Source organism: Sceloporus occidentalis, unplaced genomic scaffold (genome assembly GCF_023333645.1).
Source record: "Sceloporus occidentalis isolate IW3139 unplaced genomic scaffold, rSceOcc1.0.p SCAF_8, whole genome shotgun sequence".
Taxonomy (NCBI): Eukaryota; Metazoa; Chordata; class Lepidosauria; order Squamata; family Phrynosomatidae; genus Sceloporus; species Sceloporus occidentalis.
Genome location: NW_028316988.1, coordinates 1,989,728 through 2,059,152, shown reverse-complemented (window position 1 = coordinate 2,059,152; position 69,425 = coordinate 1,989,728). Strand labels below are relative to the sequence as shown.

The 69,425-nt window shown below is 45.1% G+C and overlaps 5 protein-coding genes across 9 annotated transcripts; 2 read left to right on the top strand and 3 right to left on the bottom strand.

Annotated features, from left to right (window-relative positions):
• Positions 1–19,030: 19,030 nt before the first annotated feature.
• Positions 19,031–23,984, bottom strand: MIIP (migration and invasion inhibitory protein). Of its 2 annotated transcripts, none has more exons than XM_089534161.1 (10): positions 23,918–23,984; positions 22,631–22,831; positions 21,961–22,374; positions 21,746–21,848; positions 21,325–21,499; positions 20,923–20,987; positions 20,581–20,710; positions 20,315–20,411; positions 20,094–20,201; positions 19,031–19,798 (listed from the first exon to the last, which is right to left on the bottom strand). In XM_089534161.1, the coding sequence occupies exons 2-10, from the start codon at positions 22,796–22,798 to the stop codon at positions 19,670–19,672; spliced, it is 1,389 nt and encodes a 462-aa protein (XP_089390287.1). In that variant the 5' UTR covers positions 22,799–22,831; positions 23,918–23,984; the 3' UTR covers positions 19,031–19,669. The 2 variants fall into 2 exon arrangements, with proteins under 2 accessions (XP_089390287.1, XP_089390288.1); XM_089534162.1 differs by having other exon boundaries at positions 21,325–21,439.
• A 1,495-nt stretch (positions 23,985–25,479) lies between these two features.
• MFN2 (mitofusin 2) lies at positions 25,480–37,440 on the bottom strand. Of its 3 annotated transcripts, none has more exons than XM_089534160.1 (19): positions 37,328–37,418; positions 36,610–36,746; positions 34,939–35,117; positions 34,710–34,845; positions 33,509–33,671; positions 32,881–33,005; positions 31,933–32,041; positions 31,618–31,725; positions 31,224–31,377; positions 31,058–31,125; positions 30,334–30,455; positions 29,518–29,644; positions 29,182–29,286; positions 28,884–28,986; positions 28,524–28,744; positions 27,951–28,106; positions 27,132–27,328; positions 26,452–26,586; positions 25,480–26,153 (listed from the first exon to the last, which is right to left on the bottom strand). In XM_089534160.1, exons 3-19 carry the CDS (start codon positions 35,111–35,113, stop codon positions 26,084–26,086), a joined length of 2,274 nt encoding a protein of 757 aa, XP_089390286.1. In that variant the 5' UTR covers positions 35,114–35,117; positions 36,610–36,746; positions 37,328–37,418; the 3' UTR covers positions 25,480–26,083. The 3 variants fall into 3 exon arrangements, with proteins under 3 accessions (XP_089390286.1, XP_089390285.1, XP_089390283.1); XM_089534159.1 differs by having other exon boundaries at positions 25,481–26,153; positions 36,623–36,746; positions 37,381–37,440; XM_089534157.1 differs by having other exon boundaries at positions 25,481–26,153; positions 36,623–36,746.
• A 1,107-nt stretch (positions 37,441–38,547) lies between these two features.
• Positions 38,548–53,059, bottom strand: PLOD1 (procollagen-lysine,2-oxoglutarate 5-dioxygenase 1). Of its 2 annotated transcripts, XM_089534156.1 has the most exons (20): positions 53,038–53,059; positions 52,799–52,865; positions 48,923–49,014; positions 47,777–47,913; positions 47,433–47,596; positions 46,942–47,054; positions 46,608–46,671; positions 46,018–46,115; positions 45,733–45,834; positions 45,260–45,391; positions 44,766–44,887; positions 44,224–44,328; positions 43,617–43,742; positions 43,223–43,364; positions 42,782–42,895; positions 42,468–42,533; positions 41,425–41,529; positions 41,076–41,222; positions 40,659–40,784; positions 38,548–40,081 (listed from the first exon to the last, which is right to left on the bottom strand). In XM_089534156.1, the coding sequence occupies exons 1-20, from the start codon at positions 53,044–53,046 to the stop codon at positions 39,926–39,928; spliced, it is 2,187 nt and encodes a 728-aa protein (XP_089390282.1). In that variant the 5' UTR covers positions 53,047–53,059; the 3' UTR covers positions 38,548–39,925. The 2 variants fall into 2 exon arrangements, with proteins under 2 accessions (XP_089390282.1, XP_089390281.1); XM_089534155.1 differs by lacking the exon at positions 53,038–53,059 and having other exon boundaries at positions 52,799–52,968.
• A 1,329-nt stretch (positions 53,060–54,388) lies between these two features.
• KIAA2013 (KIAA2013 ortholog) lies at positions 54,389–60,603 on the top strand. Its single transcript, XM_089534154.1, has 2 exons — positions 54,389–55,424; positions 57,153–60,603. The coding sequence occupies exons 1-2, from the start codon at positions 54,446–54,448 to the stop codon at positions 58,010–58,012; spliced, it is 1,839 nt and encodes a 612-aa protein (XP_089390280.1). The 5' UTR covers positions 54,389–54,445; the 3' UTR covers positions 58,013–60,603.
• A 794-nt stretch (positions 60,604–61,397) lies between these two features.
• Positions 61,398–68,666, top strand: LOC149307645 (uncharacterized). Its single transcript, XM_089536792.1, has 8 exons — positions 61,398–61,537; positions 63,416–64,478; positions 65,911–66,045; positions 66,186–66,360; positions 66,662–66,760; positions 67,132–67,223; positions 67,384–67,521; positions 68,559–68,666. Exons 1-8 carry the CDS (start codon positions 61,398–61,400, stop codon positions 68,664–68,666), a joined length of 1,950 nt encoding a protein of 649 aa, XP_089392918.1.
• The last annotated feature ends 759 nt before the right edge of the window (positions 68,667–69,425 follow it).

Sequence of the window (69,425 nt, the reverse complement as noted above, 5' to 3'; positions counted from 1 at the left end):
ATCGGTTGGCAGCTTTCTAGGGGAAGAGGTCTATATAAAGAAGCCTAAGCAACCTGAGCAGAGCTGATCCAGGTAGCTCTTGTTCTCTGCCTCTCCAGAAAGACGTTCTCCCCTGAAGTGGCCATGAAGTGGTCAGCCACCTTTGTTGCTGTTGTTCTCCTGATCTGGTCTGTGGCAACCATGGAAGAGACATGGGCATCTGAGTCGGCTGAGGCCGGCCAGGTGAGTAAGTTCCCCCAAGAGCCAGGACTTTGTGCATCAGGAGTGCCCAGCGTGTATTTTCACAATCCACATTTCTGCAACATGGGAATGGATTTGTAAAGTTATGAAATTGAGACTTTGGCCTGGTACAGATAGGTGGAAAGCGCCATCCTCAGACCAAAATTAGGGTTCTGGAGTACGCTGCGTCCGCACACTACCGAACACTAGCGCGCAGCAGCTGCGCCATCATGGCGTCCTCCCATCCATCCAGGGGCTGCCATGATGACGCAAGTGCTGCGTAGCATCCAGATGTCACTGGCAGGAAGTGGCGGCATGGCGGCGCCCCTTCCCATTTGCGGTGCCACAAAAAGGCAGCGCATCGTTGCCGCGCCTTTTGGTGGCTGCGGCAAGGATGCAGGGCAAGACGAGCGGCACGGAGCCACCTGTCTTTCAATCCCCAAAGATATATATTAGAAAATAATTGTAAGCGTAGTGTACTTTTCCTGAGGAAGCCTTTTAAAAAATCACTGTCTGGCCCCATTCCCACTACCTTTTAAATCAGATCGTGAATCGGTTTGAACTAGACAGTAGGGACTGTTCGACAGTGGGACACACTCCTTCCTCGGAGTGTAGTGGCGACTCCTTCCTTAGGTCTTTAAGCAGAGGCTGGATGGCCATCTGTCAGGGATGCTTGGATTGGGAGTTCCTGCATGGCAGAATGGGGTTGGACTGGATGGCTCTTGTGGTTTCTTCCAACTCTATGATTCTATGATTCTAAGCCTTTGGAAGTATCACCCGTAGTTCTGCCTCGCAATCATTTCCGTTTCCCCCTCCTTTACTTCCACTGAAACAATGTTTAACAGACAGGTGTGATGCATATCTGTTAGTCTTCAAAACCTATGATGCACGGATGAGGTATGCTGTTTAAATGACACATGCATCTTAAGAGGCCAGAAGCTGCACTCCAATCCTTAGAAATCGAGTGTGGTTTTGGTGCGGCTCCCAGCCTCTTAGGGCGCATGCAGCATTTAAGCAGCATACCTCCAAAGTGACCCGAAGCAGCTTTATTTTGGCCTGTCTCTTTGATCCCCTAATTGATTTTTGTATGAATCTTTTAATGTATTTGTGATTTAATTGTTATTTTAAGCTGGGAGGAGGGTAGAATTTGGGATTGGTGTATATTGTTATTTTACCATGTGTTGGACTGTTTTAATGTTAGCCACCTTGGTCCTAGTGGGAGGATGTGGGATATAAATAAAAATTGTTGTTGTTGTTGTTGTTGTTGTTGTTGTTGTTGCTGTTATCTGGGTTGGGGTGACGAGATCTACTCTTTGTTATCAACAGGAAGCCTCATTTGTCCAGAGTGGGATACACAGAAAACGTGCTACAAAGATGAGAAGAGATATTCCACCTGGAGGGTATCGACCTGCTCCCGACTACCCAATAGCGCTGCCATGAGATCCGTATTCGAGGGCACCGTGAACGTGGCGCTCCTTCCAAATCCTCCTGGGCTGCCAATGTTTCTGCAATCCATTCTAAGACCTGTCTGTTTGCAAGTGTCTAAAACTACACCTGAGCCAAATCATACTCAACGTCAAATTCCACATGTTCCCTTTAGATGCAATTCACTTAGCCAGTCCTTGTTGGTTTCTCTGGGAGGTGAATGATTTCATTTTTTCCCCTCCCCATTCTTGATCAAATAAACTTGACCGATGGCATGTTGTCCAGAATCCACATCTCTGTTTTTAATGGGGCTTAGTTTCAACTGGATGGAGAGCTAGTGTGTTTATTATTAACTATGGGATTGGACAGACCTCCCCAAAAGGGTGGTCTGGAGCTGCCCGTTTTTGTTCCCAAGCTTCCCGTTTTGCGTTCCTCCGCACCAAAAAGAACCTGGTAAAAATGGGTTTAGTCTGTGCGGTGGTCGGTGGATGTCACAAGTGTGCCATTGCCACACTGTGGTGCATCAGTGACATAAGCGACGTGCAGCAACATCTATACACTGCGCATTGCTTACATTATGATGGCGGCCCCCATGTGGATGGGAGGCCATCATCATGCCACCTCGGTTACGTACTAGGGTTTGGGAGTGTGCAGTTGGTGTGTACTCCCGAACCCTAGAATAGGTGCCAGCACGCCGCTTCCTGCCCATCTGTCTCAGGCCTAAGATCCTAGATCGGCTACTTAACTAGCGTCCCAAACACAGACACTGACTTCTCCATCAAGCAAAGATGTTAAACATCATACAGAACTGCTTATTGGTGTACCATGTACGGTGCTCCCATTACACAATAGGACCCATTGCACTATTGTCTTTGCTTGCATGATGGTTACGTCTCTGAGAATACAGACATTGCACAGCTAGGCTCCAACTTTACGTGAACATAGGTCTGTTTATGATGGCGTAACTACTTAACAAGATGCCAGCTAGAGAAGAAACAAGGAAAGCCTTGCATTTGCAAAGTGGATCACAGAAGTCCCAGGTTCATGAAAATTGGTTCCTCCTCAGCTTATAAGTCTATATAAGAGACAATCATGAGATCCATTAAATTTTGCACTTGTGCTTGTTCTACAGCCAGCGCTTCACTCTTGGTTGATCTTCTGGTGGGAGACCATTCAGTCCAGGCCCTGTAGAGAAAATAATAATAATAATAATAATAATAATAATAATAACAATAATAATAATAATAATAATAATAATAATAATATATTTATATTTATGTACTGCCTTTCCAAAAGATCAAGGAGGTTTGCACAATTACATAATATATAAATGATTTACATGAGCAAATAAAAGTAGGGCTGATTTCTACCTCTGTAGTCCCCAAAAATTGCAAGAGCATGCCAAAGCCCTCAGGTCTCCTAAAGGAAAAAGGTTAAGCCATAATAGATCCATGTTGTGCATCGGTCACTCCGCTGGGTACCACAGTGTAATGGGTGGCTGTATATTGTAATGCTAGGTGAATATGGATGCTAAAAAATGGCTCGGTTCGATCTTCTGCCCACGGAAAGGCCATTACGCAGATGTAGATTGCCTTGGGCAAGTCACACACTCTCATTAACCCCTTGACTCTCCCACCATTAAAATGAATAAAAAATTCAACAATTAAAATAATTACATCAGTAAACTCGCTAAATGTAGTGAGACATTTTTCAGCGGGGAATAATTCAATCAATCGATCGACTAGTCATCAATCAATCACTGGTTATGTCAAAAGGAAAGGGCAACCTTCGAGATGAGAACCTAGTGTACCCATTCGTTCTCTTCCTATTCCTGTAGAGATTAAGATCTCCACCAAATCTATTCCTGATCAGATACATATCTTAATACCTGGTTGGGCATGGAGCTGGGCTCTTCCTTGGTCAGGTCAATAAAAATACTCAGACCATCAGAATAGATCTCAGGAGTATCTTGATTTTGACGGTCAACTTTGAAGGATCTTCCTAACTTGGGTCACCATGAAGCTCTCATCCACTTTGCTCATGGTCATATTCCTGATTTGGACTCTGATGGCTGTTGAGGATGCCTGGGCAGAGGATTCAGCAAAAGATGGTCTGGTAAGTAGAATATAGTTGGATTTTGGGGGGAAATGAGTGGTCCTCAAAGAGGCCAACACAAATTTGGGTGTTGGCTTGCCCCTCTCCAATTTTCAAAGTACCCCAAACTTGACAGAAACCTCATTCACCCGTTGGCCGATTGCTTGCAAAATGGACCTTCTAAATCAGTGGTCCTCGACCTTTCTAATGCTGCAACCCTTTAATACATTTCCTCATGTTGGGGTGACCCCCCCAACCATAAAATTATTTTCATTGCTACTTTATAACTGTAATTAAATATGTGCTTTCCAATGGTCTCAGGCAATCCCTGTGAAAGGGTTGTTTGACTCCCAAAGGGGTCCCGACCCACAATTAGGGAATCACAGTTCTAAATGCAGTGGATGTATGTGAAGGGGGTCACAATCATGGTAACAGTGTCACAATCATCACCAAGATGTTGCTGTTATTGGGTGCCTTTGAGTTGTTTCTGATTTACGGCAAACCGATCGCAGGGTTTTCGTAGAGAGGGGTTCGCCATTGTTGTCCTTGGAGGCTGAAAGAGCATGACTTGCCAAAGGTCACCCAATGGGTTTTCACATCTGAGCAGGGATTCGAACCCTGATCTCCAGAGTCATGGTCCAAAACTCCAACCACTGCACCATGCTGGCTCTAGAACTGACCCAATACATCCATGTTTGCAGTGTGCTTTAAGCCATTCCTGGCTTAAGTCAACCCTAAGGTGAGGCTACCATTGGGTTTTCATAGCAAGATTTGTTCAGAAGGGGTTGTCCTGGGTCAATAACTAATACTGCGATACTCTTGGTGTCTCAAGGAATGTGTTTTTCTCTCTGTGTGTATATGTGTGTGAAAAAGGTCCCCAGTCCAATCTGCAAGCCTTTTCTTCCCACGGAAGTAGGGTTGCCATAAATCAGGACCTCCAAACCGGGACAAATGTAGGGCAAATGTAGGACAACCTTTTCAAATGTAGGGCACATTTTATAAAAATGGAGGACATGCGGAAAAAATTGATGCTTTTTTAAAATGTTAATATAAATGCATGTTTCTTAGGCATGATCAAAATGGAGGACATTTGGGCATTATTCCTAGTCAGATGGCAGAAATGGACTTCCTTTTCTGCCCAAACCACCCCCCTCCATTCCAAAACACACACAACAGCACATTTGGGCACTTCCCGTGGCTTTACTTAACATGGCCTCTTGCATAGTTCAGAGGCTTATTCCATAATCAAACCCCTTGAGTTTAACACTTAGCATGGTTTAACATGGCTATGCATATTGAACATGTCAAGGTGGTTTCACAAGAAGTAGATTTGCCGTTTCAGGTTTCTTGCACCAACTCTACTTCTCAGAAGTGTGTACTTAGTCAAGGGACTTTGATTTTTTTTCACTGCACATGAGTTTGTAAAAATCAGAGCAGCTAACATTGGCCATGCCTGAGAGGCTTGCTGATATCAATATCACCATCACCATCATCATCACCATCATTGTCACAACAAGGGAGACTTGTTAGCATTAAAAGCACAAAAAATACACCAAAACCACACTTTGGAAGGTGACACTCTCTCAACTTCAGAAGCTGACTCAAATCACATCATCACCACACTATCATTGTCGAAGCAAGGGACAATTGTTAGCATTAAAAGCATCAAAAATACACAGAAAAGGCACTTTAAAATGCACTTTAAAAATACAGCTTAAAATGCACTTTAAAAATACAGTTTAAAAAATACAGCTTAAAAATGCACTTTAAAAATATAGTTTAAAAAATACAGCTTAAAAATGCACTTTAAAAATACACTTTAAAAAATACAGCTTAAAAATGCACTTTAAAAATACAGTTTAAAAAACACATACAGTACTTCCTCCTTCTCCTTCTCCTCCTCTTCATCCTCCTCCTCCTCCTCCTCCTCCCTGGCACCAAAAAAGGGCAAAGGAAATGGCCCTTTCCTTTCCCCTCTGGCTGCAGCCCAGCCCAACAGAGGAGGAACTCCTCCTCCTGAGTCTGGCTGGCCAATGGGGGCAGACTGGGGCTGGAACAGCCCCGCCCCCTGCCAGCCCTCACAGGCTCAGGCCTGGAGGACCCAGCCTGAGGAGGAGGAAGTCCTCCTCATTAGCCCTGCGCGCAGCTCTGCAAGGGCCAGCAAAGGCAACCTCATCCACCCGGGACAAGGAGGAAACCGTGCAGGGACGCCCCCTAGTGGTCAAAACCCGGGATTGTCCCGTCCCCAGCCGGCTTATGGCAACCCTACACGGAAGAAACTCCCCATTTAACACCATTTGCTTCCCTCTCCGGTCCGAATTGCACACCTCCTCTTCCCATGGGAAAACACACACCTCATTTATCCAGTTTGCAACCATTCAGGCCTCCATATTCCCTTTCAGGGTGATATACAGCTTGTCTAAAGTCGGGGTCATGATACCAGCTCTCTCCTGTTTGCAGGAAACATTGCAGATCTGGAAGAGGCTACTTAGAAAACGGGCCGCCAAATCCAAGAAAGACATTAAAGATTCACTCCTCTTTTACGCCATAATGAAAGTGCTCAATAAAGGCATTGATAACGAAAAAGTCCTTTGCTACCAACCGACGCCAGACCACCCAATAGCTTTGTCATGAAAGCCTATATATATATATATATATATATATATATATATATATATTGCCGTCCATCTAATATCCATCTGGACATCTTTCTGGAACTGGACTTGCAATCCTCAGATTCACAGGGATGCAACTCTAAAGCCTAGCATCCTCGCTCTCTGTTCTCTTTAAGACATTAAACACATGATATTTAAATATCATCTGATCCCTATTAGACTCCTCAATGGCTTGTAATGGTTCTAGCAACAAATAAAGTTTGCTCAATATAAGTGTGACTTTCTATTTATGAGGTTGCATTTCATTTCGTTTTCCTTAGGGAAGGGAACTGGTGGCTTCCATGTCGGCCTCATTTTCACTTACCAAAAAAAAGCAGTTTGCGATCCAAATCGGTGGATCGATTCGGCAGCAGAGCATGGTTCCCGCTACATTTGCCCCGATTGAATTTTGTTCCCTGTAAAATAACCCACTTGGGGTCTGTATTCATGAATAAATCGGCTCAAAATAGACCCGCTCCAGCTGGCCGAAGGGCAAATTTAAATGGATTCTGATCCGCATCTGGTTCACACACTTGAGCGGAATCAATTTATCCAAAACGGCACGGAAAACAGCGTCAAAAAGACGCGGGTTCAAAATGGACCCACTGCTTATTGGTAAGTGTGCTTTTGGGGACTTTCACAGTCTCTATGTCACTCCTAAAGTAGGGATTGTAAATACGTTGCAGTCAAACTCTTGTCTCAGATCTTCTCCTGTCCTTTCCAGTTTTATTCCGGAGATCCGGAATGATATACAATGGGAGAAAGCAATGCAATATGATGGAGAACATGATGGAGAACATCAGGAGCTTGGTGACAATGACACAGACGATTCAAAAATGTTGTCTTTTGTGTATATTAGCTGCCTTGGGTCCCACCTTGGGAGAAAGGCCAGATAAAAATAAAATAAAGAAATAAATACGGGATCTGTAAATATCTGCCCCTGGTCAGATATTTCCTCGACATCAACGATGAAAGAGTTTGAAGATAATCCAGAGTCCTACCTTGCAAGGGGAGGGTGATAGTGGGATGATGGCGGTATTGCTGTGAAATGTGGATATAGCTTGAGTCTTGGAAAGGTGGACACCCACCGTCAATGTTTCTCCTCCACATCCGCAGGACCGAGGGAGAAGGTCCCTGGAGAACCTGGTGCCCATGTCACAACGCGGCTGGCGCCGAGCCGCGGAGAAGCCCACGAAAATGATTTGTAAGAAGTTTTTCCAGGGCTCATGGACAGAGTGCTGACCACCAGGATGCCCACCTTATCCGTCGGGATCCACTGGGTCCTGAGATCGCTCCCGTCTCCTCCGACACCACGAATTGGACCGCTGTTTCTTCGTTGGAAACGTCTTGGTGGCACCCGACTCCTTTGGACCCACAAATAAAGTTGAATAAAAAAAATAAAGCTTGCTTTGTGTTCATTTATCGATCTGTTTTTTCCATTCATCAAAGAGAAACGTTACGTTTTCTCCTAAGGTCCATAGGACACTTGGGCTGTGATTTTCATGGATTTAGTAAGTTCCAATCTGAATCAATGCTTTATAACCAAACTAAGAAGAAAAGTGTATGTTTGGGAATATATAAAACGATGGCGGAGAAGAAGATAATCATAAAAGAGAGCCTCTGTTCGCTTTTGTAAGGTCCAGGGAGATATCTCTTATTATTCTTGCTTTCTAGTACAATAGTCTCTAACGTTATAATCCGTCCCCTAGTTATTTTAGTCAAGGGAGGACCAGGGTCATTGAAATTGGTCCGAACTGATTTGCGATCCGGTTTTAAAAGGTAGTGGGAATGAGGACCGGGTGTCAATTGTTTTTGTTCCGACTCCTTGTTGAAGTTGCAGATGTAACCAGGGTTCAATCCTCTCCTCCTTTTGACCCAACAGGAGACACTTCAGTCCCGTGGAGTCAGGCATGTGGAGCATTTCATGGATGACGGTGGTGACGATACGGATGGATATTTAGGTGACGAACCCCAGACCGTAACCAAACGGCCTCCATGCTTTTTCTGGAAGACGTACACTTCGCATTGCGTTGGGTAAATTTACAGCGCTTTATAAATAAAGGTTAATAATAATCATAATAATAATAATGAGCTTCTTCCATCAGTCAGTCACTCACCAGCATCGTCTATGGCCTTTTGATCCATTTCACCAATAAACCAATTCATCTCTAACCCTTTAGCCTCTTTCACAAGTCTTCTTTGGGGAAGAAGAGCAGGAACTCTTCTCTTAATGTCTTTAAGGATTGCGTTTCAACTATATTGTAACCCACCTCGTGCCACGAGGAGAGGCGGATAAGAAATAATCATCATCATCATCATCATCATCATCATTATCATTATTATATTCTTGGGTCTCCCCCCCCCCCCCCCCCCCGAATCCTCTCTACTGGATTAGGGCATTGCACATCTTTTGTAATTCTGATTCCTGCACATGTAAAATCCACTTATTTATTGATTTGGTTTCAAAATTTGATCGATCATTTAACATAAAACATTAAGATGAACATATACTTCTGTAACATACACTGCCATACATTTACATGTTCTTCTTTACTTCTTTACTTTACTTTATATATTTTTCTCCTCCTTCTGCAATTCTCTCTTCTTCCTTCTGCTTCCTCCTCTTTCTTCTCCTATCTTTGTTCCTTCTTTATTCCTTCCTCCTTTCTTCCCACCATTCTCTTTTTCCTCTCCATCCTTTCTCTCCTCTTCCACCTTCTCAACTTGTCTGCCTACTCCTACCTTCACCTTACATACTCATACCTTCATTTATTCGTCTTCTCTTCTTACTTCCTTACTTACATCTTCTATGCATCTTCCTCATATCCATGCAAGTCCACTTATGAAGATTCAACTCTCATATAGGATTCCAGACATCATCATCATCATCATCACCAATTATATCTCGACTTTCTCTTGGAGTGGGACCCAAGGTGGCTCATGAAAAGAATCAAGTACAAAGACCAGCCATGAAAGGCATCGGCATCACATTTACCCAGTGGGTTTCTATGGCCAAATGGTGACTCAAACCTGGGATTCCCAGAGTCTACACACTGATTCTCAAGACATTTTCAGAGAGGGTTAAGCAGGGAATGATAGGCCTGGTACAAATGGGCATGTTGTGGCACACTGGAGCCAAAATTAAGGCTCAGGAGTGCGGGGTATCTTCATGCTCCCCAGCCCTAGCGTGTGGCGGCTGCGCCATCATGGCCCCCATGAAGATACAAGCGTGGTACAGCGCTGTGCTTGCATCATCAATGCACAACAGTGTGCCTATGCTGCAGCCGTGGTGGCTGCACGCACCAAGAAGAACCTGCCTTTAGCGGGTTATTTTTGGTGTGAAGGACACCTGCGTGGTTTGGTTGCTGCGGGTTCTCTCAGAAGCAAAAACAGGCACCTCCAGCCAACCCTTTCGGGGCGGTCTGTCGAGTCTCATAGAGTCATAGAATCATAGCGTTGGAAGACACCTCAAGGGCCATCCAGTCCAACCCCTTGCCTTGCAGGAACTCTCAATCAAAGTATCCCCAACAGATGGCTATCCGGCCTCTGTTTAAAGACCTCCAAAAGAGGAGATCCCACCACCCTCCAAGGCAGCATCTTCCACCGTCGAACAGCCCTTACTATCAGGAAGTTCTTCCTAATGTTGAGGTGGAATCTCTTTTCCTGGAGCTTGCATCCATTGCTCCAGGTCCTAGTGTTTGGAGCATCAGAAAACAAGCTTGCTCCCTCCTCAATATGACATCCCTTCAAATATTTAAACAGGGCTATCATATCACCCCTTAACCCTCTCTTCTCCAGGCTAAGCATAACCAGCTCCCTGGCTGCCCAGAGTTGTAGTCTACTGCTCAAACCATCATGCCATGTTGGCTCTTAATCCTACTATGAAGCCAAATGTCCCAAATAAATAAATATGGGAGCACAGTTTTTGAGAGAGGAAATGTAGCCTGTGACGGAGGACCTTGGCTGTTCTTTCTAAGTCCTGTTTTAAAATTTATGGCCCCAATCATCACAGCAAAGTAGAAACCAATGAGGCCAATGTTAGATGTGGCCGATTTGGGCCATTAATTTGGGAGGAAGGCTGGGAAATATAAAGAGGGCTGGAGAGGCCCCTTTGGAAACATCATCATCTTGGCCTGAAAGAGCTACTCTGTCAGTCCAAAAGGAAAGGTGCTTTGACTGGGGTCCGTCATGGAGTGGAAACTGGGCCTGATGGCAATGCTGTTGATACTGGCCTGGAGCAGCGCAGATGACCAGGAAGAAGGGAAGAAAGAAGAAAGGAAGAGAGACGAAAGTAAAGCGTGTACTGGTCCCCCACCATTATGGGTGAGTTGCGACCTTTTGGGTCTTCCATTTGTGGGTTGGGAGGCAAACTTGCAGGAGAAATAAAAGGTAGAATTGTGGAATAGATGCCCCAGTTTGTTTCCAAAAGATGAATTCAGCCCCAAGTTTGTCCCAATTCAGATCTGATGATGAATGGTGATGGGGAAGGTTTCCATGTCTGTGAGATGGAAGATGAATCCCTTCTAAGGTTTGGCTAGCTTTCAAGGAGCTCCCCAAAGTTCAAGGATAAGACCGGACACTTGGAGAGACCATGGAAAGCCCAGATTAAAACCTGCCCTGGGTTCAACTGCCCTATTGACACAGAAGCCACCGGTTTCCACTGATCTGACCCATTTTGGAGCCAAGTCTGCATCGTGGTTTGCAAATCCAGATTCCCATGGCTCCGGTTGATTTGTATGGGGAGCCCAACAGTTGTGCGTTTCAAGCAGGGGGTTCCCCCATTAAAGTGTATGAAGTTTGGAAGATTGGGTGCCCTCCTAAAAGAGGATGAAATTTGACATATTGGTATGCAGAGGTGGGCATAAGAGTGTGCCAGCAGTCTCCAAAGGAAGATGCAGCCAAAGCAATCTTGGAGGGCCTCTTTCTCCTCCGTCCTGCAAGCTCTGGGTCTTGCTATCCATATTTTTCATGCCTTCTTGGCCCTATGACTTACTAGCATTGCACTCTTATCATCTCACTGTCTTGCCTCTTGGTTCATATCTAAGGATGGGTCCCGGAGATGCGGCACAAATACCCCGCTCTCCGAAGTTGTAGCCCAGCATTCAAGGCTGGCACGATCTTATGCTCACCTCTGCCTACCAATCTGTCTAACCTATTGTATATACTCATGTGTAAGTCTAGAAATTTAGGTAAGAAAACTGACCCCAAAAAACCTGACATGACTTATCCATGGGTCAATGTAAGTAGTAAATTTAAAAGAAGAATCTCCTGGTGGGAAGCAAGAGTATAATATGTGAAGCACTGACCCCTTTTACTCTCTCATCCATCCAGTCTTCAGAGTAAGCACAAAGAGTTATGTCTGCTGGAATTTGATATGTTCTTTGGCATTGTTTTGCTTTGCTCCATCCTTTAGATCCTTTGCTATGTGCCCCTAAGTTTCACCCTTGACTTATCCATGGGTCATAGCAAAATCCATCGTTTTGGCCCCAAAACGTGCCCACGACTTATACATGAGGTCAACTTATAGTAGAGGATATGTGATAATCCACTTGTAAGGGTCTACCTTGGCTCTTGATGGAGAAAACTGGCCGAGAATAATGGCAGATATACCCCAATTTCAACCCTGTCCTCACCTTTTTCGACCCACAGCCTCCAGTGCGAATCCTCACTGCGAGGAGGCGTTCGAATCCATCCCATCGCGAGGTCCAGATGGAGTGCGTTGATGGGAAATGGCAGTGGGTCCCGCGGCATTGAGGATACCTATGAGGACGAGGCTGTCGGACGTTTAGGCGAGGATCCCAATGCTGTGTGCTGACCGCCTTGTAGAGCGAAGTTGTTCTTGGAGACCTCTGGTCCTTCTCTCTCCATCTGGTTGAGACAGTGTCTTCCTCGCCTTTCCTGTCCTTCTCCGCCTCCATCCCTCATTCGCCAGGGCCTTTGTCCCCTTCTTTCATTTCTTATCTCAGCATCTCGATCCCAACTTGGGAGAAAGGCAGGATTAAATATCAATGCAATAAAAATGCAATGGAAATGCAATGCCTCCTGCCTCCAGTTTTTGGGGCCCAGTTCTGTGGAGGGGAGGCCTTCGTGTCCGTGGGACAATGGATGAACCCATCCCAGGGCTTGGGTGGCTTTCAAGGAGCTCCCCAAAGTGCTGGACCCATTCAGGAATAGAGATCAACCACTTGGAGAGACCATGGAAAGCCCAGGTTGAAACCTACCCAACATCCAATGGCCGCACTGACACAGGCGCCACCAGTTTCCATTGATCTGACCCACTGCAGAGCCAGGCCTGTGTCCAGATTCAGAAATCCAGGTTCACATGACTCTTGTTGCTTTGTATGGGGATCCCAAAGGCTGTGCATTAAAGTCTATGGAAGCCTGAGCAGCCTCTGAAAAGCAGGTTAAGCCTGGAAAATATCAGATCAGTAGATAGAGGGAAGCATAGGACTGTCTGGACGCCGCCATGCCTCCAAAAATTGCCCTCGTTTGCATCATGCAAGATAATAAGGGCAAGGCGGAGATGGGTTTGAAAGCAACCTCCTTCTTCTCGAGCATCTAGCAGGGTTGCGAGTTCAAGATCCTCCCAGGCCTTGAGGCTTCTGTGCCAAAACCTGAGGCCAAGTCAGGAAACTCTCAAGGAACCATGTTTTTAGATGATGTTTTAACTTTTGTACGTCTTACATTTTAACATTACTTTGTTTTAATTAGGTTATTTTAATTTTTAATTTTTTTTAAAAAAATGGTTTTAATGTGCTTTTATATTGCAAGCCACCTTTTTGGGGCATAAAAATAAAATAAATTATTATTATTACTATTATTATTATTATATTTATATAATATTTGTATTATATTTAACATTACATTGTTTTAATTAGGTTATTTTAATTTTTTATTTTTTTAAAATGGTTTTAATGTGCTTTTATATTGCAAGCCACCTTGTGTCCCTTTTTGGGGCATAAAAATAAAATAAATACATATATTACTATTATTACTATTATTATTATTATTACTATTATTATTATTATTATTATTATATCCTTGCCTTCTCCCAGAACTGGAACTCAGGGCGACTTACAACGTTAAAAAGCAAGACAATTAAAAACATACATAAATATTACATTAAATGACTACAATAGTTTAGAGAGAGGGGGGGGCATGTCGGTTGGTTGGGGAGTGATGGGAATTGTAGTCCAAAGCTAAGTCCCTGGACTGGGACACAGAGCAGCAGACCTCTTGAACTGCAGGACCCATCATCCCCCTTCCACACACAGATATACAAGGAAGTGCCAAGCGCAGAGGCATCCCTCGCTTGGCAAAGCCAAGGGACCTTTCTTTCCTCGTCCTCCGTCCAGCTGTAAGGCTTTCTAGCGGCACTGGCCTCAATGGAGGACGGAGAGAGGGAAAGAGCCGCTGTCTGAAGCCACGGACTCCTGGGAACCTCCTTTTGGGAAGCCCACTGGCCTCTGTTCCTTATTCCTCCTGGGACCCAGAGGCAGATAATAATAAGAATAATGAACCATTCATGTTTTAAATGATTATTATGTGCATGCTCCACGTGCAAAGGGTGAGGCCACGCCCCTCGGGAATAGGCAGCCAATGGGAGCGGAGGAAGGCACAGATCAAGAGCAGGACGCCACGCCCCCTCAGGAACGGGGAGCCAATGGGAAAATACCATGAGTCTCCATAGTCTTCGGTTTGATCAAGTTCTGGCTCAGGAGAACATTCCTAATACAAGGCTGCCATCTTGTGGCGACTCTAGAGCAATGCAGCCTCTCTGAGCTTCTTCGAAATTCCTTTGGATAGACCTAAGGAGAGAGAGAGGAGCTGTGGTCGAGCAAGAGAGCGCTCTAAGGAGAGAGAGAGGCACAAAGGTCGAGCAAGAGGTCGACCTAAAGAAAGAGAGGGAGGGAGGGAGGAGCCTCGAGGGGAGAAGGCGCCCTTTCTGCTGCCGCCAGAGGGCGCTCCAGGACAACAGGGAAAGGGGAGGCTCCCTTAGCGAGGGCAGGGACTGAGCTTGGGACTACAATTCCCATCACCCCCAACCGACCCACGTACCCTTGGCCCTGCAGCGCCCTTTATATGTGGTTGTTGTGTACTTTCTGTGTGTTTGTGTGTGTTTGTGTGTGTATATATACACACAAACATACATATTAAATTATATATATATATATATATATATATATATATAAACCTTGTGTAATATGAAGGCACACAACAAGAGAGTGTGTGTATATATATATGTGTGTGTGTGTGTGTGTGTAATTTATATCATTAATATTATTATTTAATATTATAAAATTATATACAATTATTTAAAATTTTATTTTATGTAATTATATAAAGATACATAAATACATACATATATATATATAATTTTATAAAAACATAATTAAAAAGATAAAAAGATAAAAATAAAAGATAAAAATAAAATTGAAATAAATAGAAAAAATTAAAATAAATAAATAAATAATAATAAAAATAAAAATAGACTATGGGTGTGGCATGGCCCTACTCTGAGGCTGAGAGAGTGTGACTTTTCAGTGTATAAAATCATATATAACTGTAAAAATAAATAAATAAATAAATAATAAGATAAATAAAAATAAAATAATAAAAATAAATGAATGATAAATAAATAAGATAATAAATAAAAAATAAAAAATAAAAAATAAAAATAGAATATGAGTTTGGCATGGCCCTCCTCTGAGGCTGAGAGAGTGTGACTTTTCAGTATATAAAATCATATATAACTGTAAAAATAAATAAAAAATAAAAACAGAAATAATAAATAATAAAATAAATAAATAAAAATAAATAAGGTTAGCTGTCGAAATAGCCCAGTTTGAGACCACTTTAACTACCCAGCCTGCTTCCCCTTCAGATACTATTATTATTATTATTATTATTATTATTATTATTATCATCCTTATAATTATTATTCATGTCTTATTATTTTTAGGCTTCCCTGCCTTGGGGAAAAAATCCTTCCTTTTACTTCACAGAGGCCCAAATCCTAGGAGTCTAATCCAGTTTAGATTGCCCTGGCTCAATGCTAGGGAATCCTGGGATCTGTAGTGTTTGTGAGCCATAATAAACTACAAATCCCAGGCAGGGTACTTAAAGTGGTCTCAAACTGCGTTATTTCTGCAGCTCACCTTGAATGTTTTCAGAACAACAACAACAACAACAACAAAGCATACACCCTTTAATTGATAAAAGAGAGAGAGAAGGGGGGGTCATAACCTTTGGAAATGCCAAGCATTGCTGGCCTCAAGGGTTTGGATGGGAAAAGGAGAGAGGAAGAAGGCACCCATGACAAACCCATAGTCTATTTTTTTATTTTATTTTATTTTATTTATTTCTATTTATTTTTATCTTTTTATTTTTTAATTATATTTTTTATAAAATTATATATATATATATATATATATATGTATGTATGTATTTATGTATCTTTATATAATTATATAAAATAAAATGTTATATAATTGTGTATAATTGTATAATATTAAATAATAATTTTAATATTAATTGTGGCATTCCCTGGGAGACCCAGGGGCTGCACCCCCTCCCAGGATAGCAATGTCTACCCAGAATAGGATGTGATGGCCTCGCTGGCAAACCACCAGGTCATGACTCGCCTTCTGGTTGACAATGCTTTATCCATAATTGGATAAGCCCATGTTGATTCGGCTGAGACAGTGTACACATCCTGCTCCCTTTGCTAATTAGGATTCTCCTGAACACACATTGGTCCCTGATTCCACAAATTGCCTTCTGATGTACTATGAGATAATGTAAACCTAATGTAACCCTGATGTGAATAAAAGGGGCTGGCCAAGACATGGCCAGCTAAGAAGCTTTGCACCCCCATTCCTGTCTCTGCGTCTCATTGCTACGACAATTAATGATATAAATTACACATACACACACATATATATATATATACACACTCTTGTTGTGTGCCTTCATATTACACAAGGTTTAGATAGATAGATAGATAGATAGATAGATAGATAGATAGATAGATAGATAGATAATTTAATATGTATGTGTGTGTGTGTATATGTATATATATATATATATATACACACACACACACACACACAAACACACTGAAAGTACACAACAACCACATATAAAGGGCAGTCCAGGGCCAAGGGCATGTGGGTCGGTTGGGGGTGATGGGAATTGTAGTCCCAAGCTCAGTCCCTGCCCTCGCTAAGGGCGCCTCCCCTTTCCCTGTTGTCCTGGAGCGCCCTCTGGCGGCAGCAGAAAGGGCGCCTTCTCCCCTCCAGGCTCCTCCCCCCTCTCTCTCCTTAGAGCGTTCTCTTGCTCGACCCCTGCGCCTCTCTCTCTCTCTAGGTCTATCCAAAGGACTTTGTAGGAAACGCAAAGAGGCTGCATTGCTCTAGAGTCGCCACAAGATGGCAGCCTTGTATTAGGAATGTTCTCCTGAGCCAGAAGTTGATGAAACCGAAGTCTATGGAGATTCAGGTGTTGGTGATGATGATGATGATGGTTGCATCTAAATGCACCTGAGTCTCCCTTCGCCAAACCAAACCTTTGAGGCCAGCAATGCTTGGCATTTCCAAAGGTTAAGACCCCCCCATTCTCTCTCTCTTTTATCAATTAAAAGGTGTATGCTTAATTATTATTAGTATTATTGTGATTGTTATTATTATTATTATTATTCAGAAAACATTCAAGGGTAGCTGTGGATCCCAAAAGCCACAATGCTTGTCCCATTCAATGCAAGGGAGGAGTGTAAGGATTGGTGAGACTGCAGTCCCCAGAATCCCTGGCTGTCTATTGTTGGCTTAGGCTGATGGGAGTTGCAGTTGAACGAATTAGAACAGCCCCTTCATGGATCCCAAAACCTATGGATGCTCTAGTCTAATTAAGTGCACTGGAGGAGTCAAAGGGTATCCTTTGGCCCTCTAAGACTACAGCCCCATTATCCCTTTCCAGGCTGCTGGGAGTTGCAGTCCAACCAATTAGTGCAGCCAATCAGGAAGGAACACATGAAGGGAATAGGGAGCCAGTCATAGCTCTATGTCTGAAACAACTTGAAGGCACACAACTACAACAACATGGACTCAAACCAACGCTTTGGGGGGGGGGGGGAAATAAGACGACAGTCAAGTCAGACTCGAATCCACCGCTTTATTCTGGATTTAAATGCACAACTCGCACAAACCATCATTTAGCATGATACGCAGAAATGTGCAACTCGCATAGACCATGGTTTATGGTTGAAGACCATAAACATAGCCTATAGACCATAAGTCTATAGTCTCAGGGCAGGAAAAAACCTCGTTCGCCATTTTGGATCACTGTGTTAAAAAAAAATTGAAATCAGTGAAAAGCGAAATCAGTGCAATCACTCCTCTCTTTGCAGATCTCTCCATTCTCTGCTTGGATGTATCCAGATATGCGCAACATCTGATGCGGCAGAGCTCAGATCAGACTCCCATAACTTTGGATTTTGCCAACTACAATGCCCATCAGCCCCCATCCTTTCGTCTGTGGATGATGAGCACTGAAGTCCATCCATGGGGAAATAAACACCCGCCTTTGCTATCTGTGGCTGACGTCGTCCACCGAGGGCAGGCTGTCGTACGACGGGAGGAGGTCTGTCTCCGGGGGCAGAGGGATCTCCACCTCGTGGGGTTTGGGGGACGATAGGCTCTGGAATCGCTGGAAGAAGCTGAAGGAGCGTGCGTTTTCGGCGTCTCCAGGGCACTCTTCCGGCAGACAGGTCCCACAGTCCTCCAAGGAGCAGGCCTTCTCCTGCCAAAACTCGGAGGTCTTCGGGGCGAACGTGGCGTTGATTTCGCGCACCACAAAATGCCGGATCCGAGCCTGCTTGCTCAAGTCGCACATGCAAACCCACGGCTGCCACTGGTTCCAGCGGATATGGAACTCCCCTGCGTGCAGCGAGAGAAACACAACACAAGTCACGATAAACCACAGTTTGCCTTAACTACGGTTTGTCGCTTTAAACCAGCGATGCCCAAACTTTGGTCCTCTAAGTGTTTTGGGGTGTGAAAAGTAGTATATCAATATGTACATAATATCACCCCCCTTAAAAAGAATTAAACAGATTAAAATTACAAAACAGGTTTTTGGACTTCAACTCCCAGAAGCCCTTTCAGCTTAGCCAGCAGCCAGGAATTCTGGGAGCTGAAGTCCAAAACATCCAAAGGACCAGAGTTTGGGAACCACATGGTTTGCATGAGTTTGAATTATGATATATTTATAATTATTTTTTATATTTATAATATATTATAAATATATTTATATTGAACAAACCCTTTTGGCACCTCTCTAACTGTCATGGCGCACTGCTATGGGATTCAACTTATGTTTATGCATTTTGTATGTTTACTTCCTTTTGTTCTAAGTATACACAGAAATTTAATTTAAAAATTAAATTAAATTAAATTGAAATAAAATAACTTCTACTTTACCGGCATCCAGCCGTACGCTGGCACCGCAGATTGATCCAAGTAGCCACAATTCGTAACTCAGTAGCCACAGCATCATCCAGGGAGGCAATGCAGGACCAAGCATGCGCTGTTTCAAACGGTCCATGGATGGAGTGATGGGGAAAAGGATTCTGCGTACCAGTTGCCATGGCAACCGAGGAAGAGCCAATGAGAAGCCGGAAAAGATCATCAGCATCCTTCAGAAGATTCCCATTTCAAGGTGGATCCCTGCAGATAGTTTCTACGTAGTTAGGAGACATACATATTTGGCTTTCCTGGAGGCATCACACTAAACCATGGCTTATGCTAGCCACACATCTTTGCACATTGCACTGACTAAACTATACCATGCTTTATGGTTGCCATACATTTCCACACGTCACACTAACCCATGCCTTATGCCAGTCACACATTTTTGCACATGACGCCAAACCACGATTTATGCTATTCACGCCCTTTTGCGCATTGCGCTAAACCACGGCTTATCCAGGTCACACATTTTTCACGCATCACCCTAAGTTATGTATGTAACTTGCCTCGATCTGTAAGGAAAGGCTAATAATAATAATAATAATAATAATAATAATAATAATAATAATAATATTTTTAAAGGTGATGAGTGAAAATTAAAAAAGAAGCCGCATAATTATGCAATTATGCATAATTATGCACCCATATAATTTCTTGAATGGCCCAATGCATGATGTCCTGATAGCTTATAAAATATCTCTTATCGGTTCCCAATGAATTAATAAAGTGCAAAGGAACAGGCAAATGCGCTTTTTAATTGGCTTTGCCAGATGGGGGCTTATGGCGCTTCCGGTGCTGGGCGATGTTTCTGAGTTCGAATTCCGCCACGCGGGAACGGTCCAGCAGTTCGTCGGTCCGGGTTCCCCCCGACGCTCGAGAACCCTGGAACCCAGATAAGAGAACGCATTGACTAAATCGAGGTCACATATTATATTATATTATATTTATTTATTTATTTATTTATTAAAAATGCACATAAGTTGCATATTTCTGATCTGGAATTCCGAAATACAAACTAAGGCAAACCTATCCTGGGGTTTCTTTGGCAAGACTGGCTCAGAGGAGGTTTGCCGTTGCCTTCCTCCGAGGCTGAGAGAGTGTGACTTCTTGCCCAAAGTGGGTTTCTATGGCTGAGGGGGGAATTGAACCCTGGCCAATGCTCAAAGCGCATCCTTACCTTTTTGGAGCATCCGGACGGATTGGCGTTCAAGGAAGAGCCCAGGTCCAGGCTGCTGAGCGTCGGACTAAATGCTCGGATTGGGTTCTCCCAGCCGGCCAGGCAGTGCTATCGGATTGAAACAAAACCCATTTCTTAAATGGGGGGATTCAAGCCAGGGGATCACCCCATTTCGGCACCCCCGATTCCAACAACCATCCTCTTTCGAACCCGAAACTCACCGAAGGCAACGCCAAGTCGTCGGCTGGTTCGTAGCTTTTCCTGCGATGGATTTTGTGCTTGTAAGCTGGAAGGAGGGTCGATCTTGGGATGCTGACCCTAAAAAAACAAAAAGACACACAACCTCAAAATAAAGGGGATGCCGAAAGAGCTGGGGAGACCTGAAAGCCCATGCAAACACATAACGCTAAGGCAAAGAAACCCTGCACTAAGGGTGTATCCGCACTGCAGGGATAATGTAGTCCAATACCACTTTAACTAGACAAACCTGACAAAGGCGGGTTCCACTGGGGTCTCCGGGGGTCTCCGGTTTCGGGGGGTTTTGCAAACAGGGCAAGCGGATTCAGGATTCAGGGGATGCAGAAAGAGGCGCTTGTTCAACCGGTAGCAGAAGACACCTAGAGAGCGAGAAACGGGGTTTGCATCCACGTTCGAGAATTAACCCAGTTTGATTCCGCTTTAACTGCCATGGTATGCAATCCTGGGATTTGTTGTTTGTTTGGGTGCCACCAGAAAAGGCGAAACGTCCCACAAAACTACAAATCCCAGGATTGCATAGCCACTAAAAAAGGAAAGGGGACACAGGGAGCGGATTCGAATCTGACCGTACATTGATGGGAAGCCGGGTCTGTTTCTGATTCTCGGTGGTGAGCTGACGAAGCCGGGTCTTCTGACCTGTGGAGAAATAAAGATAGAAACAAAGCCTTATATACAGTTTTCTGTGGGGTGAGCAGTGGACTAGGACTCTGGGAGGCCTGGGTTCGAATGCAAGGCACACTCTCTCAGCCTCAGAGGAAGGCAATGGCAAACCTGTTCCAAATACATCCTGGGACTCTGCTTGGTGCAGTGGTTTGGGTTTTAATCCAACATTGACGGCAGCTGTGCAAGGTGCAAAGGGACGTAAAGGGCCTCGATTGCTTTGGGTGGCTTTTTAAAAGTTTGGACTGAAACCCGGAGCAGATTCAGGCACGCAGAGGGATACTAACCACTCCCGCAAATCCTCCCCGCTTACCACAAATCCTGGTCGTAGATGCAAGCGTCTCGGTTCACTCGCCGGAACTCTTGAAGCTCGGAAAAGTACTGATCCGGTTTCTCCGCCACGGAAGAAGGACCCGCGTCCAGCAGCCCTGGAGAGGAAGAAGGGAGTCGAAAGGAACGCCATGCGCCGGATGAAAAGCAAGCGGTTTCTGGGGATGGAAACAAGATGGGAATCCATCCTTCCTTGTTTCTCCTTGGCACAGATTCTGCATCCATGGCTTCAAGATATTCAAAGTTTAGTTAGCTCTCCAAGCAAACCTCAATGTTGCCATTTTATATATGGGACACCATTTTGCGATGCTATCCATAGGGCCAGTCAGCCATAACCTTCTCATCTGGCGCTGGACTTGAACGCGGGACCTCTGACAGCGCAAAATACTACAACGCTCCCTTACCTGCGATCCAGTCGTAACCCAGGAGCGGGCGGACGGACCATCGGCCAGCTGGAATCGTGTCCTCTGCGGGGTCGGATACGAACGTCACACGCCCGGCCTCCTTCTGCAAAAGAAAAACACCAGCTGCGTCTCACTGCAAATCCCATCGCCCCCAGCCCTGCACATATATGCACAACATGTGCACTTTCTTCCGGATTACGGATTACGAGATGTACTTTCGCTTTCTCTTTGGAGCCCTTGCACCCCGGCGTAAGCAGAATCGACTTGGGGGTCTGCGGCATCCAGACAGATGCTCTTGCCTTGGCTGGTGTTGCGTCCGTTTTCTCTCCGGAACTCGGCTCTTCCAAAGACACAGGTGGTTTTCTTGGGTCCTTTTGAAGGCGACCATTTTCTGCCGTGGGACCGGTTTCCGAAGATCCGGATGCCTCCGTCGATGGCACCAAAACCACTTTGGCACCAGGGGAACCAGGATCCAAACGTCCCCAGAGACGTCTCTCGTTGGGACCTCCGTTGTGGGACGGCGATGGGTTCAAGGAGGAGGAATTGGGGCCGGGTGTCTCCATCCTAAGCCGCCGTTCTCCTGCAGATACGGTCCTCGAAGCGTTGGGAAACGGGCCTCGGTTCTCCTTCTGGGAACACAAACATATTATCCCACTTATTGCGGGTTTTATTGCGTTCCAGAGAACCCTAATATCAATGCATTGTTGTCGTTGTGCGCGTTTATTACACAAAGGAGATCAGGAGTTTATCCCGTGAATATCTTGGGAAAACTGCGTAATTTGCGCAAAATGGTTTCACACGGCGTCACACAAAACCCGCAACGAAGAGAAACACAATAAATAAATAAGAGACGTTCAGGAGTTGAAAACCAAATGCTCTCCGTACCTGGCCCCTGGCCTCCATGATCTCTCTGCTTTCCGGAGAGGCTTTTCGGCCGCCTGGGGATGATGGAGGGGCCAGTTGGAGACGGGTCCGTTTCTTGAACTCTTCTTGGTTGTCTCTGAGTTTTTGGAGGAGATCTTGGTTCAAGAGGCGCAGCTTCTCCAAATCCATCTTTTCTGCCCCCGGAAAGAAGGACCAGGTGGACTTAGTCCAGGAAAAGAGAAAGAAAACATGGTTATAATATATATGATATTAATAATTATGTTATTAATATATTATATTAATATAATATAATAATATATATTACATTAATATATTAATACAGTAATAATATAATATATCCAGCAACATCTGCATTCAAACAATTTAAACCTCTCTCCACTAGGCAGCCTCCTCATTCCCCTACTTTAAACAGAGCCCCCCTCAGGACTAACTGCATCTCCCATCAGCCTTAAAACAGGACAGCCAAGGTCCATTTGTCCACTACAAGACCTATCGTGCACAGCTGGAGGTGATGGGGTTTGTAGTAGGACCTGGTTGGAGAGTTTTAAGGGAGGCCCTCATTATTCTGACCCTTCAAACAGTAGAGAGAATAACCTTCTCACTAGTTGGACTATAACACCCATCAAGCAGGGATGGGGAGTGATGGGATTTGAAGTGAGACATATTGGGGGAGATACATATATATAGATAGATAGATAGATAGATAGATGGAGGGGAATTAAAGAAATCCATGTCATTCAATCAGCCTCCCTTTTGTTGGACTGCAACACCCATCATGCAGGGCTGGGGGAGATGGATTTTGCAGTGAGACCTAGCCAGAGGGTTTTTTAAACAGCAGGGGGAATAACCCTGCAATTTGTTGGGACTGCAACACCCATCATCCACAGCTGGAGGTGATGGGATTTGCAGTGGGACTCCTTTGGAAAGTTTTAAGAAGGGAGAGGGGGAGAAGACCCACATCATTCTGACTCCTCCAAATAGTACGAGCGAAGGACCTATTCATGTGTTGGACTGCAGGACCCATCATACAGGGCTGGGGCTGATGGGATTTGCAGTGGGACTTATTTGGAAGGTTTTAAGAAGTCATTCTGACTCTTCCAAATAGAGAGAAGGACCTGCTAATGTGTTGGACTGCAGCACCCATCATACAGGGCTGGGGCTGACGGGATTTGCAGTGAGACACAGCTGGAAAAGGGGGGAAAGGAAGGTCCCCATCCTCCTGACCCCCAAAATAGTAAGAGACTCCCCCAAAGACTCCCCTTGCAATTGCATCCCTGCAAGACTCACCCATTCACTTCTCTGTCCGTTGCTTCTTGCAATGCACGCCTACCAACGCCTCCTGATTGGCCAGCTGGGCTTCTGTTAGCCTACGTTGCCCAGCATGCAACGCGCGGTCCGTTCTTAAAGGGGCCGCAGACCTTTCCTAATGCTAGCTGCAATCCAAAAAGTTGAGTTTCCCTTTCTTTGAAATGCATGGGGCCAGAAATGTTTTTGCATGCAGAAAGTCTCATGGTTAAAAAATGGATGTGCATAAAATGACCTTAAGGTGTGTAAGGAAATCCAAAAGGAGTCTTTGGAGTATATATATATATGTATATATATATATATGAAGTTTCAAATTTGGAATATAATAAGAAATTTCAATCATTTGGAATATATATATATATATATATATATATGGAGTTTCAAGCATTTGGTGTGTGTGTGTGTGTGTGTATATATATATATATATATATATTAAAATATATAAAATAAAAAGTTTCAAGCATTTGGTATATATAGATATAGATATAATAATAATAATAATAATAATAATAATAATAATAATAATGTTTCAAGCATTTGGAATATTTTTTTTAAAAAAAAGAAATCCAAAAGAAGTTTCAAGCATTTGCAGTATGTATGTATATATATATATATATATTAATATTTGAAATCCAAAAGAAGTTTCAAGCAGAAAAAATATACATGTTAAAATATATAAAATAAAAAGTGTCAAGAATTTGGCTGAATGCTTCCCCAAATAATTAAATTATAAAATAATAATAATAATAATAATAATAGTAAATAAAAAGAATAATAAAATCAATTCCCAGAATTTCAAAGCATTGAGCCGCTGCAGCTGAAGTGGTGCAAAACTGGGTTATATCTGAAGTGCGGACACAGCCTAGGAAAGGCATTTTCAATTGAGAAAAGACAAGAGGCAAAGGCTTTTTGTCCAACGTCGTGTGTCTCACCTTTTAATTTCATTTTCCATTTTTTAACATTGCTTTAGCAATAAACCACATTCATGCCAGAACCTCAGAGCAAATACACATCGCAGGTAGAAAACGCACATTTTGGAGAGGGTTTCGAAACATCTTGTATTCAACCAGAACATGAAAACAGAGGAATATATATATGTATGTGTGTGTGTTAATAATGGATTAAGTTAGCAGGAGTATCAATAACCAAGAGGTAAAAGGAAACTGAATAAAGTGCATTTGGCTAAACTGTTTAAATCATTTTAAAATATGGTAAAGGAACAGTGTTGTTCGGTTCATTACATCTCAGAAGGACATCCCGAGTTCGAAGGCAAACAGGATCCCAGCAAATTAAAGTTTTAAAAGGAACGCAAAATGATGGAGAGCCACAAACAGGGAAACTACGGCGTTTGAAACGGCGTCAGACTGCAAGTCCCAGCATCCCCAGTAAGCATAGCCAATGGTGAGGGATATATAATCCCAATCTTTGTCTTGGCAAAACCATTCTCAAGAATTCATCAGGGGTTGCAGTAACTTGGTTAACTTGAAAAGGACTTGTTGCATGACCATATATATATATATATATATATATATATATATATATATATGGTCATGCAACTAGTCCTTATCAAGTTAACCCAGTATATATATATATATATATATATATATATATATATATAGATTAATCCCAATTATAAATCTGCCCTAGCAAAACCAATGCATAAGTTTAACTTTGGTGGGATCGCACCTGTCCAACTTTGCATCGGCTTCTGAGACCATTCCTTGAAGGAACACAAAACTTATCTGAGGATTTTTAAATCCCAAAAAAATCACTAGTAGGGAATCGAGGGACATCTTTGGAAGAATTCGATCTCAGGATTTCATTGTTGGGTCTAAAAAAAGGGGGGAGTGGGAGGAGAAGGAAGGGAGGACAGGTCTCCTCTCCTTTCAATACATCATTTGGGTTTTCCTTCCTGCAAAGTGTTTCGCGTAAGAGAAGTGTGGGATTCCCAAAGGAGGAGTTTCCAAGCAGAAGTGAGGGATTGAAACCATGCGGAGCAGAGACACGGGGCAAAGGGGTCTCTCGAACCCGTGTCCGAAAGGGAGAAGCGCAGCCCTTAGTTGCTCTGCATCTCTCCCAAGGGGTTCCTCTTAAGCCCACACTCTTTTCCGAAGCGGACAAAGCCGCTCTCCCTTTAACAGTGGCACTCTATCTGCTCTGCTCCAGGTATTGGTGCGTGAACATGTTCAGCTCGCTGTCCAGCCAGCCGGCTTTGTTCCTGCAAAAAAAGACAGAGAAGTCTTCATTAAACTTTAATGTTTCCCCTATTTAAAACAAGGAGGAGTGACCACTTTCTATCCCCAGATTCCCCCCACCTGCAAGCAAGCCACAAACACCACAAAAGCAATGGAGAAGATTTGGGAAAGACTCTGGCTGCATCCACAACGCAGAAGCCAACCTGGATTATTATTGATGCAATGTGGATGCAGCATCTTCCAAAAGAGTCTGGGAAGCTGTAGGGTTGGGATTGATGATCTCTGGGGATCCCTTCCATTCTGGGTTTCTATTCTAAGTACCTGAGCAACTTGGCTTTGCTCTGCAAGGCATCCAAGACCTCGATCTTCTGGTTCAGGACGCTGATTTCCTTCTCCAGATCTTCCCGCGTCACGTCAACCTGCTGGCAGAGCTGCGCAAAAGTCCCAGCCAGCTCCCTTTTCCACGTTGTTGTTGTTGTCATTGTGAAAGAGAAGACAAAAAGAGGAGAGGGGAACGTCAATAAAAAGTACAGGGAGTCTTATGGGTTAGGGACTGAAGGATGCCAAAAAGTGACATTGGTCGACAAGCAGAACCCAGCTGTGATAATAGCGATAATAGGAATAGAAAGCGATAATAGAACTATAAAGTATTATGACTATTAAAATAGATAGAAGTGTAGTATTGTTGTATAGTATTGTTATATATCTACCTATCTATATTATATAATATTATATTATTATTATTATTATTATTATTATTATTATTATTATTATTATAGATGACTAGCGATTAATAATAAATTGACATGCAGATTAAAAGTGAAAAGGGGGATTACGGAGAAGAAGTGACTCTGATGGCATTTGGAAAGGATTCATTGAGAAAGCATGGAAAAAAGAAGATGGAAGATATATGCAGTATGTCTTATATATGCTATATATATATATATATATATATATATATAGCCGCCCGTGCAAAGCTTGGTGCAAAGCCGCACACTCACTGCTGGACTTGGTGGCTGCAGTTGGATCCAGTGTAGCTGACAATGAGCTGGAGCTTCTCCCCGGCGTAGTCCACAAACTGGCGCTTGAAGGCCCTCTCCTTGGCTCTGGTGGTCCAGGTCAGGCGCTCGTAGACGTAGAGGAGCCCATAGAGGCCGAAAGACAGCGCAATCAGACGCCAACCCACCGCCTTCCAGACCTATAACGCCAGGGAGAAGGGACAGAAAGGATCGTTTGGGTCCATGAAGCAATTCACGCAACTTTGCAGGGATCCACACTGGACTCCCTTGTGAAAATGGAAAAGTGTGCATATTCAAGCCCTGTTGGGCTGTTATATTTATATTTTATTGGTGTCCGTAGGTGTATGTATCTCACTAATGTTCACAGTATGTGTGCATATTATGCATTCACATCAATTTAGGACTATGGTCATTTAATATGGTCATTGACCGCAATAGGACGATTGACTAATTGTAAACCACAATGCATCAATGGCTCTTACTGCAGAATTAATGCAGTCGGACACTGCTTTAACTACCATGGCTCCATCCTATGGGATTCTGGGATTCGTAGTTTGCTGTGATGCTAGAGCTAACATAGGAAGAGAAATACAGTCCTCCCTCTGTTCTCGCGGCTTTGAAACTCGCGTCCCTTGCTCATGCGCAGAGGGGGGCCAATGGGGCTTGAATATAAGCAAAATGACATTTTCACAAGGGGGTACGGAACGGATCCTCTTCTAAAAAGATGACTATAGGCAACTGTATCTCCCAAAACTATCAATCCCAGAACACTTGCAGCCTGTGTTTCTCGGTTCAACTCACCACTCCGCCAACAACAAGGATGCCCATGGATGTCCTGGAGGTGAGGGAGGCCAAGCCAGTGACCATGGACACCATGAGTTCCTCCTGAGTCAGGGATCCCTGGGGCAATGGAGGCAGGCTTGGGTTGGCCGGGGTCAGCGGCAAAGGACGCTGGACCTAAAACGGAGGATGGCCAGAGAGGATTCAAAGAAAAGAAACAAGAGAAGTTTGTAGGTTCTCACATATCGCAAAATCCTTCAGCCTAGATAGGGGACTTTGGAAGATATAGAATAAAACCTGGAAAGGGCTTCTGTACTTTTAATTAGGGTTGCCAATGTGAAATCTGGCAAGGGCTCATGTATGTTTAATTAGGGCTGCCAGTGTTAAAACTTATGGGGTTTTCTTGGCACACTTCTTCAGAGGGGGTTTGCTATGGCCATCCTCTGAGGCTAAGAGAGTGTGACATGCCCAAGGTCACCCAAAGGGTTTATGGCTGAGCCACGATTCGAACCCAGGTCTGCAGGGTCAACGCTCAAACCACGATGCCACACTGGCTCTCTACACATAGCCCCATAGCCATCCGCAATGGCTCACCTGGTCATTGTAGCCCATGAGGGCCCGCCGGGTGTTTTTCGGCCCCAGGAACCGGTTCACAAGCATCGTCCAGCCGAGCGAAAAGTGGAACTGGATGTCCTCCTGGAAATCCGCGCACAGTTTGTCACAATTGAGGTCGTAGCTGAGCATGAAGCACTGTCGGGGGACTAACATGTCAATCTGGCCCCGGAGGGAAGCCGGGAGGAGAGGCTTCAAACCATCTGAGAAAAGGAAGCAGGCAGAAGATGGTGACGCTTTGCTCCAGATGCAGAGAATACCAGGAAATATTCAGAAAACGGTCAAAAACTATATTGTCCGATTGCTGAGAAAACATTTTCTGAACAAGAAACAAGAACCTACCGATCATTTCCTGCTGCATTGTCTGCAATGAGGCCGCGATGGCGCTGGAGCATCGTTCCGACATGTTCCGGCCCAGACCTTCCTCAATGTGTCGATGCAGTTCCTAAACAGACAAGAAACAACTCTAGTTCCCAAATATGTATTTCCCAACCTCTTCCTTCTCATGTTGTTGTAGAATAGCGAACAAAGGTAAGGAAAAATACAGAACATTAAACCCTAGATGGCTTAGACAGGCTTAGTGCACCAACCATGAACCACGAATGGCCTCAGATATCTACTCTGTACTAGGTTTACTCACGTTTTTATACACTTTTATGACTACCGGCGACGGGTGGAAATCCAGCTGAAAGTCATCCACCAACACGGAAAGACGCCGGATCTCTTCCGCCATGGCGTTCGACACCTGGAAAACGAAACAAAGAGTAGAAATGTGTCTGTTAAGTGGGCAAAATGGGCAGGGAAAAATGCCACCCTGAAATGCCACCCAAAATGGCATAACCTAGAAACCACTGGTTTAGCAGACTTATAAGGTTTCAAGAAGGAACGCAACAACAAGAGGTCAAAAACCACAACAATGGGATCTTTTATCCTCCAGTTGCGTTATCGTTGCGTCTCCTTTTGCCAAGTCGCTCACCTGCCTCTCTACTTCTTCGGTCAGTTGCTTGATTTTCTGCTTGTAGTTGTGAGTGAGTAAGTCCAGCTGTTTGTCAATGAAGCCCAAGCGTTCCTGTCGATCTTCCCGCATTTCCAAGCAGTAGATCCTAGGAGGACGAAACGCACATTGAATTAGGAAATGCACCACCAAAGCAGAGTGGCACAGCAGCGGACTCCGTGGCTCCTATGCTATGCAGCCTGTCATGGCACCAGAGATCTCTGATAATGAACAACAGCGTTTAGCAACAGCATTTATGTTTCTATACTGAGTGAACTCAGCACTGTCTAAGCAGTTCACAATCTGCAATACAGAAGGCAAAATATCTCCCCAAACTACAAATCCTAGATTTCCATACTATTGAACCATGGTGGCTAAAGCGGTGTCAAACTGCATTGTTTCTGCAGTGTAGAAGTAGAGCTACGAATTTGGAGATCAGGGTTTGGATCCTGCTCAGCCATGGAAAGCCACTGAAGGCAATGGCAGCATAAAATCTGAACAAATCCTGAGTCAGTGTGGCATGGAGTTTATGTATGTATGTATGTAAGTTTATATATATATTTATATATGTGTGTGTGTGTATGAAAGAGAGGTGCAAGGGAGTCTTCCCAGCAACAATGAATTGTTGTGCCCCATTCTTATTGCATTAGAAACTATGTTCAAGTGGCTTGGTCTTCAACAGGTTCTTGCCTTGACCAAAGACCTACCCCTGGCACTGATCAAAACTCAAATAATTGGTTTGTTGATACGGATCAACAAGACCAAAATATTTAAAGGGTCTTCAGTGTCGCGACTCACCTCTGCTCCTGCGCAGCGACATGTACGGAGTCCATGATGTGCCGGACCTCTTCGGCGATCTGCTTGGCGCGGACCGTGTGCTGCTCGAATTTCGTCTTCACCGCAGATTGTGAGATGCATTCCTGCAGGAACCAGGGAAGGAGGGAATAAAACTCAGCACCTGGCATTGAATCACATTTTATATATACATAAGACTCTTTATCTATACATAAGACTCTTCATAGATTCGCCTTAGGGTCACCATATGTAAAAAAGTGACTTAGAGGCACACAACAACAACAACAACAACATTGATGAGGAGGCACTGCAGGAGTCTGGCTTTGTCTCAAGTCAAATACTTTGCTTGGCATTTCACTATACACTTTAAGTCTCCTTTATATGAAATATTCCAAAAATGGAAACTTTTTTCATGGGTGGCTAAGATAGGGACACCTTTGCCTTCTGATGTTTCAGTGTACGCAGACTTTGCTTCATGCACAAAATTATTAAAATCATTGGATAAAATGACCAGGGTATGTGTATAAGGTGTATATGAACCATCAGTGAATTTTGTGCTTAGATGTGGGTCCCAGCTCCAAGATATTTCATTATGTATATGCAAATCCAAAATCCCAAACTCTTCTGGCCCCAAGCATTTCAGATAAAGGAGACTCAACCTGTATTTTTGAGCTACAGTGTCCCCTCTTCTGAAACCTCTGTGAGAAAAGAGACCAAGTAAGCCCACCTCAAACCGTCTCTCGAAATTCTGGAACTCGAACATCCGCACTTGGAAACCTTCGGCCAGTGCTCCACCTAGGAGGGAGAATCGTCAAAATCCATCCTTTAGTCTTCAGAAGAACATTCCTTGCTGAATGGTCTCGTGGTATAACCACTACCCTATACTGCCTCACCTCCTTCGGGCATCCCCTGAGCCTTTTGGATCCTGGCACTCAGGACTTCCTTGGCGGAGACAAAAAAGATGCGGTCCCCGGCTTGCGCCCGGTCCACTACTCCCAGTTCGTCCACCAGGAAGCTGGTGCAACGCTCCATGTGCTGGCGCCGAACCTAAAAGGGGAAATAAATGGAAGGAGGAGAGTTTGCATTTTGAGCAGGAACTAGCTGTAAAGCCAGGTGTTCCCCAAGGATACCAAAAGTGGACATATATCCACTTCCCTGGGGTGTCACCTGGTGCGATGTGCACTCCCCGCACCCTCAAAGATGCTATAACCCATCTGCCTGGGAGCAACGTTGTTAAGCCATGCTTTCTTTTCTACTCTCTGCTCCCCATGTCAGCAAACAGCTCACCTCCTCCATGTATTCCGGTTCGGAGGCTGAAGCGTCCCAGCGGTTATTCAAGATGAAGATGTTGGGCCGCGACAGGCGGGCGTTCACTTTGTGGAAGAATTGCTTCTCCTGGGGAACAAAAGGGTGGGATCAGTGGGGCAAACGGTTCCAAGGGAATCCCAGAGTTACACCTTACCCCCTCTTCATTTCATCCATCCTGTGTTTTCATGACACCATGTCTTGTTGCACAAACGAAGACCAAGTGGAGATGATCATTTTGTGCAATGGGTTTAATACTCCCCAGCCACATCCAGAAAATGGACGGATGGACCTTACCGTCTGCATGAGGGTCGACTCCGAGTTGGCCACCAAGACGAAGACATCGGCATCCAAGCAATACTTATCGATCCAGCTGTCCAGTTCGGTGGTGACGTCAATTCCGGGGCTAGAGGCGACACAAAAGACGACAACATGGCTAAAACGGCACGGTTCAAATCGCCCTCTCCACCCAAATGACGGCACCAAACCCCTGCGCATGGACCGTTTTCAGCATCTCAAAGTCCAGTGTGTTTCTGAGTGCAATGCAAAGCATTGGTCAAGTCCAACTTATCTGAAGGATTGAGAGGAACAAAAATACAGAAACTAGCAAACTAATTTAATCTCAGGAGATGACGGGTTAATTCAAAAGCGGCACAGCCTTGAAGAGAAGCAGCTTTGAAACGCAGAAAGCAGCCTAAAGCCATTATCTGAGCCGCCCACAGAAATGGCCTAAGCCGCCTTTGCCTTTCGCAGGCTGGAGAATATAGCATCCGGTGAGGAATTAACGCTTGCAAAGCCAAAAAGTTGGACGGCAACCACAGGAAGAAGGTGCCTTCCCAAAAGGAAAACAAAACCCCAACGCACCAGAGAAAATAAAATAAGCAATGTGGATCTTTTTTTCAATTCCTTACATTCATGCACAAAGAACTGCAAAAGTTTCTGGACAACTTTTGCACACATTGTGCCTTTACTGCAGGAGGAAACTTTGGTTTCATAAGGAAAACACATTCTCCTAATGCAGATGCTGCTAAAACACCCTTTCGGCTAGATAGAGAGGAAAAGTGGAATGTGTGCATGTAAAAAGCCACTGTAAAAAGGAGTTTCTTTACCACATTGACTCAGGTGCGCATGGATTACTTACTCCCCTATGGAACCGGGGAGTTGTCCACAGCGTAGTAACAATCTGTTCTTGGATGCCCAGAATTCGGATGGAAAATAAAATGGGATTGGAGGTTTATCTCTCACCTGTCCATCAAAACCAGGTCATCTTTGAGGAGGGAGCATTTGGAGTTTGGCCACATGACACTGACCAGGCCGCCGGCGGTGAGGAGTTCATCTTGGTGGAGCGCATGGGCCAGTTGGTTGACCGTCTGGAGAAGATGGACGGAGGAAGGAGAGAAAGATCAGGTTGAGGTTGCGCAGGTGGATCCGGGAATAAATGCTCTCTAAAAGTGGTGACTTTTATGGTGAAGAAGACAGTTGGCCCTCCATATTTGCGGTTTTAACTTTTGCGTATTTGCTTATTCGCAGATTCGAGTCATATGTCCTTTCTAGGAATCTCTAGGCCAATGATTCTCAACCTTTGGTCCTCTAGATTTTTGAGACTTCAACTCCCACAACTCCTGAGCAAGGAGTATATTGACTGAGACTTTTGGGAACTGAAGTCCAAAACATCTGGAGGCCCAAAGGTCGAGAACTACTGCTTCTAGGTCCTCCAGCACAACTCTATGGCCAAATTCTGGCAGAGGTTGACCACTGAGTCACACTGGAGGACCTAGAGATTCCTAGAGAGAACACTTTTCTAGGCATCTGTAGGTCCTCCAGCGCAATTCTATGATCAACGTCCACCAGCCGGCCGGACACCCCCTTGTACCTTGACACTCTTCTTTTCCTCGGACCCCTCGGTCAGCAGGAAGGCGTCCTGGCCGTCGGTCCCTTCCACACGGAGGAAGCAGTTGGTGGTGTGGCCGATGCCCGAGGGCAGGACTTTGTCCCACAGCATGGCATTGATAACAGTACTCTTCCCATTACTCGTCCTAAAAGCAACAAGACCCACAGTGTCAAGTCTCCACCAGGCGCACTAAGCTTCAGTGCTACACCATTTCCATGCATTCATTGACACCGTCACGTTCCTGACCCCATCTCATCATGTACATAAATGTAATCCAATAACATCCCAAACCCACAAAACAGCGATACCTTTATTGGGCATTGTGGATTTGGGATGTTATTGTATTTTTGCTGTGTTTTAGGGATATGTTTTATGCAAACACAGCACAGTCAAACCCACCATATCCACAGATTTTCCATCCATGGATTCAAGCGTCCATGGCATATATATATATATATATATATATATATATATATATATAAAAATTCCAAAAAGCAAACCGTGATTTTGATGTTTTATTTAACGGGTTTTGCTATGCCATTGTATTAAACGGGACTTGAGCATCCATGGATTTTGGTACCCACAGGGGCATCCTGGAACCAAACCCCAAAAGGCAATAATAATAATAATAGTAGTAGTAGTAATAATAATAATAATAATAATAATACCCCATTGTATATCATGGGATTTGAGCATCCAAGGATTTTGGTATCCATGGGGGCATCCTTGAACCAAACCCCAAAAGACAACAACAACAGCAGCAGCAGCAGCAATAGTATCACCCCATTGTACATCATGGGATTTGAGCATCCAAAGATTTTGGTATCCATTGGGGGGGGGTCCTGGAACCAAACCCCCAGCGGATACCAAGTTCCCATTGCATCCTAAAATTCAAACAAAATCCAAAACACGGAACGCTCCTGTTGCCAAGCGCTTCAGATACAGGAGACGCAACCTTCCTACGCAAGTGAATCGTTCCAGAATTAACAGCAAGGGAGTGACTCAACCTGGTTGGCATTTCCTGGCAGACACCCAACAACAACGGCTGGCGCTGTTAATGGGTGAAAAGGGAAGGGCACAGTAAACAGGTGCCACTGCCCCAAGCTCTCCATGTCAAATTCCTCACCAGGGAGACAGAGAAAGAAAGGAGGATTCACCCACTTTTTTGGGCATCTTGACTCACCGCCCAAAAAATGCCACCTTCATGTGCCTCCGGGCCAAAACCTCGCTGATCCCACTGACTTTGGAGAGATAGCCTTTGACTTCCAGCACCTGTTCCTCCGTCGTAACCGGGTCCAGATCCACATTCTTGTGCGTTTCTAGAATGAAAAGGAGAAAGGGGATTCAGGGATGGGAGGAAAAGGGTGCCATGTAGTGGCTTGGGCACTTCCTTGATGCGCAGACTGATTCACCTTCTAAAAACGTGGCGCTTTCGTGGATGTAGGCAGCCAGCTGTTCGAAGATGCCATTGATCTTCTTCTTGGCCGTGACAAAGTGCTTGAGCGGGGAGGCGCTGACTTCTGCCATGTGTCTCTTGTCCTTTTTGGAGGCGAGGATGGAGTTGGAACGGGCGAACAAGAGGGACATTGCGCTGGAAGGAATAGAAACAGATATAGAAACACTATAGAAACAGATGCGGGGTGCATCTACAACAGTGCCCCAAATCCCTCCGAGGATGCCATCTGCAATGCAGAAATAATCCAGTTCGGCGCCGCTTTAACTGCCGTGGCTTAATGCAATTTAGTGGTTCAAACTAAGCCATAACATTATAACTTTAAACTGCCATGGCTCCATCCTCTGGCATCCTGGGAATTGTAGTTTGGACATTTAGAGAGTTCTGGTGCCCTCAACAAAACTACAAGTCCCAGGATGCATGCAGTCTATGGAAGTTAAAGTGGTGTCAAGTTGCATTAATGTTGCAACGTAGATGCAGTCTTTCTTTTTCTCTGCTCCGGCCAAACCATGCGTCGGTTTCCCCCGAGAGGAAGAACAAAAAGACGCCTTAATCTGATTTCCGCTGATCCGATTTGCAAAGGCGGCCGGGATGGAAAGGAGGAGGAACGAAGGGCAATGCGCTCAGCCTGACGGAGCCAGAGAAGAAGAGAAAGTGGCTGCCCAGGATCGCTCTGCGTTTATTTTGCAGACGGCAATGCACACTCAGAACATCTGGGACCAATTTGTTAGAGGTCCCTAAATCCCATTTGGTGAGGACCTCACAGAGGGCTTTCACTATCGCCGCCCCCTCATTGTGGAATAAGCTCCCTGTAGAGCTCCGTTCCTCTGCATCTTTAGTTTCTTTTAAGAAACAATTAAAAACGCATCTATTCCAGTTGGCTTTTTCACTTTAGGTAATAGTGTTTTTTCTCTGCTCCTTGCCCTCTGTTTTTCGACCCCGGATTAGTGCAATATATTGTCTTTTTCTTGCCCCTAGTGAATTGTGATTTGTATAGATTCCCATTCCTACCCCTAGTAATGATGTTTTTAAACTTTTTATATTGTGATGTTTTACTTGTATTTTATCGTTTCTTGTCTTGTAAGCCACCTTGATCATGCAATTGGAAAGGCGGGATATAAATAAAAATTATTATTTATTATTATTTTTTATTTTGGGACAAAGCAGAACTGGACCGTTTTCCAAACAGTTTCCCTGGATTGCTGAAGTGTGAGGCTGCAATCTGCAAAACAGGGATGAGAAAGGAGAAACGGCTGCGTTCACACTACCGAAATAAATCCAGTTTGACACCACTGCCAAACCCATCCATCAATTCGGATCGCAAAGCGATTTATTTCTAAGTGGCAATGGGGCCAAAGTGGGTTATTTCTGCAGTGCGGACGCAGCCTTAGAAAGCATGAGAATCACGCATCCTTTCCAATGCTGTTAGGATTCACAGCAATCGCCCCTGGCTAGTATGTTGGGCTGGGGCTGCTGGGATTTGTAGTCCACCGACATCTGGATGGTTGCATACTGGAATAGACAATCCTGAGCCATTTGGGTGAGCCATCTGCTCTGGAATAAGGTTGTTTTCGTGCATCCAAGCAATCCGCACCTCGTTCTTCTCCCTTTTGTGAGGCATCCAACTTACTTTTCCAACTTACTTTTAAGATCCAGGCGGGTTTTTCACCAGCCGGCCTTGCTTTGCATCTTCTTCCCCGTACAGTTCGGACTAATAACCGGAAGCGGATGCCAAGCAGACGAACCCAAATCCCAGCCTATCGCTTCCTAGAGAGGTTGAAGAGAAAGCTGAAATGTCACAAAATCCATTCCCAGGATTCCATAGCACTGATCCGCTGCGGCAGTTAAAAGCGGTTGCCCAAGTCTACGTTTTAAACTTTGTCGTGTGTTAAGTGGGTTATTTTAATATCTTTTTTTAAAACCATTTAAAAAGAACAAATATCATGGGAGGAAAAAACACACACACACAACGAAAACCGGAACCCAAAGTGTTACAGTTGTGTCAAAAGAGGCATTGCATTCTATTGTGTTACATTTTATACTGTGTCTGTTTGCAATATTTGCAGAACCTCCTTTGCTTTGTTTGTTTTGCTTTCTTCTGACACAGAGAAAGGGATCAGCCATTAAAATGTGTACTAAAACCCCCCATAAATAAAGAAGATCAACCTGCAAGGGCACAGAAACACATTTAGTTTTGCAAATGCACCCACTGACACGCCTCCCTCCATTCCCACGTGCATTATACACGTGTTGACCCCCCTTTCCCCCTCCCTTTAGCTGTCTTTAATAAGCAAAATCAACCCAGCAGAAAAAAAGACAAGAAAAAAATATAAACACGCATCTCTAACCTGGGTGTCACGTCTGGATGCGCTGACACGCATCTAGTCCCCTTCCCTCTCACCTTCGCCTTCTCTTTGCTCCAAGCAGGAACCAACCAAGCCCCAGACAGCAGCAGCAGCAGTAGCGTCAGAAGGTAAGCGACTCAGGGTGACGTCACTGAGACGCGACGCCCCGCTGGCTCATGGGAGTTGAAGTCTAGCCAGGGAACAGCTTCATCTTTAAAGCTGCAGGATTTAATGCTATTTCGATCCATTCTGTAAAATCCTGGGATCTACGTTGGGATTATTATTATTATAATATATATATATATATATACACACACACACACACACACACACACACACACACACATATACATATACATATATATATATATAAATCCCAACTGTATATTTTATTTTATTTTTGTATGAAATAATAAAAATATGTAAAATAAAATAGAATCCTGAGATCTATGGAAATTTTAATCAGGATTATATATATACACACATATACATATACATATACATATACATATATATATATATAATTTATAAAATCCCGATTTACATTTTCATAGATCTCAGGATTTTATTTTATATATTTTTATTATTTTATGCAAAAATAAAATAAAATATAGTTTCAACCAGTTATATTCAAAAATATTATATTATATTATATATATGTGCCTTATTGAATATGACTAGATGAAACTACATTTTATTTTTTGTATGGAATAATTAAAATAAAATAAAATCCTGGGATCTATGAAAATTTATGTTGGGTGTGTGTGTGTGTGTGTGTATGTATATATATCTATATATATATCTCACCATGAATGACTGGGGTGAAACTGCATATTTTATTTTAGTGTATGAAATAATAAAAATATTTAAAATAAAATAATCTAAAATCCTGGTATCTATTAAAATTTGCCTTATTGAATATAACTGGAGGAACCCAATTTTATTTTATTTTGTATGGAATTATATATATATATATATATATATATATATATATCTCATAGGATTTATCTGTATGTGTGTATATGCATAACATTTTCAAGCTGTGGAAATGCGCATCCCTACACCACCACCACCATCATCCCTTAAAAGACCATCTGAAAGGTTACTGGGAAAAGGAAAATGGAAAAATAAGGAAGAAAATAGGAAAATCTCTTGCACCACAACCTCCTGCGCCACATTCCCCAAAAGGAAAGTGACACATCCCTCAAACACCGACACGCATATGAATGACAGCTTCACACGTCTGGTTGTTTTCGCTCCAGTTTTAATGTACAACCCACCCCTCAAAATATCTGTCGAAATCTGTACACCTTTGTCCCGAAAAAACCACACTGACGTCCTAACGCTTAAAATAAATATGGGTCACTGTCGGTGAAACCTTGCACCCAAGGCGTGGATGAGAAACAGTGCGCCACCCAAATTTGTGATCAAATTTTAATGGACCTGCCGCACTTTACAACAGGACGTGAACCCATAAGAAGTGCTTTCCCCAGGACCAGCGCTTTCAAATGACGAGAAAAGAGATCCCACCTCAACGTTAGGAAGAATGTCTTGACCGTAAGAGCTGTTTGAAAGTGGAATCAGTTGGAAAGCGGTGGAGTCTCCTTCATCGGAGGTCTTTAAACCGAAGTTGGGTGGGCACCTCTCAGTCCCTTCCAACTTTCAAATTCTATCATTCTACAGATCTAGTCTTTGGTTCGCTGCCTCACTTCCTTCTGGAAATAACAACACCGTTTTCGATCTGAGAAGTTCCTTCTAGAGAGCAGAAGTTAATGGGAACCCACCAAGAATGAGAACTTTGGGGAGAGGAGAGGAGCTAGTCTTCGCTTTAAGGAAGATTAGGCCTCGCTTCCTACATGCAAGTAATGCTTTATGCTTCTTTTTAAAAATGGGGAGTCCTCAGTTTTCATTCCGGAGTGACCATCGTCCATTCTGCCACCTCTAAAGCCAGGCCAGAGAGAAAGAGACCAATTCTAGCAAAGGTGCCAAGACAAAAGCATCACATTGTCCAATGGTTTAGTTTATGCCTAGATGTTGACTGCTATGGGGCAAGAAGAGGGATGTGCCATTTGAATGTTCTGGTTTGAGATGCGCCAGACTGGTTTCTCCGGGGACAGAGTGACAGGAAGGAAAGAGAAGTGGGCACCTCGACTGGCAGCGTTTTGGGCACCGTTTAGGGATGAGGATTTGGGTAGGAGGCGCTGAATTATGGAAACAAGTGCCACAACAGGACTGGCATAAAATGTCTGGGTTGGGGATTGCATCCCGTTCTAATCTGAGAACTAAGGATAGCAAATGAGATGGCAGAAGCATCCTTGCCTTGGGTACCACACTACCTTTGGTCGATGGGGAATTTTGGCATACTTCTCATATTCTGGAACTAGAGATTGTCAAGGGGCAGCTTTGCAACCTAGGTACTACCTGCACAGTCTTAAGGACGCAACAGATCTGTATCCCAATATGTCCAATATGTTTGGAAATCCAAGGATTCTCATTCCCCGCAGAGGTTTCCGGTTGAAATGGGAAGTCAGCAGGAAAAGAACCCCATTTCTTTCTCTCTGTCCCTCTCACATGCTTTATCTCCGTACGGAAGGGGTGGCTCTAAGGGTCGAGGAAGGAGACCGCTATGTAGCGGGTCCCTTTGGTGGTGGGCAGGCCCTCGTGGTAATGCGTCAGGCGGCCCGGGTGCATGAGAGTCCAGCCCTTCCGGGGTGCGCGGATGGAGCAGTTGTAGCGCAGGAACCGACAACCTCCGCCCTGTGGAAGGAAAAACGTGGGGTCAATGGAAAGCATGGGTTTTATTTTGTCACTTAATTTGTTACTATCCCACCTTTCTCCCAAACTGAAACATCGTCTTTCACGGATATTAAAACATCTCCCATATTTCCCATCTGCCAGGAGTGCTTTCATTGTAGTATATTCCTGCATGGCAGGGAGTTGGATTTATTGGCCCTTAAGGTCTCTTCCAACTCTATGATTCTATGAGTAGGAGACACACAAACACATGTTTTTTCCCATATTAAAACATCATCGTAAATTGTCTATATTAAGCTGAATAGCACACCACACTGTTATAGGGCTATTATTCCACTTTAACTGCTATGGCTGCCTCCTGTGGAATCCTGGGCTTTGCAGTTCAGGGAGGGGCATTTAGTATCCTCAGCCAGAGACCCCTAATGTCAGACTAAGGTCTCACCAGACTCTAAATGCATCTGAGGAAGTAGGCTGAAATCTCCGAAAGCTCACGCTGCCAATTTCTTTCTTTCAGTTAGTCTCAAAGGTGCTACACAATCTCCCTACTCACCAGATTGCAATGATCTTTCCCGGTACGTACCTCATAATCGATCCCAACGCGGTTCAGGGCAATGTTGATGGTGAAGGTGGAGGCGTCGTGATGTGGCATCAGTGATGGCTGCTCTTCGGGTTTGTACCGGACGACAAAGGCCAACTCGAACTGGGTCTGGAGGGGAAGAGACCAAAAAAGGGAACTGTCTTTTGGCAACAGAGACTGGAAAAGTTACTTTCTTAGCCTACAGCTCTCAGAATCTCCCAGTCAGCATGGTCCTTACATTTTGGGAGACACAGTATGACTCCCATATCCGTGGGGATACATTCCCAAACATAAGTGAAAATCAGGGATAATGGTGAATCTGGTATTTCTGATGGAAGGTGACCATACAGTCGCCCTAGAAGACCTCCAGATGCCTAGAGAGATCTTGTATCAGGACCACTGGTGTTCAAAGGTGCTTACCCTGGTGTAGTATCCTGGGTACAGCTTTTCGGTGATGGGCGCAATGTAGTCCAGGAGAAACTTGTACCACTCCCGCTCAAAGTTGATTTGGTTCATGTGGATATCGATGGTCGGGACGTTTTCATATCCTCCCAGGATCCTGGTATCCTGCAGCATTGTAAGACGTGGTTATTTCTTTGAAGCAAGCTAATAATTGTATTGATTTATTGAAAATATTTTGATGGTACCTTTCATTTAAAAACAGAAAGAAAAGCCCAGGAAACAGTTGCCAAAAAATACCCCATACCTGCTCCATTATAATTTGCGTACATGCCCAAATACATTGAGATTTTTAAGGAGGTTGCCTTACTGTGTTGTCTCCTTTCGACCACTGGCCAAAATTCTCCATCTCCTCGACCAGTTCATCGCAAGCCGCATCCGTAAAGAGAGGGAACCAGTAAACATCTGGGCAGGGCTGAAGACAGAGGAACAACAAGAGCCTTAAGCAGAAGGGCAGGAAGGCAGATTGACCTGACATAAATCCCCAGGGCTGCTTCTTGTATGAAACGTCACCACGTATATTGGAGATTGTATAGCACCACTGCAAAAGTCACATTTTGCAGACACACAACCATTAGCGAAACAGTGCCGTTTCAAAGCTACAAGGGCAACCTAAACCTAATGTTGCTGTGCTACTTTGCATTACTTCTTCCTAATAAGCCAATTCCGCACATATCTGATATGGGCTTTATAGTATTGTTTCACCCGTATGTTGCCCGCTTCTTCGGCAATGGCTGGTTGAGCTGCATTTTTAGTTAAATGGAAAGCAACCAGCCAAGCCATCAATATGGGGCAGCAAACTCACTTATTATAAAGGATTTATATGCTTCACCTTCTTATAAGTCCACATGGCAGCTTGCAAACAGAAGAAATACACATGAAAGCAAGAAGCAATTTTTAAAAAACCAAACATTTTGCAATGATCTTAAAAATAAGCAAAAGGAAGGCACCAACTGACATGAATACTCTATAACACAGAAAAACTGGTTCAGAGAGCGATCTAACTATTTGGGAAGTTGGAGTACTATCTAGCTGTTTTCTAAAACTCTCCATAGGCAGCAAAGGAGTAAAGGGGGCATTTAGATCTTGCGACTGTGTAATAGGGTATAGACTAGCCAGATGGATGTAGTTGGCTACACTTGTGATGATCCCTTGCTTTTGCCTATGGTGACCCTGCCCTTGACATGACCAGCCCAATCCTGGCTGATATTAAATATATATCTTAGAGAAGAAAGTTCAACTGCCATGACAAAAAAGAAAAATCCCTGAAAGCCTGGCGGGAGATCTCTCTTTTTGACCTCTCCGTCTCCTCATCCCCCTTGTTCAAGAAGAACGAGTTCAAGAGCGATTTACCGTTTCCACCAATTTCCCTTTTAAGGCGGCGGTGTAGTTTTCGTGAATGTATTTCTCCTTCCAGTCCTGTGTCGGGAGAAAAGAAAAGGGAAAGAAAAATGGAGGAAGGCAAGTTGCTTGGTAGATTAAACCCAGAGCACTATGCAGCAATGCCAGGCAGCTGTCTACACATGTATCCCTAATGTGTTGCCTCTGGTGAGAATTGCCAGAGGCAGTGGCAAGCAACACAGTGAGGAAGGATGTGTAGAAAGCTGTCTGGTTTTCTAGGAAGGTAACAGAGGGGATCCTGGGCAGCTCAAGGGCCAGAACCTTACCTCTGGGTTGCTGAAGATCTGCCAAAGATCGTTGTGCAGATGCGTCGTCTGATAATTTTCCAGGGACAGGATGTGTCCAAACTGGTGTTGGTTTGTCACAAACAGGAAGATGCCCTGAAGATTAGAAAACAAATACTTTGCTAGTCAGCTCCAGAGTGAATCCAGCCACTGGATAAAAATTGCCAGGTGGGATTCCAAACAGTAAAGGATTTAAAAACCTTTGACCCTCTGTAACAGGTTTGACAACAATTCCCATCATTCCTGGCTATTAGTTGGGGATTTGAACTCAGACAACATCTGGATGGCTACTATTTCCAAACCTCGGCGGTGGTGATTCAAAGGAGCACTTTTCGGGGTTAAAATACAGGTGATGCTTAATGTGCAGGCATTTTGAAATATAAGTTTTGTAGTGAGTAGTGAAAAGTGGCTTGCCACACCAACCTGTTCCCGGATGTTGTGGCAGAGAGCCATATCTGCATCCAGTTTGCCGCTGCGGAAAAGCGCGGGTTGTGTGAGTTGGGATCTCAGGATGCTGCCGTCGATCAAGTAGACACTGGAGATGTATGGGACATTCCAGAGGCCGCTAAAAGAGACACAGAGCGCATGAGAGTACAAAGAGAACCTGTGCCTATATGAAATCACATTAAAAAATGTACTATATAAAATGACTACAATTGGAGCTGGAAGGTTGAGTCAATAAACCAGTCAGGGACATATTTCCGATAGATTAGTCAATTAAATAATTATTTAATAACATTTTAAATTTTTAATGGTGGCGGTGTTGGGTGCCGAATCAGGACTATTAGAAGGCATGGGCCTCCTTCCCGATACTTACATTCTTCGTCCCTGAACAATATCCACGTAATCCTCAGAGCGGGCATAGTAGCCTTCAGCACTCAGAGCACCCCAGAAGTTGGACCACAGCTTTCCAAGGCGGCACACAAGTGGCGCAATCACCAACCTGTGGGAAGGGGAAAAGAAGGGTTAAAAGAAAAACAAGCATCAGTGTGCATCTGGTATAGCGGAACAAGGATAGTGGGGTATAGTGGAACAAGGATAGGTCATTTCCAATTGTTTGACCACTGTGAACCTCCAAGACTGTGGTGGATTAAATGCTGTAACTCTGTGTCATAAATTAAATGTAGTGAATAATCTCTCCAACTAGTTCTTGCTAATGCTAAAAACAGAAAGGAGTTAATCTGGTCAGTGGCTTCCAGGCTGAAACTAACATTTGGGTGCTTTTATCTCTCCGCCCCGCCAATACCTAAAATTGTAGAGTTTGCTCAAAATTAAATAAAAGCATCACAGAGGTTTGCAGTATCCATAATTTCTTTTAATTTAACATCTACAATTGTGTTTGGTCTACAGAGAGGCAGGACTTTTCCTTGGCCTTGTCAAACCCATTGATGGGGAATAAAGGGAAGCCAGAATAACAAACTCACTTGTTCTGCTCAATGAGGATCCGCAAAGTATCTGGGTCCTTCAGCGCCACTTCGGCATCCAGGCTGAAGTAGTATTCGCAAACAGGGTCCTGTCGACACAGATCTCTAGAAGGAAGCAGAAGGATGAGGACAGGGTTAGCTCCAGAGCCAAAGAAAAGGCTTGATATTGTTCAAAGGTGATCTACTGGATTACTGTCATGGGCTTTATATGTGGGGCTGTCTTTGCAAACTGCTCAGAAACTTCAGTGGGTCCAAAATGCTGGAGCCAGAATGCGGTTTGGGAACATATTACTCCCATGCTGCACAACTTTGCTGGCTACCAGAGTTCCTTGTTGTGTGCCTTCAAGTAACTTCTGACTTATGGCAACCCTAAAGCCAACTAACATGGGGTTTTCTTGGCACAATTTATTCAGAGAGGGTTTGCCTTTGCTTCTCTCTGAGGCTGAGACAGTGTGACTTGCCCAAGGCTGCCCAGGGCATTTCCATGTCCATGGGGGACCTGAATGTTGCCAGCAAACCTCGCAATGTTTTCCGTTCCTTACATGCCCATGTTCCGAGCGTCGGCATTTTCCACGCGATCCTCTGGTCCAACCACTTTGACCCAGCGATATTCCTCCCTGTGTCCATTCACAAATGCGTTCACCTGGGAGAGGTGATGCTCTTCCTGCACACAAAGCATAAGGAGGCAGGTTACACCTGAGTAATCACAACTGGCCCAGAGAAACAGTCACATTCACTAGTTGGCCTTGTGTCTCTGTATGTATGCATTCAATTCGTCCATCAACCTATGTCAATCCCATATGTTTCAGGCAAGGAATCCTCAGAGCTGGTTTTGCCCTTCCTCTGAAATCTAGCCTCCAGCACCTTGTATTCCTTGGTGGTCTCCTATCCAAGGACTAACCAGGGCTGACCCTGCTTAACTTCCAAGATCAGACAGGATCTGTGCCGTTTAGGCTGAAGCAGCCTTGTATTGGTCTGTCTCAAACGTCCCAAATCGCTGTGCAGAAAACTCAGCAACCCTGATCCTGGTACTCACACGATTGTGGATGAACAGCTGGATCCGTCTTTTTGGGTAACGGAGCTTCTGAAGCCGTTCGAAGAACTGGCTGAGGAACGGCGTTGGCTGCTCGATGAAGACGCCAATGAGAACCATGGGAAACGTATCCTCCTGTAAGCCAGGCAAAGGAGAACATACAAAGAGCATGGTTGGGTCAGATTGCAATGATCATCTAGCCTGGGACTAGTTTCCAAAGAATGGATGGATAGAAAGCCAATAAGAACATGTAACTCTGGGGATGAATATAGGAAGCATACAACTTTCTTGCTGTAACAGCTTCATTAGCTTCTGGTCTGCTTCCTGGCAGAATTCAAAGAGCTGGGTATGACAGCTGAGAAGGTTCAACTTGATAGCCCAAAGGGGTCAACCGGTTATTGCCCCGGTTCATGTGCCTTTCTTAGTCCTTGGATTCTCTTCCTTCTGGCCCTGTCTCATGTAACATCAGTCCTTACCGTCAGGTTCTTCAGACTCTTCAAGCCTTCGCCGCAAACGGTGCATCCCGTTTCAAAGGTCCAGGTCTGAGGAATGTAGTTGCCTAGGTAGTTCAGTTGCAACTTTGAAGAGAGAAAAAAAGATAACCAGATTTTTATGTGTCGAAAGGTTGCATCACCAAGTCAAAAGGCTGCATCAGCAATTTCACTGCAGAAACCCAAGACCGTAAAGCTGGAAGGGACCCCAAGGGCCACCTAATCCAGCCCCATGCCAGGTAGGAAGATATACATCGAAACCCAGCTTACCTTGGTCGGCCCATTGCCATGAATCAGAACCGGGAGGGTGTCAAACGCTAAGTTCCGCGCTCTCACTCGGCCGTTTTCAAATTTCAGAACCACCTCGTCTTCAAAAGAGATATTTTTCATATTATCATTTATCAAAAACGGTGACTTTTCTTTATTCATTTTTATCTGAGCATCTCAGGGCAGAGTCCTTGTTTAGCATTAGAACCACTATTGCATGTATGTATGCGCCTTCAAGCTGCCTGTTGACTTAAGGCAACTTCATGAATTTCAGAAGGTTGTCTTAAATTAAGGACTACTCAGAGGTGGCTTTGCCAGTTCCTTCCTCTGAAGTATAGCCTACAGCGCCTAGTATTAAGTGGCAGTCTCCCTTCCAAGGACTAACTCAGGCTGACCCTTCTTAGTTTCCAAGAGAGGATCTGGTGCCTTTAGGTTATTAGGTCCATCTCTGATCTAACTGAGTAATAACTGTAATCGCACTATTAATTCAGTAAGATTTTAAAATTAGATAACATCACTATCCAGATGCCTTATGACTTCTCACATGGCACCTACTTTAGTGAAACTACCCTTCTCCTTTCCCAGATTCTCACCTAGAGCACCGTTGAGGTTTTGGAAGATCCGACATCTGTGGTCCAAAGTTATATTGATGCTTTCCTACACATCAGGAAGGGAAAAGAAGCATAGAATAAAAATGGCTGGAAAGAAATTGTAAGCTTGTCCCTTATAGGGCTGGCAGGAGTCTCTTATTTTTAAGGGGCGTTCCCTATTACAAGGTTGGAAAGTCTTTTCCTTTATAAAGACGGAATAAAATGCCAAAATCATACGTTGGGGAGTGGGCCCATCATAAAGACCAACATGTGTGCATCATGTAATTTATTAATGTGGCTAAGATGCTAATTTTGCAGAGAAATACATGGCATTTACCCGCTTTTCAGGATCCAAGAAGGCTTTAGTATAAAACAGCTGGTCGCTAGCGCTGTCAGGGCCCTCCCAATCTGCCACAAGTTTGCTCAGAAATGGAGCATAACCGATGAATCCTGCAGAAAGAGAGAATAGCAACACTCTGTCGGTTAAGAAAGAAACCTAAACGCAACCCTTTTGTCAACTGGTGTTTCAACAAACAAGGCAAGCAATATGAAAACTTGTTCCATTGTGTTTTAACTTTTGTTAGTTTGAAAATCTCGTTTTGTTCTGTTTTAGCACTTCTGTAAGTTTTCTCGAGAAAAGTAGACAAAACAAAACAAAATCAGATCAAATAAACTTCAGGATCCACTGTTGCTTTCCAAGAGATAAAGATGGCAGCCCACAAATCCATATTTGATCCCTGTTCCATTTTTTTCTCTTTACAAATGCTGCATGTCTGTTTCTTCTAAGATTGAGCCTTCCTTTCCAAAGGCTCTTCTTCCTCTTCTTACCTCCAGATCCGAGGAACCGTTTCCCTTCTCGGACTTGAGGGTACTTGGCTTCCAACCGCCGGTCCGGATAGATGAGCGTCTCTGACGAAAAGACAACCTTGGACCTGGCCTGTTTGAATTTCTTCAGGAGTTCTGCAGGCCCTGATGCAAAGAGAACGTCGTAGCTGCAATGGTGGGAAGAGAAATGGCGAGGAGAAAGAAAGAGAGATGAATCCAATAATGTGTTGGATGAGGATGACGAAAATGACGACTTTCATTTATAGCCCCATCTTTGCCCAAAATTGGGACCTACAGCATTCTGTGACTCTATGCAACATGCACAGACCCTTCTCCATTCCACATACCTCTCCGTGAAGAGGATAACCAAATCCTCCTTGTCTGCGTATTCTTCAAGAACCGATTTCAAGAGACGGACCTTCTGCCCACCTCCTGCCGTTTTCTTATCGTCTTCGCCATGCCATGCTTCGCCCAGCCCTAGGACCTGGAATGTCAAAATAGATTTGTAATAAAATCTATTTCATGGCCTTCCATTTCATAAGTCACTTTATGTGTATTTCTATGCTCCAAGTCCATCATGAAACCGCATTGCCAATGTAACTATGGCTGTATCTGTGATGCAGAATTAATACAGTTTGACACTGCTTTAACCACCACGGCTCCAACCTATGGAATCATGTGCAGTCCTGGGATTTGTAGTTTGTTGTACCACCAGACTCTCACATCCCAGAATTCCACATCATTGAGCAATGGCAGTTCAGGTTGTATCACACAGCATTATTTCTGCAGTGTGGATGCAGCCACAGTTACAATGGCGGTTTCATGATGGAGTTGGAGCTATCTTCAGGTTAGATCAGGGGCTCTGTCTGAATGATGACAGCCACCCAAACCTACCTTTTCAGCCTGGCAGTGTCCAAAGGGAAGAGTTTCTGAGGCCCTACAGATCAGGAAATGCTAAGGAATTATGTCTGTAGCACTATCCTTGTAGTAGGGTGTATTGAGAACACACAGCTGGAGACACCACTCCAGGTCACAACTGCTTGTATCAATGGACTGCATGAGCAGAACAGCACTACAGACGTCATTTCCCAGCACCCTGATCTCCAGCACCTTGGAAACCCTCCATTTGGGTGCAACAAGGCTGAAAAGGGAGGTTTCGCTCAAATATACAGTCCGTCCTCGCCTTATGCAGGGGATCCGTTCCGGATCCCTCCGCGTAAGGCGAATTCCGCCTATGCTCGAGCCCCATTAGAAACAATGGGGCTCGTGCGCGGCGGCGCGGTGGCGCGGGTGCGCGCACGTCCATTCAATTGAATGGGACGGGTGCGCGCGCCCACTCAATTGAATGGGACGCGCCGCCCCTTCCGCCCCGCGCGCACCCCGCGGCTTGAGCGCGTATGCTCAAGGCCGCGTATGGCGCGGGCGCACTGTATACCCAATATATGCAGTTGTAACATAGATGCACTCATAACCAGACCTTCTGTGAGCATCACCTTGATTTCATAGTTGAAGAACTGAGCGGATCTGTGGAACCGTCGGAAGCCTTCTGTCTCTTTCGTGGCCACAGTGAGAACCAATAAATCATCTATGGAAAAAGCAGAAAGAAAATCAGGCTACAAGTCTCCCACTGAGGACAATCCTTGTTTCAGCTTGTCTTTGGGTGCATCTATACTGTAGAAACAATGCAGTCTAATACCACTTTAACTGCCACAGTTCCATCCTAGAAATCCTGAGGTTTGTGGTTTTGTGAGGCACTACAAAAGGCTAAAGATCTTGCTAAATCCAGGGATTCCATAGGATGGAGCTGCAGCACTTAAAAGTGGTGTCAAACTGCATTATTTCTACAGTGTACATGGACCTTAGGTAAGTTTGCGTCTATCTCTTTCTTTCTCTGTCTGTTTGTGGGCCAGGCCTGGCTTCTCAACCCAGATTGAAAAAGAAGGGGAATAAAGAACATTTTGGCGCTGGTTTCTGAAAAACAAACATCTCAATGAAAGGCTTTTCTCTCAGCCGCGCGCCACTGTTTACCCTCCCCAGCCTTTATAGGGGTGCAATGGACCGGAGATTTTGGCACAGTGTCGGAACATTATGAGGCTGTGTTTCGTCTTGTATCTTGCTCTGTGGCAAGCATGCTTTGCGTTCCAGATGTCTTGTGAACTAAATATAAAATTGTTCAGGTCTTCTCCTTTTTCCTGTCCGCTTGGAAGAGGAAAATAAAGAGGGAATCAGTAAACCTGATATCTTTGCTCCATTTCTGCTTGATGGCTCACCAAAAAGCCAATCTTGCGCTGATGTACTGCCATAGTTTACTGGACCGTATCTTTTTCTGCAAAGTCCTTTTTAAACTGAAGGTACTAACAAGGGAGGAGAGCCAACATGGCACAGCGGTTTCAGTGTTGGGCTATGACTCTGGAGACCAGGGTTCGATTCCATGCTCAGCCATAAAAACCCACTGGGTGACCTTGTCCAAATCGCATGTGCTCAGCCTCAGGGGAAGGCAATGTTAAAAATCCTCCAGAGACACCTGCCAAGAAAACCCTGGAAACTCTTTCCAACTGGTTCCTTGTGGGAACAATGTATGGCAAAACAGGAGCAATCTTAAGAGACAGTGGTAGAATAGAATCTGGGAAACCTTCACGGTTATTATATACCCCCTTCACACTCTTTAAAAGCTGGTGTTGGCTTTCACATTCCCAGGTGCTCCGATGATACAGCAACTGGGTGTTTCCAGCATTCAGTGCACTCAGGCATTGAAATCCTTTTCCTCCCAAGCACCACGCTAGGGCCTCTCGAGGTCTTGAAAATCCGTCCAGATGTCCAGATGCAAATAACATCTGGTTGGTCCATTGTGAGGTCTCAGCGGCACCGGATATGCCAAGCTGGATGCAAGGAAAAAATGCAGCTGCCTTGGATCTGGGGATGTGCTTGCGCATTAGAAATTGCCAATGCTCTGATATGTGAGTGTCCCAGATATAAATGACCACTGGAACCAGGATACTGGAACCAGGAAGGCACATATTTTCTAATGTCTTTGTTGTTAAACACCTTCAGGTCAATTCTGACTTATAGCGAATGGATCCGAGAGTTTTCTTGGCCAGAGTGAGTCCAAGGAGGCTTGCCATTGCCATCTCCTTGGGCTGAGAGACTGTGACTTGCCCCAGGTCACCTGTGACTAGCTGGGAATTCGGACCCTAGGTTGCATCCATACTACTATATACAGTTATTGCAGTGTGATCCCACTGGGATTTGGAATCCTGGGATATATAGACTGCTATTTCCACCTGAACATGTTTTGACTTATAGTCTTCCTCGGTGGCTACGGTCCATGTGTAAATTCCCATATCGTCAAAAACAAACCCAACAACATCCATTAACTACAAACACCATGAATTAAAATCACGAGGGTGCATACAGCAAACAAAATCCTAACAAGATACAGAGTATTCAGCATACAGGGAAGCCCCCAATTTCTCCCCTGTTTTTCCACAGTCTGTTCAATACCTTGTGAGTACAAAGACTTTAAAATAGTTATACTGAATATTTACTCTGGCAAATAGACTCATGGGATGAATAAATGCACTACAAACCCATAACCAGGTTGTTGTTTTTGCAAAGGAAACAGATCAACGCAACATATTTGTGTATGTATAATACAGATGCAATACACTGATGTTAAGCAATGATGGTGTGGGTAATAGTGGTCTCATGTGTTTTCCAGTACCCACATAAGCGACCAAGTGCAATACGGAGACCACAAAGCCATGTTAAATTTATTACTATAGATTTTACTCTCCCGCTTCTCTCCCTTTACCGACAAGAGGAAGCATTTATTGCAGCTCTTAAAACAACAGGCAAAGCCCTGAAGATGTTTTCTTTTAAAAAACATCATTTTGAGACGAAGCATTTACACTCCACTCAAGGGATATTGTTGGTCTAAATGCAGCAGCATTTCCAGGGCTGAGATCAGCGGACGGACAGATGGGGGTATCATATTTCCCAGGCGAAGGAAAGAAGGTTTCACTGTGCAAAGAGCCAAAGTTCCTGAAATCTGAGGAAAAGGCAGCTGAGACAAGTCACAGTCCATGCATGCAATTTTTAATGTTTGTCTCCCCCCAAACATCTTTGGATCTCTGTTTCACGAGGGAAGGAGACCGGAAGGATGGAACGGGACATTAGTCGAAAGTGGACTCTCTTTTTCAAAAAGTGTACAAAATGCATTTTTTGCACCATGTGGCTTGCTTCCATTCCTCTCCCTCCTGGCCAAAAACCAAACGCCGCTTCCAGGCCTACGTGCAGACCGTGATTTTGGATGGGGAGGGAATGGGTGCTTTGGTCGAATGCGCCCTGCCGCCACATCAGACATGTGCGGACACATCGCTGTCTGAATCTAACACCACCTGCCTAGAAAAGAAGAATGTTTCTCTTTCCTGAAGTATGCTCAAGTTGCATTTTAACCCCTTCCAGCTTCTTCTTTTACAGAGTCTGGGTGCATCAAATGGCTAAAGGGAAAGAATGCAGTCTGCCTACCTATACAAGACCAATTTCATACTCTGGGCGAATCTAAGGAGACCTTTATTGTGCAATTGTACTCCGGTTGCATCTTCACTGCAGTATTAATGCAGTTTGATACTGCTTTACTGTCATGGCTCAATGCTACGGAATCCTGGGATTTGTAACTCCTTGTGGCACCAGAGCTCCCTGAAATATATCTCACAATGCTACAAATACCACAGTTCCACAGCACTGAGTCATGGTAGTTTCAGACATGATTTGAAGGCGCATAATATAGACAGGGTTCCATAAGTCAGACACAATATGAAGGCGCATAATACGGACAGGGTTCCATACATCAGGCACGATTTGAAGGCACATAATGCGGACAGGGTTCCACAAGTCAGACACAATTTGAAGGTGCATAATGTGGACAGGGTTCCATACATCAGACACGATTTGAAGGCGCATAATCTGGACAGAGTTCCATAAGTCAGAAACGAAAATAATTATAATAAATATAATTTATCAGGGGTACAGGGGTGCAGTTAAAATTCTGTTGATGGTTTCACTGACTGGTTCAGAAGTGGAACAGACAGCCTCAGAGGACACCAGGGATGTTTAGCTTGGAGAAGAGAACACAAAGATGGTTGTTGTGCACCTTCAACTTGCCTCTGACTTACAGGGACCCTGGGATGACCAGGTCCCTACGGATTTTAAACAGATCTTACCTCCAAAGAAACCCGCCAGAAGTTGTCAGAGGCTGGGAATTGAGGGCTAAACGTAGAGAGTTGTTCCAGGATAAGTATCTTGGAGTAAAAAAGCTTGTGCAAGAGTGTGTCGGGACATTTTAAAAAGTAATAAATGGGTTTTCTTACCTTGCTGTTGCTTGGCACTGTTCTCTGGGGGCATCAGAAACAGCAGCATCAGGAGCATGAGCATGGCCTGGAAGTGGGGAAACATTGCAGAACTGATCTTACTTCTTTTTACTGCTTTTTTGGGGGGAGAGACAAGGAGAAGCAGCTGGGATGCAGCCCTCCAAAAGACCCAAGTCCCTCCGCAGCCAGGCTAGGGATGCTGTGCCACGCAATGCGCACGCCCCCGAAAAGGCGGGCACCTCTTCCATCTCCACCTTCAGTCCAGCCCATCTTCCCAAATCCAAGCCTGGCCTCTTGGAGGAACCCAGCAGCATCCAAAATCTGAGACTGTCCTCAGCAGTGCAAAGGCCAAGGGCAGCCATAAACTGAAAGGGGGAAAAGGAGGAGACCACATCAGTTCTAGTATGAAAACAAAAGCACACAAAAGTTTATACGCTTTATACGTTGATATTTATATATTGATATTTATCTATTTATTTATACGCCCTCTTACTCCCATCATAAACTTTAAAATAGTTTATGCGCTTTATACATTGACATTTATATACATTTATATATTTACTTATATGAGCTCTCTTATTCCCACCATGAACTTTAAATAGTTTATACGCTTTATACATTATTTATATACATTTATTTATTTATTTATTTATTTATACACCCCCCTTACTCCCATCATAAACTTTAAGGTTTATATGCTTTATACGTTTATATTTATATGCATTTATATATTTATTTATATGCCCCTTTACTCCCATCCTAAACTTTAAATAGTTTATATGTTCTATACATTGATATTGATCTATCGATATTGATATCTTTACTGATACGCCCCTTTCCTCCCAAGCAACAAATTAAAAACATTTACAAAAAGTGTTTTTTAAATATATTTTTATTTTTATTAATAATGAAAACAATGATTTACAAAACAGGAATATACAACAGTCGTAATAATTCATACAAGTACAAATAACCCCATTTTAAAACCAGTTTTAAAAACACTACCCTAAAGAACAACAACACAGATGGAAATGGAGCAGGCACTCTCTGTCTTTAGGGGGAAATTGCTATATTATTATCATTATATCCCGCCTTTCTCCCAAAATAGGGACTCAAGGCGGGGAACAACAGGGATAAAGCAATGCAATTAAGAACAATTAAAAATCAAGGAGGGAGCTGGCACTCTGCAGATGCTCAGAGGCACTCTGCCCTTAGGAATACAAACCCCCTCTCCTTGAGGAGGCCAGGGGCACTCTGCACATGCTCAGAGGGCCACCCACATAAAGTGTCCAGAATAATAAGCCCCAGAAAGCCCTTCTTCCCTCCCTCCAGGACTAGGGCCGCCCTTCGGAGGCGGGGAAGGCGTTGCAAAGGCCGTCTCCTCCGTCACAGAAGGGAGCCCCATCCATCCCATTCCCTGGCCTTAGGCCGCCGCCCCTAGTCCCAGGGAAACCCAACGGAGGCGGGCCTCATTGTCAGCCGAGGTTTATGAGGCGGCGCTGACGACTAGGCCGCGGACGAAGCCGGGGACTCGCGTAGCCGCGCTAGCCGGGGTGGGGGGGATGAGGTAGCGGGCGGCTTGGGGGCCGGGGCCGTCCCGCTCAAAACTTCCGGGCTTTTTCTTTTGGCTTTGCTCCCTCCGTTTCGATGTGGCTCCAGCAGCGTCTGAAAGGGCTCCCGGGCCTGTTGTCCAGCAGTTGGGCCCGTCGCCTGGTGGCCCTCCTGGGCTTCCTCCTCTTGGCCTATTGGTACCTTGGAGGGGGCCCTTGGTCAAGGCTATTTTCATGGAGGCCTGGGCAGCCCTCAGGGGCCATGGCCAGTGTGTGCCTACAGGCCGAAACCCGCTCCTGGAAGGCCTTGGCGGACCAAGGAGAAGCCAGGGTCTTGCAAGATGGACGCCCGGCGGCCACCGCTGACCACTCACCTCCGGCCTTGGTGGGCAACGGCTACTTGGTCCTGGACGTGGCCTCCAACCGGCTTTGGGTGGCCACCGGTGGCGGGCACCCACCGGTCACTCCGGCTCATGCCACTGAATACTTGGCGTTGGTGCAACTCCGGCCTCCGGCCAACACCATCGCAGAGGCGGCCGCCTCGTCCGTGATGCTGAAGGACGGGGCTATTCGGTCAGTCCGGTGCTTCCAAACGGGGTCATCGGACAACGGGTGCATCACCGTCCGGGAAGAAGTCTTGGCGCACCGCGGCCGGCCACACCTCTACCTGCAGCGTGTGGCGGTGGTCAACCCCACTGACCGCTTGGTGGCCTTCGAGGTCTCCAGCCCGGCGTCCGGAGGCAAGTTTGTCACCAGCGTGGAGAAAGCGGGCGAGCGGCAGTTCTTCCTCTCCTCCGGCCGGGTGCTCCAGCCGGACGGCGACAAAGTGGTCTTGGTGGTGGTGGCCGCTGCCAAGAAGCTGGTCAACCGGGTCCAAGTGGCACCCAAGTTGCAGTTCGAGGAGACGCTGCTGTCGGTGGTCCACACCTCGGAGCCCATCGAAATCTCGCGCCTGGAGGAGACCTTTGGGAAGCTCCGGGAAGCGGCCAAGAAGGAGATGCTGGAGGTCATGAGGATGCGGATGGAGGATTTGGTCCAGGAGCACCGCCAAGCCTGGGCTGACCTGTTTATTTCAGGTGAGGGGTTCGACACACGCAACACCAAAAACCACACCGGCCGACAATGCATGGTTTTGCTCTGGCTGGGTCCAGACTGGAGAGGAACCTCCAGCTGAGATCTTGTTGTGCCTTTGAGACCATGGTCCAAAACACACTGCAGAAATAGTCCAATTTGAGACCGCTTTAACTGCCCTGGCTCAAGGCTAGGAAATTCTGGGAACTGTAGTTTTATGAGACACTGAGCCTTCTCTGTCGGAGAGCTCTGGCGACACAACAAACTGCACTTCCCAGGATTCCCTAGCAGTGAGCCAGGGCAAATAAAGTGGATTATTTCCGGAGTGTGTTTTCGGCCGCAGTGAAAAATCACTATGCAAAGGGATCTTGTAGCACCTTTGAGACTAACTGAAAGAAATGGTAGCACGAGCTTTCATAGACTTGAACCTCCTTCCTTAAATGCATACTTAAACATTTAGTTTAAGTCTACAAAAGCTCTACTATCAGCTTCTTTCTTTCAGTTAGTCCCAAAGGTGCTACAAGATCCCTTTGTGTAGAGATCTTCCCAACTAGCATGACTGTGGTCCAAAACATACTGCAGAAATAATCCAGTTTCAGACCGCATTAATTGTCCTGGCTCAGTGCAAGGGAATCCTGGGAACTGTAGTTTACTGTGGCACCAGAGCTCTCTCTTTAGCATTGATCTAGGGCTTTTTTTTGCTTCCTCCATCTGTAGTTATTTTCTGTTTGACCTATGGACTTCCAGGATCTCTGGTTATCAACAGCCCTGCTCAGGTTTTGCAAACTCAGGGCAAACACAGCTTCCTTGTCTGAATCAAGGTCTTTTTCTTTTCCTGCTGCCTGCTCTTTTATTCCAGCATTATTGCCTTGTATTGACTGGTTAAAGGTGTCTCTGAGCATGTATGTGCATCATGCTTTCCATCGATTCCTGCAGCACACAACCTCACATTGGGGCATAATGAGCAGAGTTTCTGTGTCCTAGGGAGATGTCAACTTGTTGTTCAAGCTCAGCGACTTTGTGTTTTGCTCTGTTTCAGGGCTGGTCGAAGTACAGCCTCGGAGAGGCGCACATGATCTCCAAGGTCCTTTATTCCAGTCCTTGGACTGCCACCTTCCTGCTTCTCCTGGAAGTTTCCAGGAGTGGCAGGTCACCTTTTAAAACAGGTCTGCCTTTGTCCTTGTTGCTATGTGCCTTTCAGGTGTTTCTGACTTACAACAACCCTGAGAGAAACTTGTCATGAAGTTTCCATGGTGAGATTTACTCAGAGGAGGTTTGCCATGGCCTCCGTCTGAGGCTGAGAGGGTGTGACTTGTCCACTGGGTGATCTTGGTCAGGTCACATTCTCTCAGCCTCAGAGGAAAGCAAACCCCCTCTCAACAAATCTTGCCAAGAAAACCCTATGATAGGTTTGCCTTAGGGTCACCCCTAGTCGGAAACGACTTGAAGGCATACAACAACAACAAGAGTTTAAATACCCTAAAGCTACCAGATCCATCTTGGAAGCTAAATAGGGTCAGCATTGGTTAGTGCTCAGATGGGAGACTACCAATAAATACCAAGTGCTGTAGGGTATGTTCCTGAGACAAAACCACCTCTGAGAATTCCTTGCCTCAGAAAACCCTTTGAAACTCATGGGGTCACTGTAACTTGATATGCAACTTGAAGGCACAAATACATATAAATACACAGGGCCAGGAAAAACCTTCTCAACCATTTGTTGTGTATTCCAGGAGTGGAGATGCGGAAGATCACCGACGCTCACACCCCTTCCAGCGACACTGTCAACATGACCCTGTATTACGTCCTGTCCACCACTCCGTCGCCTCTTCTCGACCCCCTCATCGCCACCGAGGAGCGCGAAAGGATGGAAGCCACCTTGAACTACGCTGACCACTGCTTCAGCGGCCATGCCACCATGCATGCTGAGAACCTGTGGCCTGGCCAGCTCTCGACGGTGCCTCAGATCCTCCAGCTCTCAAACCTGTGGAAGCTGACCCTCCAGAAGCGGGGCTGCAAGGGGCTGATGGCCACTGGGGCCCACGGCATCATGCAGGGGATGGTGCTAAGCTTCGGGGGGCTGCAGTTCACGGAGAACCACCTCCAGTTCCAGTCGGACCCCAACGTGCTCCACAACAGCTATGCCCTGCGGGGCATCCATTACAACAAGGACTTGATCAATTTGGCCGTCCTGCTGGACGCAGAGGGCAAGCCCTTCCTCCACGTCTCGGTCAAGTTCCAGGAGAAGCCGGTCAAGCTCTACGCCTGCGAGGGCGGCTGCGCCAACGATCCCGTGGAGCTCACATCGGAGCTTCACGGACACACGTTCCCCGTCATGGTGACCCAGCCCATCACGCCTCTGCTGTACATCTCCACGGACTTGGTCCATCTCCAGGACCTGAGGCACACACTGCATCTCAAGGCTATTCTGGCTCACGAGGAGCACATGGCCAAGCAGTACCCGGGCCTGCCCTTCCTCTTCTGGTTCAGCGTTGCCTCCCTCATCACCCTTTTCCACTTGTTCCTCTTCAAACTCATTTACAATGAGTACTGCGGGCCAGGAGCAAAGCCACTCTTCCGGAGTAAGGTGTAGCCAGGCCTGGTTTCAGATGCCTGAGAACGTGGCGAACTCTCCTCCTTTTTCGATCCTCTCCCTTCTTCCCACCATCCTGGAGGTCAAAAGGGCCCTGTGTAGGAGCTCTGAATGTCTTGTGGTTAAGTGGTATATGTGTGCCTGTGTACACAAGTGTGAATCAATATATGTGTGTGCCTGCACGCAAAGGTTGTCTTTGCAGGAGGCAAAGGCAGCTTCGAGCAATGGGGAAACTCTACGAGGAAAGAAGAGCCCATAAATAAAAATGTTTTAGCACAGACTGTTTTGCTCCTAGGGTGGGCGAATGAGCTTGAATGCATTTTTCTGTCCCCGAGGAGCACTGCTGGACTTCAAGCACCCCCAGAGCGATGGGTTGTGTGTTACTACAGTTGTGACCTTGCTGCTTTGCAGTGACAGGGCCTGTGTTAGGAGGAGTCAGGTAGGATTACAGTCACTTGCTGGGTACAGAGAGAGGCAGAGGTACCCTACAAAGATTGCAGGGGGACTGCTTTTTGTACATTGACCATTTTTGGAAGCTTTGTTAACCCCTCTTGGAGGTAGTAAAGCTAGCGATGAATTAATACTAGAACTTCCACAGTGTACATTACGTGGGGAGCTAAAGGAGACACTGGCTGGTTCTTTCTAGTCCCAAAGGGAAAATGGCTAGTGTCATTTGGCAACTGAATAAACCCAGAACTGGAAGGCATAGGAATGAAGGGAAGGCTCCAGGTTAGTTAGCCTCCTTTCTCTCCAGAGGAAGGAAGAGGCAGAAGCTGAAATGAAGAAGAGGAGCAGTTTGATCCAGTGTGGGATCTGAAGTTTGCACGTTCCACAGAGCTCCATCTATTAGTTTGGGTTGGGAGGCAAAACGTAGCCTATTTGCTCTGAGGAGTAGATACTGGAGTAGAAACAGGGAAAGGAGGTGGAGAGTGGGTCTGAGGCAGAGTAGATGCTGTCTCCAGATTTAATTGGATTAGTAAATGATGCGTCAGATGGAGAGGTTTGGCTTATAGTGTGCATACTACTGGAGTCCTAGAACTCTTTTCTCTCCATGCTCTCAGTTTGTTTCTATGTATTTCCTCTTTTTTTCTCACTTTTGGGAGACCCTGCTGCCTTTTTTGCATCACGTTCCATGACGATTGTGGTTAAAAGCGGTCATGACAGTCAGCTCCCTGGAAAATTGCTGGCCTTAGCACCGATTCAGGGCCAGAGCTGTCTGAGAGATGGTGCGTCCGTGGCTGGACATGGCAACTCCATGGTCAGTCAGGGGATGGACATCACTGTGAGAACGCCACATCCCTTCCAAAGATGCTTCCTTGCATGTGGACATTGGGATGGGCAATCAGAACGACTGGGAAGAGGATGAGGATGAAGCCTTGCTCTAAAAGTTGGAAGCATTTCTGTGTTGGACTACAGCCCTCAGAAACCAATGCCAGCTGGGGGATTCTGGGTCTTGTAGTCCAACCAAAGGAGCATCTCTTCACTCTGCCCACCATCCGGAAGGCAGAAGAGCTTGCTTTCCTAAAAGGATTCCTCATAGGTTTCCTATTATAATTGTTATTTTAAGTCTATTGCAGAATGTTTGATTTGAAAGCTGGGGGCCGTTGGCTGGTTTGCGACACACTTGACGCAGCATGGCTGCATTCAAAGAGAGCCCCATCGAAAAACCCACAGGGACATAGCAAGGTCCGCTTTTGAGAGGAGCAGTTAAATACTATATATTCTTAACTGGGAACCAAAAGAAATATCTCCTCTGAGCGAGCAAATGAGTAACCTCCTTCCCTTTTCTGTCCTCCTCTTTCTCTCCAACGCTTTGCACAAAACGAAACCACTGGGGAGAAAGCACCCTTTTCAGCGTACCCTTTTGTGCCTTGTCAAGAAGAGGGAGGTGGAAACATTTGTGGTTCTTCACTCATCTGTACTCACACTTGTGTGTGTATGTGTGTCCTTGCCACATACTTGTGTCTCTCTGTCTCCATTTCTCTCCCCCTTTAAAACCCCATCCCTCTCAACTTCTGTCGGCTTCCATTTAAAAATCGACTCTCTTCGGTGCACAAATACTTGAAAATCACATCTGGGCTTTTCCGTTTGGGTTTTGTTTTGCTGTCGGAGGAAATGAATAAGTACTTATCCACCCCGTTTTCAGTCTTAGTCTAACCACGCTGCAAAAGTAATTGAATGTGTCCTCATTTCTTGTGTGTACTTTAATTTATTGTAAACGAATTTGGGGTGCCGGCTTTTCCAAGACCGCGGCGTCCCTTTACCAGCCGAGAATGTAACTTGTATAGATCTCTTAATCCGCTGCTGGTAATGAGGTTTCTCAGCCTTTTTTGTGAGCACAGTATAAACACACACACACAAAAATGTCCACTTTTATGAACCTAAATAGCAAGCAAGGAGGAATTGAACTCTTTCTTCTTGCTCCCAGTCTCTTTCAGTGTCCTCCTTCCTGAGGTCCTAAGACTGTGATGAGGCACAGACTTTTCTGGTGATTTGATAATGATTGTCGTGATTATTTTAAAATACCAAAGGTTTGGGTTGGTTTGGTTTTTTAAAAAAGAAAATAATAATAATAAATTCTCAAATCTACATTTATCTTGTTCTTGTGTTCTTTTTCTCCCTCGTTGCAGTAAACCATCCGCTCTGCTGCGGTTGTTGTGCGCCTTCGAGTCGACTCCGACTTACGGCAAACGGATTTTCTCGGCAAGGTTTATTCAGAGGAGGCTTTCCATTGCTTCTATCTAAAGCTGAGAAAGTGTGACTTGCCCAAAAGTTAAGATTTGAACCCCGGTCTCCTGGAGTCCTGATCCAATGCTCAAACCACGACACTGTGTTGGCGCTCAATATTTCTTATTGAGGTTGAGAGGGAGCATGACTTGCCCCAAAGTCACCCAGTGGGTTTCCATGGTTGAGCATTGCTCTGAACCTTGGTGTCCTAGGCACCTTTAAGTTGACTCTGATCCAGAACACACTGAAGAAATAATCTAGTTTCAGTCCACGGAAATCTGGGAACTACAGTTTTGTGAGACACTGAACCTTCTAAGTCAGAGAGCTCTGGTGTCACAATAAACCAGAATTCCCAGGATTTCCAGCACTAAGGCAGTTAAAGTGGCGTCAAACTGGATCATTTCTGTAGTGTATATGATACGATTAGAGTCCAAATTGGCATTAGACACCTCATCTTCTCTCCACTTTTCCCTATCAACACTTCTATATGGATTAATGCACTGATAAGGGATCTGATTAGATGACCTTTAGGGGTGCCACCCATCCAGCTCTACATCATTCAATAGGACTCTTCAAAAGGGGAGGATTGCTCCTTTTGTGCGTCAGAAACCAAAGCACTGTTGCACAGGTTTCGATCGAAGGCTCTGGAATGGAGTCTATGGCACAGCCAAGCAGCCAAAGCGTCTTTATCTCCTCCGTTTCGGTCAAAGGGAAGCCGAATGCAAGCCAAGAGGAAAGGAAAGTAGCCCAAATCTTGGAAGAAGGGGATTCATCTTTGAAGACCTCCCTAAACTTCAGGTAAGTATTAGGAAGGAATGGCAAAGCAATGGCCATTACATTGGGATGGATGGAAGGAAGGAAGGAAGGAAGGAAGGAAGGAAGGAAGGAAGGAAAAATCGGAAAGCAAAAATGAATTGTAAAGCACTAGGAGAAGAGAAAATGGAGCAAAAAATCATGTTACCATTGGAAATTATTGACTATATGATTATATATTGGCCAGAGTTATTGTATTTGCCTTGATCCTGATGGAGAGGCGGGATATAAATATATTATTATTATTATTATTATTATTATTATTATTATTAATTTCTGCCTACATAAGAAAATTCTCCAAATTGTCCTGACCATCAGCAACAGTCAAACCAAATTCATTACTCATTTAAAAAGATCAACGTTTGATGAAATGGATGGATCAATAAAAAAAGCTTTCAGGTTCCACAAAATGGCTCCAAGGAATCATTTTAATTTGTAGTAATTTGCTCCATGTTTGTCTTCCTTTTCCTCATTTGTCTGTAGTTTAGTATTAATAAAGCATTAATAAAGGTAAGAGGTAGATAAAGGTAAGAGGTGAGATAGGGATGCTATGGAAGGAATAGATACCGCAAAAGCCAAGGAGCTTTTATTCCTCTCAATTCTGCAATAACCTGAGATTGCAAGATGTTTCAAATGCATTGTGTTAACCTGTATTGTCATTGTGCGCACACGCAAAAATAAACAGAAACAGAAAATGTAATCCGTAACACTAAAATATTACGATTAAAATGGCTTCCAGTTCATTCTGGGAGTGTGTTCCACTTTGCACCAAAATCAAGACTATAAGCTTGGATTCGACTCCTTTTTGCCGCATTTTGGCCAAGAATAACACACGACGCATGAATAAAATGAAGTGGGAAAAGGTATTTTCATGAATCGATCTGTCAAACCCATTTGTCCGTTATAAAATCCCTCTCCGACGCTCGGGATATCAAACCGTTCAATGTGATTATTGGAGGCTGTTTGTCTTAAGAGGGATCACAAGGGCTGGGTTCATCTATCAGTACATAATGAAAGTAAAAATAGAGTGATGCAATAATAATAATGATGATGATGTTAATAATAATAATTATAAGGGTGCTCTATTTTATTTTATTTTATTTTAAATAAAGGTCTTGAATTTGCAAGACCCAAACAGGGGAGTTGATAACTGGGAATCTTTAAATATAAAGGGCAAGAGTCAACATGGCGGTCTACGTTTTGTAACTTTATGAATGAGTTTGTAGGGTGCTAGTGGATCCTGGGAAATGTAGTTTGTTGTGGCACCGGAGCTTTCTGGCAGGGAAGGCTAAGTGCCTCACAAAACTACAAACCCCCAAATTCCCTAGCATTTAGCCAGGGCAGTTAAAGCGGTCTCAAACTGGATTATTTCTGCAATATGTTTTGGACCTAAGTTGTGCACCAATGCGCATCAGGTGCTTCAGATGTGTGTTGGTAACTCCAGTTGTGCTCCATCGTTTCCTAGCCAGTGTCATGGTATGTATCTGGTGTGTATCATGGCACATTGGGCACATCATGGGTACCACTGCACAATGAACAACCCATATGTTCTAACATCATGGCAGCCCCTAAAACTGGTGAACATGGATATCGTGAAATGACTCACCTTAATTCCCACCAAAGACTCTGAAGCAGACATCCATATGCTCAGTGTTGCTTACTGCAGAGTAAATGTGCAGTCATTCTTACTCCTAGGAAGATGCAATGGTCATCCTTGTCTTATTATTTCACCTTCAAAGGGATCTTGTCACACTTGTGACACTAACTCTGTAAAAGGCAGCTACGCCAAACATCTGAATCCACTCTAGAGAGAAAACCAAGCAAAGGTAACTCACTTAAGCCGTTCTTCTCTATCTTCTCCAGATGTTCTCCTCATTGCGGTCCCAGCAAGACGGTGAGACGGATTCTGGTGATCTGTGCCATCTCCTTCTTCACCCTGATGGGGAATATTTCCATCGATTTAAGCAAGACTATGCAATCCTGGAGGAACGCTAAGGATGCTCTTGGAGGCTTACTATCGTGTCAAGACCTTCTGGTTCTCCCGCTGATAGGTATTCTCCAAGATGGAAAAATGTGGGAAGACGGAGAAGACGGAGGCTTGGGGAGAAGACTTGGGCCAGAGCCTAAGTTGGAGAAGCTGGCCATTTCCTGCAAAGAGTCTTGGGAGAAGATCCACCATGCGAACCATCACTGTAAAGAAAGCGAAGATTTCGGGTGCCACGTTTTCATCAAGACTTTAAAGGAGAAGTGGAGCACCACACTAAGAACGGAGAAAGGTCCAGTGCGGTCGGAGATGATTTCAGAACTTTTGGAGATGTTTGGAAGTTCTGAGGAAGACCTGAAAGCAATGAGATCCAATCCAGATTGGGTCCATGTGGCATCTCTCAGGCTTCTCCTCCGAATCCAAGGAACCATATTGAAATCCCAAGGGACCTCCCCATCATCCGAAGACGTCCAAGAACTGTGGCTTCAGGTGTCCGCCTTCTCCAGCCCGTACTCCGTTTTTGCGTCGGAAAGCCTCCAAGAGTGTCGGATGGAGAAGAACTTCAACTTTTCCGTCCCCCGATATCAAAGCATCCCTTTTTTCTCCATCCAACGCTCCTTGAAAGATCTGGATTCCCTCCAGGGCTGTTTGCTGGAGAAAAGTCGCAAGGAACTCAACAAGAAATCCAGAGATGTTCTTTCTCTGGTGAGCCTCAAGCTCACCTTGCTGGCCATTGCCAGCCTCATCTATCCAGTTGCTATGGTTTCTTTTAAAGAGATGACAAGTTGGATCCAGAACTACACCCAAAGTCTCAAGGAACGGACAGAGGACCTGAAGCGGGAAAGACGTTTGGCGGAGGACCTCTTGCACCAGATGTTGCCCAAATCGGTGGCCAAACAGCTGAGGAAACACAAGAATGTGGAGGCAGAAAATTATGACCAGGTAGATTCGGAGTGGCATAACATTTTCAGCTTTGGACTACAACTCTGAAGACCAGGGTTCGATTCCCAGCTTGGCCATTAAACCAACTGGGTCGCCATGGCCAAGTCGCATGCTCTCAACCTCAAGGAAAGCCATGGCAAACCTCTTTTGGAACAAATCCTGCCAAGAAACAATAGGGTCGCCATAAGTTGCAAATGACTGGAAGGCACAGAACAACAACAACAACTAAAGCCCCACCTTAGGTTTGCCGTAGGTCGAAAATAAGGCACACAACAACAACAACAACAACAACAACAACAACAAACAAAGTCTCACCAGCAACGGAAAGAGAAATCAAAGCCCTGGAAGACTGGAAGTAGATGTCTCGCTTCCCAAAAGATTCCTCTTTAGAAGCAACAGTCTTGTGGCGTCTGAAGGACTAACATGTTGTTGTGTGCAAGATCTTATGAATTGCAATTGAAATGTAGTTTTTGCAACAATCCCTTCCCAGTTTCTGCCTAGGAAATAGCACACACGTCACCACAATGGACAACGCATCTCTTTTCGTCTGCCATCGGCCCTGAATCGAAGTCCGTACATATTGCTAGAATAATTATCATCTCCCCAAACAAACACACATACACGGCATCTTTGGTGCTGGATGCGCTACTGTTGTCACCTGGCGCATGGGAGTATTTTGTGTTTCCTCAAGAGGTGTCATTAACGAAATAAAGCCCCATAATTGGGGCAATTTGAGACGGGGCAGACTTCACGGCGTTTGGGGCGCAAGATGAAACAGCGAGGCAGGGAAGGCTCAAAACCATCTGGAAATAATTATATGGCGACCCTTGGATTTGGCAACAGAGGAAACAAAGCCTTAATAATCATGATGATGATGATGGTGATGATGATGATTTCATGCAATTTTGTGTGTGTGTGTGTGTGTGTGTGTGTGTGTATTTGTGACTTGAAATCACCTGCCGACTTATGCCGACCCCATGGATCTCATAGGGTCTTCTCAGGGAAGTAATCCTCCGAAGTAGTTTTGCCAGTTTGTTGTCGTCGTTGTGTGCCTTCAAGTCATTCCCCACCTATGGCGACCCTAAGGCAAACCTATATTGGGGTTTTCTTGGCAAGATTTGTTCAAAGGAGGTGTGCCATTGCCTTCCCCCCGAGGCTGAGAGTATGCGACTTGCCCAAAGTCACCCAATGGGTTTCGTGGCCAAGCGGGGAATCAACCCCTGGTCTCTGGAGTTGTAGTCCAGTGCTCAAACCACGACACCATGCTCCATCCTCTGAAATACAAGCCTACAGTACCTGGTATGGAAGTGGTACCACAGTGATGAGCATTGTGTGGGGTGAAAGAGATCATGGAGGGCACAACGGAGAGAGGGGCCCACTTCAGCCAGGCATCGAGGGGACGGTCACGCCATCTGCTTCCCTCTCTGCTTAGGTGACCATCTTCTTCTCGGACGTCGTGGGCTTCACGGCCATCTCTGCCTCCTGCAGCCCTTTGCAAGTGGTGGAGATGCTCAACAATCTCTATGTCTGCTTCGACACCCGGATCGAGTCGTACGACGTCTACAAGGTCAGCGTCCATCTTTTTAGCCTGGGCAGGGCGATCCATAATTTTGGAGACTCAGCCTGGTCCAGGTCTTTGCAAATTTGAGAAAATCTGATACCGACACTCACGCTTTCTCTTCCACCTTTCCTTCTCCGTCCCAACAGGTAGAAACCATTGGGGATGCCTACATGGTGGTGAGCGGGTTGCCGGAAAGGAACGGCACCAAACACGCTGACGAAATTGCCAAAATGGCTTTAGATTTGGTGGCCGCCGTCCGGCAAGTCGTAATCCCCCATATGCCAGACGGAAAACTCGAATTACGGGCCGGCATTCACACAGGTGAGCCAACGCATAGGTAAGGAGGGGTGGAAAGGCAATACACAGCAATGGCCACAGGCCATATCATCATCATCATCATCATCATCATCATCATCATCATCATCATCATCAAAATGCCATGGCTCTGTACTATGGAATCCCTGGGATTTGCAGTTCCATTTCAATTCAAACGCACACTCCCCTAAGTCTTCCTCAGTCAAAGCTATTGCAAGGGTACAGAAAAGTAAATTTTTTTTTGGGGGGGCTATGTCTCCTATAACCCCCCCCCAACAATTATATGACATGCTCTGTCCTTTTCCAGGGCCGTGTGTGGCTGGCGTCGTGGGACACAAAATGCCACGGTATTGCCTTTTTGGAGACACGGTCAACACAGCTTCTCGGATGGAGTCCACCAGTTTGCGTGAGTGGCTACCACAAACATCGCAACCGCAACCCAGTTAACAAAGCCCTTTGCATGAAAATCCATCATTTTGCAAAGTCTCCATCATAAGAAAAGTGGTGAAAGGGGAGGGGAATCATCCCTGATACACACTGGAATATTATTATTATTATTATTATTATTATTATTATTTAATTTATTTTTATCCCGCCTCTCCGAATTTTCATAGGATGGAGCCAAGGCAGTTCATTTATGATGACTGTCTTGTGTGCAAGGGAGCCACATTTCTTGCAGCGCTCTCTGTGCGCCAGCAGATGGTGCAGGAAGAGTGCTTTAAAAATAATGATGGTTGCATGTAATGGTCAATTAATGCCTTTTTAATTGATACCCAGCTCAGAAGATACACATCAGTTCGGCCACATACCTGGCGCTGCTGGAAGACGACGCCTACGACATCGAGCTCCGAGGGGAGATCGACGTGAAGGTGCGTTTCTCCGGTGAACATCGGTGTTTCTGACTGCAACTTGAAAAGCCCCAGCCAGCCTTAATATTTATTATTTATATTTATTTTTATATTATTTTTATTATATATTAGCCTTCCACTGAATTTTTTGGATCCTGACCTCTCCTTTCCTTCTGCGCAGGGGAAAGGGAAAATGCAGACCTATTGGCTCCTTGGCAACAAGAACTACAGCATCCAAAATGACAGTCTGGTGTGTCACTGGAACCCGGGACTGTCTCAGAAAAAGAAAAAGGAGCCAAGCGTTGCCTCTGTGCGGCAAGTAAGTAAACTATTCAGAGTTTGGGATGGGAGCAGGGATCGATCCTAGACCTCCGTTCGAACCGTAAAAGCACCAGATCCCATCCAATCTTGGAAGTCAAGCAGAGTCAGCCCTGGTTAGCCCTTGGGTGGGAGACCCCCATTGAATGCCAGGTGCTATAAGATCAATTTCATTGCAAAACCACCTTTATTCCTTGCCTTTAGTGGTTTGAGTGTCGGACTACGACTCTGGAAACTAAGGTTCAATTCCCAGCTCGGCCATGAAAGCCACCTTGGGCAAGTCACACTCTCTCAGCCTCAGAGGATGGCCATGGCAAACCTCCTATGAACAAACCTCGCCAAGAAAATGTTGCGATAGGTTGGCCTTAGGGTCGCCATAAGTCAGAAATGACTCGAAGGTGCGCAACAAGAAGACATTCACCGGTTTTCCATAAATTGACCAGTGCACGCACATACACACGAAAAAGGTTGCATCTGCACTGCAGAAATAATCCAGTTTGATACCCCTTTAACTGCCATAGATCAAGGCTATGGTAGTTTTGTGAGACATTTAGCCTTCTCTATCCAAAAGTTCTGGCACCACAACGAAAATACACTTCCCAGAATTGCATAGCCTTTTAGCCGTGGCAGATAAAGTGGTGCCAAACTGAGTTATTATTTCTGCAGTGCGGATGCAGCCAAAGACGTCAGTCTATGAGAAACCTATGAGACTGAAAGCCAGAAGCTTGCAACGAAAAGATCCCTGGCTGTTGCTGAGACTCTGCTTAAACATCCCCAAAGAAAGGAAGCTGTTTGTAATTGTCCTTTCTGAGCATGCTTTATCCATGTTCTTCTTGTCTCCAGCAGTTCGATGCATGCACCATGGGTGCACCAGAGAGCAAGAAAACTGCAGGAACTTCACATGAAGAATGGCGTTTGATGGACCTCAATGGAAGGAGCCTCTTCTTACCTGGCACTGCTGCCAATGACAAAGGCCAAGAGCAAGGAAACTCCTCTGGTTTCCAAAAAAGTCCTCTTTGTGCATCGGAGGCCACAAAGCCAATGGAAGAGGAGCGAGTCCCAGATTTACTGAAGCATAGCCCAGATTGCGAGCAGCCATCGCTGGAAAAGGAACAGCTCCTGCCAGGGTTTGTGGGCGAAGCGTGAATGGGAACGCCATGGGGAAAAGGGATCTTGCCATACCCCCCAAAGTCTCCTAAGACACTTCCATTGGAAGCCAAGAATCTCCTGTGGCATGGCACCAGAGAGTTCCCCACAGCACCTTGGCATTTCCCACAGTGCCCAAGAGTTTTGCTTGGCAACCAAGAGTCCCCTGTAGCATGGCACCTAAGAGTTTCCTGTGGCAACTAAATGTTTCCCGTGGCACACAGCAGTCTGCCAGGGCACCCAAGAGTTGCCCTTGGTACCCAACAGTTTCCTATGGCACCCAAAGGTTTCCCACAAAATGGTACCAAAGTGTTTCCCATGGCACCCAAGAGTCCCCTGTAGCATGGCACCTACAAGTTTCCTATGGCAACTAAATGTTTCCCATGGCACCCAATGGTCTGCCATGGCACCCAAGAGCTTCCCAAAAGAGCTTCCCTTGGTACTCAAGGGTTTCCCAGTGCACCCAAAGGTTTCCCACAGCATCCAAGAGTCTCCCTTGGCAGCAAAACATGGCACCTAAGAGCTTCCCATGGCACCCAAGTGTCTCCTATGGCATGGCACCCAACAGCCTGCCATGACACTCATTTTGGCATCATAACTGCCTAACAGGATTGCAGAAGATGGATGAAGGGAAGGAAAAGAAGAAGGAGACAGAGGAGAAAGAAAAGGAGGAGAAAGAGGGAGTAGGAATAGGAGAAGGAATAATCTCCAGACGTCATGCCAAGCCCCTGGAAATAGCTATGTCTTGATGTGCTAGAA

Bases quoted from the DNA above. Each gene is read 5' to 3' on its own strand.
- MIIP (XM_089534161.1), bottom strand. From the start codon at position 22,798: ATGGATTTGGAGAAGCTGCGCCTCTTGAACCAAGATCTCCTCCAAAAA. The intron at 21,849-21,960 runs GTACATCTCGTA...TTTCTTTTGCAG, and splicing joins GCTCCAAAGAGAAAGCGAAA to AAGGAGGCCGGGCGTGTGAC. The intron at 20,988-21,324 runs GTAAGCGGGGAG...ATTTCTCCACAG, and splicing joins ATCTACGACCAGGATTTGTG to GTCAGAAGACCCGGCTTCGT.
- MFN2 (XM_089534159.1), bottom strand. From the start codon at position 35,113: ATGTCCCTCTTGTTCGCCCGTTCCAACTCCATCCTCGCCTCCAAAAAG. The intron at 29,645-30,333 runs GTGAGTCGCGAC...TCGTCCTCCTAG, and splicing joins GTCGCTGCGCAGGAGCAGAG to GATCTACTGCTTGGAAATGC. The intron at 27,329-27,950 runs GTGAGTTGAACC...CTGGCGTTATAG, and splicing joins TCCTTGTTGTTGGCGGAGTG to GTCTGGAAGGCGGTGGGTTG.
- PLOD1 (XM_089534155.1), bottom strand. From the start codon at position 52,883: ATGTTTCCCCACTTCCAGGCCATGCTCATGCTCCTGATGCTGCTGTTT. The intron at 44,888-45,259 runs GTGAGTACCAGG...CTTTGTGTGCAG, and splicing joins AGCTGTTCATCCACAATCGT to GAAGAGCATCACCTCTCCCA. The intron at 40,785-41,075 runs GTAAGCACCTTT...CTTCCCCTCCAG, and splicing joins ACCCAGGATACTACACCAGG to ACCCAGTTCGAGTTGGCCTT.
- KIAA2013 (XM_089534154.1), top strand. From the start codon at position 54,446: ATGTGGCTCCAGCAGCGTCTGAAAGGGCTCCCGGGCCTGTTGTCCAGC. The intron at 55,425-57,152 runs GTGAGGGGTTCG...TGTGTATTCCAG, and splicing joins GGCTGACCTGTTTATTTCAG to GAGTGGAGATGCGGAAGATC.
- LOC149307645 (XM_089536792.1), top strand. From the start codon at position 61,398: ATGGCACAGCCAAGCAGCCAAAGCGTCTTTATCTCCTCCGTTTCGGTC. The intron at 64,479-65,910 runs GTAGATTCGGAG...CTCTCTGCTTAG, and splicing joins AGGCAGAAAATTATGACCAG to GTGACCATCTTCTTCTCGGA. The intron at 66,046-66,185 runs GTCAGCGTCCAT...CCGTCCCAACAG, and splicing joins AGTCGTACGACGTCTACAAG to GTAGAAACCATTGGGGATGC.